The sequence below is a fragment of the Aegilops tauschii genome, chromosome 7 (genome assembly GCF_002575655.3).
Source record: "Aegilops tauschii subsp. strangulata cultivar AL8/78 chromosome 7, Aet v6.0, whole genome shotgun sequence".
Classification (NCBI taxonomy): Eukaryota; Viridiplantae; Streptophyta; class Magnoliopsida; order Poales; family Poaceae; genus Aegilops; species Aegilops tauschii.
The window spans coordinates 388614925-388687013 of NC_053041.3; the positions used below are offsets into that span (position 1 = coordinate 388614925).

Sequence of the window (72089 nt, forward strand, 5' to 3'; positions counted from 1 at the left end):
GGCCATGTCTGTACATGCTAGGCTCGTCAACACCCGTTGTATGCGAACGTTAGAATCTATCACACCCGACCATCACGTGATGCTTCGAAACAACGAACCTTCGCAACGGTGCACAGTTAGGGGGAACACTTTCTTGAAATTATTATAAGGGATCATCTTACTTACTACCGTCGTTCTAAGCAAATAAGATGCAAAACATGATAAACATCACATGCAATCAAATAGTGACATGATATGGCCAATATCATTTTGCTCCTTTGATCTCCATCTTCGGGGCGCCATGATCATCTTCGTCACCGGCATGACACCATGATCTCCATCATTGTGTCTTCATGAAGTTGTCACGCCAACGATTACTTCTACTTCTATGGCTAACGCGTTTAGCAACAAAGTAAAGTAATTTACATGGCGTTATTCAATGACACGCAGGTCATACAAAAAATAAAGACAACTCCTATGGCTCCTGCCGGTTGTCATACTCATCGACATGCAAGTCGTGATTCCTATTACAAGAATATGATCAATCTCATACATCACATATATCATTCATCACATCTTCTGGCCATATCACATCACATAGCACATGCTGCAAAAACAAGTTAGACGTCCTCTAATTGTTGTTGCAAGTTTTTACGTGGCTTGTATAGGTTTCTAGCAAGAACGTTTCTTACCTACGTAAAACCACAACGTGATATGCCAATTTCTATTTACCCTTCATAAGGATCCTTTTCATCGAATCCGTTTCGACTAAAGTGGGAGAGACAGACACCCGCTAGCCACCTTATGCAACTAGTGCATGTCAGTCGGTGGAACCTGTCTCACGTAAGCGTACGTGTAAGGTCGGTCCGGGCCGCTTCATCCCACAATACCGTCGAAACAAGATAAGACTAGTAGTGGCAAGAAAAATTGACAATATCTACGCCCACAACAGCTTTGTGTTCTACTCGTGCATAGTAACTATGCATAGGCCTGGCTCTGATACCACTGTTGGGGATCGTAGCAGAATTTTAAATTTCCTACGCATCACCAAGATCCATCTATGGAGTATACTAGCAACGAGGGGAAAGGAGTGCATCTACATACCCTTGTAGATCGCGAGCGGAAGCGTTCCAATGAACGGGGTTGATGGAGTCGTACTCGCCGTGATCCAAATCACCGATGACCGAGTGCCGAACGGACGGCACCTCCGCGTTCAACACACGTACGGAGCAGCGACGTCTCCTCCTTCTTGATCCAGCAAGGGGGAAGGAGAGGTTGATGGAGATCCAGCAGCACGACGGCGTGGTGGTGGATGTAGCGGGATCTCGGCAGGGCTTCGCCAAGCTTCTGCGAGAGGGAGAGGTGTTGCAGGGGGAGAGGGAGGCGCCAGGGGCTGTGGTGTTGCTGCCCTCCCTCCCTCCCACTATATATAGGCCCCCTGGAGGGGGGGCGCCGGCTTGGATCCCATCTAAAGGGGGGGCGGCGGCCAGGGGGGAAACTTGCCCCCCAAGGCAAGTGGGACGCCCCCCCCCCCCCACCCTAGGGTTTCCAACCCTAGGCGCAGGGGGGAGGCCCATGGAGGGCGCACCAGCCCACTAAAGGTTGGTTCCCTTCCCACTTCAGCCCATGGGGCCCTCCGGGATAGGTGGCCCCACCCGGTGGACCCCCGGGACCCTTCCGGTGGTCCCGGTACAATACCGGTGACCCCCGAAACTTTCCCGGTGGCCGAAACTTGACTTCCTATATATAATTCTTCACCTCCGGACCATTCCGGAACTCCTCGTGACGTCCGGGATCTCATCCGGGACTCCGAACAACTTTCGGTTTCCGCATACTCATATCTCTACAACCCTAGCGTCACCGAACCTTAAGTGTGTAGACCCTACGGGTTCGGGAGACATGCAGACATGACCGAGACGCCTCTCCGGTCAATAACCAACAGCGGGATCTGGATACCCATGTTGGCTCCCACATGTTCCACGATGATCTCATCGGATGAACCACGATGTCGAGGATTCAATCAATCCCGTATACAATTCCCTTTGTCAATCGGTATGTTACTTGCCCGAGATTCGATCGTCGGTATCCCAATACCTTGTTCAATCTCGTTACCGGCAAGTCTCTTTACTCGTACCGTAATGCATGATCCCGTGACTAACTCCTTAGTCACATTGAGCTCATTATGATGATGCACTACCGAGTGGGCCCAGAGATACCTCTCCGTCACACGGAGTGACAAATCCCAGTCTCGATCCATGCCAACCCAACAGACACTTTCGGAGATACCCGTAGTGTACCTTTATAGTCACCCAGTTACGTTGTGACGTTTGGCACACCCAAAGCACTCCTACGGCATCCGGGAGTTGCACGATCTCATGGTCTAAGGAAAAGATACTTGACATTGGAAAAGCTCTAGCAAACGAACTACACGATCTTTTGTGCTATGCTTAGGTTTGGGTCTTGTCCATCACATCATTCTCCTAATGATGTGATCCCGTTATCAATGACATCCAATGTCCATAGTCAGGAAACCCATGACTATCTGTTGATCAACGAGCTAGTCAACTAGAGGCTTACTAGGGACACGTTGTGGTCTATGTATTCACACATGTATTACGATTTCCGGATAACACAATTATAGCATGAACAATAGACAATTATCATGAACAAATAAATATAATAATAACCATTTATTATTGCCTCTAGGGCATATTTCCAACAGAGAGCTAGCTGGAATGCATAGCTTGTTAGCACGGAACACAAATCCATCATTAACGACAAACTTGTTCCAGGTTCTTCCTTCTTTACAATTCTGCAACACATCTTTAAAATCAGCATCATGCACATATTGATCTTTGATGGTCTCCAAACCAAATATTTTGAAGTCAAGTTGTGAAAGCATAGTATAGCGACGAGACAATGCATCAGCAATAACATTTTCTTTACCCTTCTTGTGTTTAATGACATAAGGGAAAGTTTCAATGAATTCAACCCATTTAGCATGTCTACGATTCAGTTTAGCTTGACTTTTAATATGTTTCAAAGATTCATGATCAGAATGGATAACAAATTCTTTGGGCCATAAATAATGTTGCCATGTTTCTAAAGTCCGAACAAGAGCATATAGTTCTTTATCATAAGTAGAATAATTCACACTAGGCCCACTCAATTTTTCAGAAAAGTATGCAACAGGTTTGCCATCTTGTAATAACACACCTCCTAATCCAATTCCACTAGCATCACATTCAAGCTCAAAAGTCTTATTAAAATCAGGAAGTTGGAGTAAAGGAGCATGTGTCAACTTATCTTTCAATACCGTGAAGGCTTCTTCCTGTGCGGTACCCCAAACAAAAGGCACATCCTTCTTTGTAAGCTCGTTAAGAGGTGCAGCAATGGTGCTAAAATCTCTCACAAAACGCCTATAGAAACCAGCGAGTCCAAGAAAACTCCGCACTTGTGTGACCGTTTTGGGCTGCGGCCAACTCTCAATAGCTTCAATCTTGGCTTTATCAACTTCAATTCCCTGTGGAGTAACAACATAGCCAAGAAAAGATACTCGGTCGGTGCAAAAGGTGCACTTCCCAAGGTTACCAAACAAACGTGCATCACGTAGAGCAATAAAAACAGCACGTAAATGTTCCAAATGTTCTTCCAAAGATTTGCTATAAATCAGTATATCATCAAAATAGACTACCACAAATCGTCCAATGAAAGCACGTAAAACTTCGTTCATTAGTCTCATGAAAGTACTAGGTGCATTAGTTAACCCAAAAGGCATGACTAACCACTCATATAAACCAAACTTAGTTTTAAATGCAGTTTTCCATTCATCTCCCAATTTCATACGAATTTGATGGTATCCACTACGCAAATCAACTTTGGAGAATATTGTAGAGCACTCAATTCATCAAGCATATCATCTAGCCTAGGAATAGGATGACGATAACGAATAGTAATATTATTAATGCCTCTACAATCAACACACATACGCGACGTACCATCCTTTTTAGGCACTAGTATAATAGGAACAGCACAAGGACTAAGAGATTCGCGTATATAACCTTTGTTGAGCAGCTCCTGTACTTGACGCATAATCTCCTTCGTCTCCTCTGGATTGGTACGGTATGGTGCACGGTCGGGTAGCGATGCACCGGGAATTAAGTCAATCTGATGCTCAATCCCTCGAATAGGTGGTAATCCCGGTGGCACGTCTAGTGGGAAGACGTCAGCGAACTCCTGCAAAATGTTAGTGACAACAGGGGGCAAAGAGGAAGGCACGTCCTCGAATGCAAATAATGCCTCTTTGCACACAAAAGCATAGCAAACAGATTTGCTGAAATCTAGCTCATCAATATCAGATTTTGTGGCAAGTAAACATGCACTTTTCAATTTAATTTCAGAAACAACACTAGATGGTTTATTATTAGGTTTCATTTGTTGCTCAAATTCTTTTGCCACAATCTGATTTTCACTCTTATTTTTTTCCTGTTTTGCTTTATTAGCTCTATTAATGTCATCTTTCAAAATGGAATCAGGAGTCATAGGAAGCAAAGTAATATTTTTATCCTTATGAACAAGAGTATACTGATTGTTTCTACCATGGTGTACAGAATTTTTATCAAATTGCCATGGTCTACCAAGTAATAAGGAACATGCTTGCATGGGTACCACATCACAATCAACATAATCAGCATATGTAGAGATACTAAAATGCACACGAACAGTACGTGTTACCTTAACCTTGCCGCTGTTGTTGAACCATTGGATGTAGTAAGGATGTGGATATGGTCTTGTGGTGAGAGATAGCTTCTCCACCATCTCCATGCTAGCCAAGTTGTTACAGCTCCCTCCATTTATGATGACGCGAACAGAACGTTCCTTCACAACTCCCTTTGTATGGAACAAATTATGCCTCTGATTTTGCTCTGCTTGTGTGACCTGTACACTCAAAACACGTTGAGCAACTAAACATTCATACCTGTCAGCGTCTTCAGGAGCCATGTATTGCGTCTCATTTTCAGAATCATCTTCACCATGTTCTTCACGTGTAATAAGAGCCAAAGTCTCCTCATCATAGTCACTAGCGGACTCATACCCACCATCCTCAGTAGCAATCATTACACGTTGAGATTTGCATTCTCTCGCATAATGTCCTCTTCCCTTACAACGACGACAAATAATATCACTTGTGTGCCCTGTCGATGCCATGGAAGAAGAAGAGCTCTGTGCAGGCCCGGCAGGTGCGCTCTTGGCAGATAGTGGTGGTTGTGCCTGCTTTCTTGTATCACGGCTGGAGGTGGAACCTGATGGAGGTGCTGGTGCAATGGAAGTAGAAGATGCACGCGGTGTCCATGATGAAGGTCGACCTGCAGAAAAGTTAGTTCGCGCCAATGGCTGTCGATCCTGCACTTCACGTTCAGCTTTACAAGCAAGATGGAATAAACGAGTGATATTATTATAATCCTTATACTCTAGAATGGTCTGAATCTCTTTATTTAATCCACCCATAAAACGTGCAAGCATAGCTTCATTCTCCTCAACAATACCACATCTAATCATGCCAGTTTGTAATTCCTGATAATATTCTTCTACAGAATTTTTCCCTTATCTTAAGCGCTGCAATTTTTTAAGTAATTCACGTTGATAATATGGTGGAACCCAACGAGTACGCATAGCAGTTTTCAAAGCAGCCCAAGTAGCTGGAACAGGATATAATCTACAATGTTCAGACCACCAAACACATGCAAAGCTAGTGAAAGCACAAACAGCAGCAGGAACACGTCTCTCCTCAGGATATTGTAAACATGTAAATCGTTGTTCAGTTTCTAACTCCCAAGTAAGATATATATCAGGAACATATCTACCCTCAAATGATGGAATATTCAATTTCAGTTTAGGGAGATGGTCATGATCTCATACCTGAGGTGGTGGTGTCGGCCTACCGTTGCGAATATATACCTGAGGTCGACCTGCTGGTGGTGGTGCTGGTGGCTGCACGTAGTTCTGATTTTGATCAACCTCATCCTCATAATCGCCCGCATAATCGTCATCCTCCTCAGCCGCCGCAGTAGCAGGAGCCAAAGAAGCATCAACAGTAGGTGCAGCGGCACCCGAATTTTGACCAATCTCAATTGGAACGCGCTGTGCTCGTCCCACTTGATTTGGAAGGCGGCGTTGGAGATGTGGTTGTTGTTGTTGTAGAGGTGCGATATGTGCAGCCGGTGGTGGTTGGGGAAGACGCTTGAGTAATTCAGTAAACTTGTTATCCAGCTTTGTCTCGAACGACTTCTCCACGGCATCTATCTTCTCCATAGCCTCTTCAAATCTGTTTAGCACATCTCCCACCTGGCCACTCATCATTTGCTGAAATTTATCATGCAACTCCTTGTTCGTCATGTTCTCCCAATCAGTCTCATCGGCTTGTGATCCTGCCATAGTTAGCAGCAATAGAAACACAAAAGAATATGATCCTGCAGACTACTAGGAAGTGGTGGTGATGGTGGTGTGTCACAAAACCTTCAAGCGAATCTCAAATTCTTACCAGTTCTTACCCAGCAGCAGGCGGTGATCGGCAACCGATGTAGTCAAAACTCTCAAAGCTTGGATAGAGCGATTACCAGGGAGAGTCAAACGCACGATGTAGATGTATGTGGAGTTGGGAAGGCTTATAATATGGTAGCAAAAATGGTCAGCAATAATCAATTCAGAGATGCAAAGTTGAATAAACGCTCAACGACGGTACTGTGCTGGTCCTAGGCTAGACCGTGCTAGAGACGCGAGCCTAGAACACTAACAAAATCACGGCGCTGCACGTAAACAAGGGAAAAGCACACTCTGGAAAAAAATTTCTCTTTTTTTTCGCGCTCTTTTTGTTTTTTTTTTGCGAAAAATCACTATAATGACGAGTGTCTCAAAACTCTTCCCAGGTCAAACTGACAGGATGGGCACAAAATTTTTTTTTTGACTATTTTTTTTCGGAAATCAGGGCAGCGACGACGAAAAAGTGCGACAAAAAATCACTATGATGGCGAGTGTCTGAAAACACTCCCCGGGACCTAAAAATAGGATAGGGAAAAATATTTTTGGTTGCCGAAATTTTGGCCTAAAAACTGCCCGGGGGTCTCCAGACTTTTTTTTTTCTTCCGAGACCTACTCGGGCAAGGAAACAGGAAACGGAAAATAGATGGATCTTTAAAACAAACCGAATATGAAAAGAACTCGGATTGGTGGTGGATATATGGTGGTAGGATATGGCAGCGGTGGTGGTATACGGTAGCGGTGGTGGTATATGGATACAGATCGGTGGTGGTATATGGATACGGATTGGTGGTGGTATATGGATACGGATTCAGAGCGGTGGCGGATAAGCAATAGTGGTAGATGGCAAGGCGATGATGATGGTGCGGCGCCGGCGTGACAACTTATGACCAGAACTCGAAACTCTAAAAGACTAGACTCTAAGACCAGCAACTTGACACGACGATGCAACGGCAAATTCAACAAAGCAAAAACCCTAAAAAGATTATGCAAAGGCTCAGATTGGTTCGGATATGATGAACTAACCCTAATTTTTTTGTGTGTGGCTTTTTCGTGGACTGTAGGTATGAAGAACAGACTCGATCTAAACTACGAAAAACTGTAAAATCTCACCGAGCAACCTGGAAATCTGATACCACTTGATAGAGGCAAAGGTGTCCCGTCTTTCGATGAGATGATGGATATCGCTTTGATGGAAGTCGACTTTGACGATCCGACTATGAACGTGCGAGGACGTCGCGCCTTAGCAATCGCTAAACCAACTCCGAGAAGTTATTGACCACGCCGGAGCACGATCAACCTGACCACGAGGGTCTGTTTCCTGCGAGCAAACGAAGAACAAGCAAGAAACTGAGATTGCAATCTGGATATTGCGAATATAAGATGAAAGCTTTATTGATCAAGGTGGGGTTCTGTGACGCCTTTGTCTGGTCGTTGAACACAAACGAAGTACGCGAAGTTGCAGCTATGGCGAACTTTTAATCTAAACAAAACCCAAAGTCTAAACGGTGCCCTAAGGGCTGTATATATGAAGGAAGAGGGGGGAATTTCGTGGCCCTTGGAGAAGGGGTCCGAAACCAACCCTATCTCTTGTTTCCCCACACATACGGACTCTAAAAACAGCCTATACTTATGTATTTCGAAATTACATGGGCCAGGCCCAATAATAAGGTGACGCAGCACCTAGAATAGCCTCTGGACGAAATTTATGAAGTGGCATCTTGTATATTTCGTCCAAGGCTTCATTCACTCCTTATGGTGGCTTCAAAGTCTTGAAATCATCACTGGTAACTCCGTTCTTGTTCCCCTTGCGCATGCCATCAACTCCATGCTTGTTCTTGCTCCAATGTTCATCCTTCTCCAATCCAGGCCCTTCATTTGTAAGCAAAACAAAAGTATCCAATTTAGGCAGCATCATATTCTCATGAACATTAGAATCATTACCAAGAAACGAAAGTACCTGGTAATTTAATTGGCGTGCGCGAGCTCTAGTAATTGGTCCATTATATGTAACAGTAGGGGTTGTGGGTGTAACAATGGTATTGATGTCCTCATCACCCATGAGCCATTATTGGTGCGGAAGAAGTCTTCAACCTGACGGGCAATCATGGCATCCCCTGAATATGAGATCTTCACCTTCAGGTTGTTGTAAGTACATGATGTTTCACTTGGATCAGTGTTATCTCTGCTGTTGCAGGCCTTCTATAGAACAATGAACCGGTGTAAGGGATTGGCCACATGCTTAAACTCTCGTAGCAAACATTCATCAAAGTAATACATTGTACGTACCTTGTCGAGACGAATGAAAAGGTTCTCTAAGTTGGGAGAATTCTCAAGCATGGTTGATAATGCATTAAACTCACTATCTATACACCATTCACCAAGGGATAGAGTCCTCAGGTTTTCAAACACAGGGCAGTTCTCCAGTTCCGTCGTCAGCAGAACCTGCACATTAGTGTTGAAGTTGGTACTGATGGTCCACTGACATGTGACATCTAGGGCACATGTTAGATCTACCGACTAGAAAATAACCAACCAAGCTAGTTCTATGGCATTCCATATTTAAGATATCACGTAGGACACCAAAGACCAAACAGTAAGTTAGGTTCAAAGTTCAAAAAGCCATAGAGACTAGTGGTTGAAACCTTTGTAGAGATAAGATGTTAAGACTGTGAAGGTAGTAACTTCAATGTTCTTTTTTCTTGCAGTAGCAACTATCCAATAGGCTGATCCACTAGTAAAATGATGCTAGGTAATGCTAAAGCTGGTATTTGAGTGGTCAACGTCTCAACGATATAATTTCAGCTCTTCATCTAGACAGATTCATAATGACTTGAGAGATTCACCACCAGAAGAAGAAATACCAAAATGTTATTCACGCATTACATTTCAAGATAGTACTCTACCCCTTATCCCCTTCCCATGCAGAAAGCATAAAAGAACGAGAAGGTGATAGTATCAGCGACATGAATAAACGTACCTCTCCTCGATGAGCTGACAAGTTCATTGTTCTCACATTCGAGAGGCTGTGAAAAATACGTTTGCCACCATAAACTACAATATCACCGCTTCCAGGATGCTCACAATCCCTTGCATGCTCATCAGCAACTGCACAGCTATCATCATCAGATGGAGATTGAGATTCACTGACGTCAGAGTCCTCAGCATCAGTATATGTGTCGCCATCGTCCTCATCATCCTGTACTGACCATGGGCGAGCATGTTGCAAGCAAGCGTCATCAAGCATGATAGTGGCTGTCACTAGTGACCCCGAGTTCTTGATCTGAGGAACAAAACTGCAAGGTCTGATACAGCGCAGGGCTGCAAGGTTCGAAGCATCAACCGTGAGGTCGTTAAAGATTTTGCAGTTGACCATAGTCAAACGCTTGAGTGAGGTTGATCGAATCTGCGTGGCATATATGAGAGCTTTCCTGAGCTCTAGTTCCTCCAAAGAAGTACACCTAGAACAGAGCCCCGAGAGGGAGCGGCTGTCCAAGGACACGTTGGCGAGCTGCAAGATGTTGAGGTTGCCAGAAAGAAAGACCGTGCAATCCAGCTTGAGGATTGGGCGGTGATGCTTCGCGGAGAGCTGGATAGCTGTGGCATTGCGCCTGAGAGCATGAACGATCCACGTGTTGGCGTCGTCGTGGTTCCAGTGCAGCCGGAGCGTGTTCAACGGCTTGCGGTCCCGCCGGAGAAGCAGGTGCTTGACGAACTCGGCGTACCAATCCTGGTCAACGCAGCGGGAGCAGGCGCACAGCCGGCGGATGTCGAGGCACGGCGCGGAGGCCCAGGTGCGGCGCCACCGCCTCGAGAGCGCGCTCGTGCGGACCACCTCCCACGCCTTCATGTAGGAGAAGACGTGGTGGCACAGGTCGTCCGTGAGGTCGCTGATGCGGTCGCGTCCACCGCCTCCCGCTGCCCCGTCGCGCGGCGCCCCCCGCCCTGCGCCCCCCTGAAGCATTTTCTCGAACAGGTTGCCTGCACGGACAACGACGATCAGCATCAACCCGCACGGGGAAAGAAAATCTTGGCAAACGCGCAGCAAGAAACCAAGAAGAGCTAGCGATGCTGCATTGCGACGAACGGATTCGAGATTGGAACAAGAACTCGTTAGGATTATGGTCCCTCGCATGGCCGGCAGTGGAAGGGAGGAGAAGAACTTACGAGGTGGTTGAGGCTGGCCGGATGAAATCGGGCGACGGGCGGGCGTTCTCGGCTCTCGCTGCTTCTGCTTTGGGTGCACGCAGGTCGGAGAGCAAAGGGGTGGAAAGAAGGGAAATGCAAAAGTTGGACGATAACCGGGCCGGTAAAAGAGTGCAGGAGTATATTTAAAGGGGGGCAACGTGAAAAGGAGATTGTAATAATTCCCCTGATCTAAAATTAATTGACACTCAAAAAAATAATTATCTAAATTAATTAACGCAGCTTCTGTACAAGATGCAACATTGTCGGCTGCGTCCGTTAATTCGGAGGGAGTAATATATTTTCCGTCCAACTTTTAATATAGTAGTATTTTTCATGAAAAATACCAAATGGAGGCTGAGCTTCATGAAGGTTGAAAACTTCAAAATTCAGACTGAAGCACATCATTGATCTGAGAACCAGCATACCTAGGAGCAGCATAGAAGCACCGCGGATAGCTACCAATTTCACCATGGCGGCTAACTTCAAATAATAGGTAACTTAAAAGAATAATAGCTATTATCTTGGGAATCATCGATATTGGGAAAGTCCATAAAATTTAGGAACATTAGAGTTTTCATTAAAATAGACTTCGTTTGGTAGTATCGTTTCCCTTTGTAACAAAGTCATCACTATGCCGCTAAGATAAAAGAGCAAATGCTGGGAGGAAAACGTACTAAGAACTCCTCTTTAGCTATTTGACAACGACATTTCGGTCATTTTGTGGCCAAATTATTTGGTATACACCGACACCATACATACACGCATCCTCTTTGTAATGTCGAATAGACTTTTGCAACGATATAACAAAGAAATAGATAATTAGTTCGAGGACTTTATTTTCTTCGTTTCAACTTTTATCTTTGGCGCACTTTTAAAGAAGAGATGTTAGTATACAAATATATTTATTTCATACTAGAAAACTTTGACTTTCTTTTACAAATAAGCCTTGGATTTTTATTGGGACTTTCAGTGATACAAGTCATTTAAGGAAACAAAAAAAAATACAGGCAGATCCTCATAGAGCCAAACAAACTCAATCAACACGAGCCAAAAGTGTACCGTCGTTGCTGCTCCATCACCAACGCTCATGACATTGTATCCTACGGTTGGTAAAGTCGCCGTGCTAAGACCAACCACCAAAGAAGAAGACTTGTGTGGATCGGAAATGCCAGAGCCGAACCATCTCTTAAACAAAGTTTCTGCCAACTCACATTCTGAAGGACCCAAAATAACACAATCATCGTCTCCCAGATTCAACACTGGTAATCGAGATGACCACCGCTTCGATGAGAGATATGGAGAAAAATTATTCGCCACCGCTGGTGTTGGAGCCATGGACAGCCAAAGACCTAACTAAGGCACCTAGACTACTAAAATCACAAAGAAAAAGTACCTAGAGTTTCCCTCCCCCGCGATTGATGGAGGTGAGAGAAACCCCCATGATGCCCGAGTCTGAGGTGGCTTCCTCCCTCCTCCCATTGGATCGCTCCTGGCGGCTAGAGCTTTCACGGGGTTGAGTATACAGGGAGAGGGAGTATGCCTTTGATTAACAATTACCTACTACGTGGCACATGTGTGAATCCATCTAAAAAGCCAACTATCCCTATTAATATGTAAATGGTACAAGTTAATGAATGCCGAAAAATTAATGTACAATAAGTACTTATGATCTTCATTTTATAGAGTTATTATTGGGATGGATGAAGTAGTATTTAGTTTCTTTGTCAAAACAGTGGAATATTTTCTAAGTAAAAAAAGGAGTTTCATGAGTTAAATTAATTATAAATTTACATATGCCTTAAGATAACAAACATCTAGTAGTTCCTATGGACAATAAAACAATTTTCACATGTTTTGTAAGAAAAAAAAATCTTGTACGAAACGGGATAATTCTTGCAACTTATAAAAGTGTATAAAATATTTTTATTCCTTTTTACGGTATACATTTTCATATGTAAATCCTTCCCCGATGAGCTAATGTTTTTTTTACAAAAAATGCTTTTTGAGGATAATAAATATTGATAAACGTTTGACACCCGTGCGCTGGCCCAAGCGTTGGGCCAGTCGCACGCACATCGTCTGATGCGCTAGATTGGACGCTCGCGTTCCCACCGCAGCCGCACTCGCGTCCACGTGCTGGTGGGGATCCACACACCGCTTTGGACGCAGCGTTATCCCTTCACTCGCGTCGCCTCCTCCATTCTCCATCATTCGTTCTGCTTTTTTCCATCCACCTCCGCTTCTTGCTGCTGCATGGCGGCAACCAACATGGAGATGCGAGATTTTGATGGCGAAACACCGGCGACGGCGCTGTGTAGATGCCACGGCGTGCGTTTTTGGTGGCCGGAGCTGAGCGGGGCTGCAACCACGACGGTGCTGCAACTAGCGCTCGTCGCCATGGCCACCCGCAGCTGATTTGCGCTCCTCTCCATGGCCTCCACAGCAAGATTTTGCTACAACCATGTTTTTTTTCTGGAACCAACCCTTGTTTTTGCTACCATCCACTCACCCCAAAATCTACTACCGTGGTGATTTTTGCTGGAACCGGCGAACCATTTTGCTACAACTGTTTTGCGTTTTTGTTACTACCGGTGTCTTGTGGATTTTTTGCTACATCCATCTCCATGACATCACCTGTTTCTTTCAGTCAATTTTTTTCTACAACCATGCTTTGATTTGGCTGGAACCGAAGATAAATTTTGCTACAACCGTATTTTCATTTTGCTGGAACCGAAGACAATTTTTTCTACATCCACCACGGCGGTGTTGGTCGACGGCGGCGATGGCTTTTTTTTGCTGCACCCGTCTCTGATTTTTGCTACTACCTTGCTACCACCAGAGTCTTGCTAGAAGCATCAGGAGTTTTTGCTACCACCCCTAGTTTTTGTTTTGATTTTTGCTGAACTAGCCTAAAAATTGCTACCACCGCCTTTCGGTTTTGCTAGAACCGGCATTTTTTGCTTCGCCGGCGGCGGTAAAGGCGGGTCGTGTTTTGCTTCACCGGCGGCGAGCAGGGCAGCGGTGGTCCAAACGAGGGCAGCGCGGGCCAGTGTGCGGGATCCCGCGAGCGGCGGCGACGCTCCCTTTTTTTGTCCTCTTTTTTCCCATGGGGGAAGATGACGAAAGGGGACGCGGGACAGATCTAACAGTTATGCGCTTCCAGATCGAACGGCGCTGGGTGGACCGGCCGAAACTTGCGCCGGTGCGCCGGCGCAGAGTACTGCCCATAAATATTTACCGGAGTTTCCTCAAATAGGAGTGGCTTGAAACCAAATACTGGCCCAGAAAATCCTATATGCCGCATATTGCGTCAAGATGTCGAGCGTTAGCACAGGATTCAGGAGGGAGCGACGCGATCTGGGCCGGCCCGTTAGCGGTTAGCCTACCAACGGTTTTCTCCGGTTTTGGGAACCTTCTAGAAGGTTCCCTGAATCGGTTTTTCTTTTTTCCTGTTGTTTTTTGTGGCTGGTTTTCATTTAGGTTTTATTTTCGTTTTTTCTTTTCTGTTTCTTTTTTTATTTTTGTTTTCATTTTTATCTTTTCTGTTTCTTTGTTATTTTTTGTTTATTTTTCGAAAATTTCAAATTTTCTTCAGATATTCAAAAGATGTTCCTCTTAACAAAATTTGTTCAGAATTCAAAAAATGTTCACATTTCAAAAAATATGCAGGAATTTCAAAAAAAATGTGTCCTGTTATAAATCGTTCACAAATTCAAATTTTGCTCCGATTTTCAAAAAATGTTCCTCTAAAAAAAATTGGTTCAGAATTTTTAAAAATGTTCACGTTTCAAAAAATATTCCTTTTATAAATTGTTCACAAATTCCAAAAATGTACAGGAATTCCAAAAATGTTCCTATTTTTAAAAATTTGTTCACAAATTCAAAAAAAAAATCACGTTCTGTTAATTTTTTTTGACAATTCAAAAAATGTTCATGATCCCAAAATCTGTTCAGAAAATTTTGAAATGTTTGTTCTTCCAATTTTTTGTTCGGAATTTGGTGAAAAGTTCCATTTTGAACTTTTGTTAATAAATTCTAAAAATGTTCGTAGTTATAAATTTTTGTTCAAATTACATGATGTTCCTTTTTTCAATTATTTGTTCAAAAATTCTAAAAATGTTCGAAGTTTCAAAATTTGTCCAGATTTTCATAATTTGTACACGTATTTAAAAAATGTTCCTTTTGCCGAAAATTGTTCAAACATTCAAAAAATGTTTTGCACATTTTCAAAGTATACATGTTAAAGAAGTACACTTGAAAAAAACAATTACTGCAGTAACTAATTCCTGTTCGCTACATTAACTGATTCAAATTCGCTATATGCCCAGTTCTACGCTAGGACTATTTCTTTAGATTGTGCGCTGCAATACTAACATCAAAACTTGTGTGGTGGAGTGGCTGTGAGGTCGCAATTGCAAGCTGGAGTCTACTGTTCGAATCCTCACATCGCACCATCATTACCTTTTGCTATCATTTTCCTTCTCGCGGTAGAGCTCGATGGGCCGGCCCACTCGCGCTGTCTCCTGTGCGCGAACGCCCAACATTTTGACGCATAATGCGGCGCATAGGACCTCCCTACTGGCCCGACCTCCATGGAGTCCGACTTCGTTGCTGTGAGTGGACATCGAGCCCGGGTGAAGTCTGATGTAAGATTAGGCCCAACGAGCTTTGGTCCAAGCGGTGGCGATATACACACAGACAGGCCAGTATCCATCCCTCAAAAAAAAAAAAAAAAAGACAGGCCAGTATCCCACCTTCTCACACGCAGGTCACAGTTCACGTCTCCGTCGGCCCACCCTGAGCTCCGCGGCCGCGCGGAGACGGAGCGCCGCCGGACGCCTCCCTGCTCCGGTGCTCCCTGGGTAGGGTTCCCGCTCTTCGCTCGCTTTACTACCAGGTAAACCCCCGCCACCCACCCTCCTTGTTAGATTTGATTAAAATCATGCCGAACCATCTCCGATGGCGCGCAGCATAAGGTTCCGGGAACGGCGGACGCGGTGCTTTCGGCGGTGTATTGGCACGAGAGGGCCGCCATTAGATCGGCATTTTGCTCCCCGTTTCTAGGTTGCAGCTGATTGTTGGTTTTTAGTACTAGCTCTCCTGCTCCCCATTCTAGTTAGCTGGTTGGTTGGTTGGTTTTGCGGCCATTTTTGTGATTCTCGCACTTTACCCAAGTTATAAAATGGTTGTAGTCTGCACGAGCTTGGCTTAAGAAGGGATTGCCCTTTGCAGTGGCCAGCAGTTTGTTGAAGTTTGGTTCCTGGGATGCTTCTGTAAGTGTATCCGATCCAGTTTGACTGGATGTCCATGGGATTGAACTATGTACATTGGCCTTCCTGCCGCGATATTATGCTACCTGGAACTGTAATGTGGGAGTATGAGGGTTTGGCGTTTTGGGGGTTTTTAATTTTGGTCCTCTAGAAAATTTACAGTTTTCACCTGAATACTAGTCTAACAGTACCTGATAGTTGTACTTGTACCTATCCAATTAGTGTATCATATTAGCAAGTTGCTTCAAGACTGCTGATTGAATTCAACAGTTGAAATTACCAAACATCTGCTTGTGACCTCAAAACTTGTTAGTCACTACCTTTTGTGTGCAGGCTACCTATCACCATCTGCTCAAGTGAATGCACTGGACACTGGAAATTTCTTCTTGCCAATGGCCAATACGTCCAACAAGCGCATGAGACCAACAGGGTTTTCGGATATCACAAGTGACAGGATCAGCAGCCTCCCCGATGAGATTCTCCACCATATCCTGTCTCTCATGACTGCACGAGAAGCGGTGCAGACATGCGTGCTATCCACGAGGTGGCGCGATGTTTGGATGTCTTTGCGGTGCATTGAAGTTGAGGCACAGGAATTCACCAACAAGGAGGGATTTGTGATGTTCATGGACAACCTACTACTGCGCCGTGGTTTGGTCCCTCTAGATAGCTTTTGCCTCATGGGCTGGAGCGATGATTTTTCCCTCAACCATCCCAGAGCTAACCTGTGGGTCTGCCATGCCCTTAGGAGCAATGTCCGTGTGCTTCAGATCTTCAGCCGTAAATTATTTAATCTTGAGTACTCTCCCTTCATTTCGTCGCATCTGAAAATACTCAATCTCCGTGATGTTCCATCGCTGCCCTCTTAATTGAGAAGCTCTTTTCTGGCTGTCCACAGCTGGAAGAACTATCATTGGTAGACTGTCGTGTTCCTGCCACCAAGTTCTCCTCTAGGACCCTGAAGAAATTAACATTTATTGCACATACCCCCTATGGCGCTGATGATGTCCATACTGATTTTGAAGACCTTGTAATAGATACCCCTAGTCTTGTTTCGCTGCATCTGGAGGACATTCCGTTGTTAACTCCTTGCCTTGTGAATGTCTCATCTGTTGTCAAGGCTTCATTTCGCCTGGATGAAGAGTGTTTCTCGAGTCCTTATGTAAGCTGCAATATTATCAGTGCCCTGTCAAATGTTACAAAGTTAAAGTTGTTCTTTGGACTTGACAATGTAAGTTTGTCTTCAACTCTGCAATGACTCATTCTTCATGTAATTGTCTTCTAACTTTCATTTTTTTTTCATGGTTTCGTCTTGTGTAGGAAACTGCAAGCAAGGTTCTAAGAAGAGATCTCTGGAGGTGCCAGGCATTCAACAACCTGAAAACTTTGTCTGTCAGTGGCTGGTGCGTAGATGTTGACCTCCGTGCACTGGTCTACTTTCTTCGACGCTCACCTGCCTTAGAGAAACTTACTCTGTGTCTCAGTCAGGCAAGGATATATTTCGTCTTGTCACATTGGGGTTTACTTGTTGTTCATAAAGATATTTACACGTCTTTGATTCTTGTCAGGTTGGAGCTTCAGACAGGCTTCACTGAAGGGACAACATGGAGTCCAAGGAAACAAACACATCGTTTAATTGTGAACATCTGAAGAAGGTCAAGATCAGATGCCCTCAGGGTGACAAAAGGGTGGGCAATATTGTGAATGTCATACTTGCCAGTGCCTCTGTCCCGGAATTTGTCATCAATCCGTACGAGCGCTGGGATCCTTTGGAGTAGGCCTCTCTTTGCTCCTTGATGGTAATTTTTGGTTTTCCTTTTAGTAGTTATGCTAACGAAGGCAATTAGAAACTCACTGCTATTTTCTTGTACTTGGTAGGTAGGGAGATGTGCATGACCCTTTGCCGAAGGCAAGTGTTGCTTCCGGTTTGATGTGGAAAGGCGTTTTAATGTTTGTGTGATCATGAGGCCAACAAATTAATAGTATCATTATTGTCCCTGTAACTGAATCTGGATATGTGTTTGCAGAGAAATTTGATATCGGGGTTGTGTTTGACATTATTCTGGATTACTGTAATCTCATCGTTTGGTTGACTGTTTTTCCATATTTTGCCATGTGGCTGCCCTCTCACGGTATACTCGTCCGAAACATACTCCAGTTTAAAATCATGCTGGCTGAAAACATAACAATATACAAACAGCAATTGATGGAAATGCACCGGGCAGGCCTACCTCTGTTGTAGAAAAGCTAACGTCTGAGGATAATGCCACACGCGGGCCCGCACAACAGAGGCACAAAAGTGGCGAGTGCCCTCGGCGGCCTCCCAGCAAGCGCAGCATAATAGCTTGGGATTTGGGTGATTCCAGTCTACAGATAGAGAGAGACGTTCAAGAGAGAGAGCCCCTAGCTTCCACCCCAGTTCTCTTCCTCGGTTCCTATCCTTCCCATTTCTTTAGCATCTTGCTCCCGCTTTCTACTAGTAGTTCTCAAGTAAATTAGAGGTGGCATGTTTCCCGTCGGATGAGAGATTTTACAGCATTTTAGCCTTTTCTCTCTACACCAGGGCCCTCTCCCACCTTGTGCAGTGTTTTTGAATCTCAACCGAGAAATGATGCTTCACAGGCAGATCTGCTGAGCTGGGGACTCTCTTGTTCTTCCGCTCATTCTCGTTGGTTGGCCTTTGGTCGTCAGAATCATCGGCGGAGTGCTTTGGATAGTAGCGCTCTGCACTGTGCACGCCACCTGTTCGACTGAATGCCATGACGAAGAAGCCAGGCAAGAGAGCGAAAGCAATGGATGTTGGCGACAGGATCAGCGGCCTCCCTGACGAGCTGCTCCACCGCATCCTGTTCTCCTTGCCGGCGCAGGACGCCGTGCGCACGTGCGTGCTGTCACCAAGGTGGCGCCACCTGGTTGTCCGCACGGCACCTCAATGTCAGCACTCTGGGGTTCACCGGCGAGGCGAGATTCGCCCAGTTTGTGAATAACTTGCTGCTGCGTCGTGGCCATGCGCCTCTCGACACCTTCTGCCTGCACGCTGAGGGGCCTCACATTTTGTTTGACAATATCCGTGACACTGCCAACCTGTGGATATACCATGCCCTGAGGTGCAATGTTCAGGCGTTGAGCATTGCCGACCATGACCTGTACGAGGAAGGCGAAACAGAAGATATTCTTAGAACCTTCCACCCCGACCGTTACTCCTTTACCTCATCACACTTGAAAAGATTGCATCTTCTCTATGTTTGTGTCAGCAATTGCCTCATCAAGCACCTCTTGTCTGGCTGCCCGGCGTTGGAAGACCTAGAGATGAATGACTGTGACATCACTGCCACAGAATTTTCCTCTACCACATTGAAGAACTTGAGCATCAGCACCGTTGGTTTCTCTGTAACAAAAGATGAGGAAGTTGATATTGTTATAAATATGCCTAGTCTAGTCTCACTATGCATCGGTGCACTACTCTGTACGAAGCCTTCTTTTATCAACATGCGATCATTGTTAACAGTCTCCATTCACTCAGAACAGACAGGGTTTGAATTTGTTAATGGCTGCTCTATTCTTCGTGCTTTTTCGAACGCCAGGAACTTGACACTGCTGCACGTTGGCCCCATGGTATGCTTTATCAAGAGTAGTCATGGTTGCATTTAGTTCTTTTTCTGTCTTTTCTATAGCAGTAGCATGTTGTTTCTGCGAAGTATTTTTGTCTCAACGGCCTTTTTTGTGCTGTATTTGCAGGTTGGGAAAGAATTATTGGGAAATGAGATACTATTCCATCAAGTAGTGTTCACTAATTTGACAACTTTGTCTTTGAATGAATGGTGTTTGCATAATAGCTGCAAAGCACTGCTGTACGTGCTTAGGCACTCACCTAATTTAGAAAAGCTTACTCTTGGGTTGTCCGAGGTATGGATTTCAGAATTTCCCCGCACCTTGATGGGCACACTTGTCCATGAATCGAGTGTAATAGTCTTTGGGTGTTACCTTCAGGTTGGAGCTTTAATCTATCGACGTCCCGAGCTTTCAGGAAATTTTGCTGTGAAAATAAACCCCTGTTGCAAGGGAACAGAGACACCATTTTATTGCCAGAAGCTTAAGAAAATCAAAATCACCTGCCCAAAGCATGATAAAAGAGTCGGTGTCGTGGTGGCGATCTTATGCGCTAACCTTATCTCTCTCCCAGAAATAAATATCAAGCCATCTTGAGGTATATTATGGTAAGTTTCTTGCCCCGTCGAAATCACATGCTCATGACACATGTTGATGCTTTTACAGTTTACTAGTTAATTGCCTGTGCGCTGCAATGGGAGTATGCATATTCTAGTGGTTCAACATTAGCTGTGTCTAACATATACCTTTTAGGATCCTCATGGACATTGGGAAGCATTGTCGGATTTTTTGGAGGAACCGGTTAAGCTCCCCTAAAATATCTCCTCTAAATCTCTATATAGGGAACACCCCTATGAAGATTCTACCCTAAAATTTGTTTAACTTCAGCATCACCCCTAAATCTTAACCCCTATATTTCAATATCCTATATCTTATTAATTTTATGGAACTACCAAATTCATATGTTTATCTTTCTAATACCCTGCATTTTCAGTTGAAGAGTGAAATTATTGCTCCAAGCCTCCAATACAAAAATAACACGCAAAACAAACAGTCAAAAGAAAATTTATACTTTTCTTATATGTACTATAACACATGAAAGAAAAAAACCACAAACAACACATTTTCACCAGAATAGACATCTAGCAGCATGAAGTAATTGCAATGATTCCATATACATCTCTCTATTTTATCTAGCAATCAGCAATTACTAAATAAAACCTAGCAATCATGGCAATCCTCAGCATTAGACAATCAGCCCATGTATAAACTGTCACAGTGCCACACAACCCAGTATAATGAGCCCCAGTTTAATCAGCAGTGTCATCTAAACCCCTCTCACTCTCTCTAGTCTCTACTATTATTCCTCTCCTGTGACCACACACAGCAACAACAACATATGCACACAGGCACATAGCAGCAACCTCTCAATCCTGGGATCTTAGTTCGGCCTGTATACCATAAGAATAGGAGATGGGATGTAGAAGAAAATACAAAAAGCCCAGCAAGCACTCCAACCCGTCTCGCGATCCGCACGAACAACCGGCCAGCCAGCCACCTGCCTCGCTTCAGCGATTCCCTTCCGCCCATCCTGATTTTATTCGCCGCCAGCCTCCTGCCTTGCCGGCGACTCGCCGTCACGGCACGGATTTGAATTGGATTAAAGAAAATGCCACTGCTATTACTTTTACTGAAATGAAAAAAAATACATCATGTCCTTCCCTAGCAAAACCAAGTTGATGCATATCTATGACACGACCTTGACACATGGAGATTTGGAATATCTTTTAGAAGATAAGATATGGGTGGACAACGAGGTCAGCTAAGGTATACTCCAATGGTCATACTTAGGTACATCAAGAATGTCTAATTTATTTGTTATTTTTTCTACTATAGGTCATAAATGCATACATTTTCTGCCTAAGGGTCCAAGAAAAATATTGTAGAGCGGGTGCATGTGTATTCTTAGATAATAGATATGGTTCCGGAATACCGAAGCGAGATTGTGAAATTCCCATAAACCTAGAGAGTCATCCCCACATCATAAAAAAAGGTGCTTAAGTATCTACTACATGACATGGTTAGACTAATTTTCTACCTATTTTTCTACTGGTTATCCCCACATCATCAAATTACATTTTTTATCAACTTACATTGCAAGTGAAGTAAGTGGATTTCAATTATTTTTTGACTATTATTGGTTATCTTTTCTATACATGCGAAATTTTACATGCACTATGTTTAAGCCAACTCCAATGCTGTGACCCAAACGGACTCGGATTTGGTCCGCCTTTTGTCCGTTTGGGTCGTCAGCCGTAGGGGCGTCATGCACCCTCGTTCGCGTTTTCCCGGCTAATACGCCCAACTGGCCGGTTTTTGGCCAAATTTTAACATTTTACATTCTATTCATATAAATACAAATAAAAGTCATATAGTTTTTACATCACAATAAATAGTTTACAACCAAATAAAAATCTTATAGTTTACAACCAAATGAATTTGAAATAGTCACAAATACATTGAAAGAAAAAGAGCCGATACATCTATTGGTTGCCTAGGTGAATCCACGTGTGCTCAACCAAATCATTTTGAAGTTGAATGTGAGTTGTCCAATCATGCATTTTTGATGAAATTGGGTGAACTGTACAAACGTTGCCGGTCCATGCTCAGGCTCAACATTTTCATACTCCACGACTCCCTCCCGATTACGGTTGAACACATGTCTCGCCATCCGGAAGCGTCGGCAGTAAAGCTTGGGGTTGAAGAGTGGGAACGTGCACCGGAAATAATCGCTATAGAAGGCAATGATCGCTCTCTCTGTTACGATTCAATGTCGGAGCATGGCCCGGGATCGCCCCCCCTACACCTAGGCCGCTGACTAGCAATGTGCTCATTGACGACCAAAGTAGCAACCATGAATCCTCTTTGTCGGACGATGAATCGTCCAATGAACATATGAAGTTGTTTTAAAAAAAATCATCTGAGCTGTCCCCCATGGTACCTTGTGGGCAAAGGGCCGAACACCTTGCGGGAGACGATGGAGGCGGGCGTGGCCAAGACATGGCCGGTGAAGGGCAGTGGGCCTGTGAAGTCCGCACCCTCCGACAGTGACCATGGAGGCGAGGGGCAGTGCCGGCGACCCTTGGCAGTTGTGCCTTCTCATGCTCCGGCAGCGGTGAGGAGCGGCCACAAACGCCGGCAAGAGATTGGCCTCGGTGGATGTGGTGGTGGTGCGGAAGTTGGTGGATGCGGCGGTGGCACCTGAGTGGTGTCGCCGCGGCTAGAACTGGGCGGCGGCGAGGCCAGGGTGTAGAGTGTGGAAGGGGAGGGGGAAGAATGGCCGCTGTGCCATCGATGGATGGGCCAGGGGGAGGACAAGGGAAGGCGTCGCGGGTGTCTGCGCCCTGTCCGTGCCGACACAAACCTGGCTGAAATTTGGGCCGGAAAGGGTTGTGGCGGACAAAAAAAGGACACTCATTCGTTTGCGTCGGCGCGTTGGGCCGCATTTTTGTCCGCGTGGACTCAAACGGCCGCGGGCGGACGAAATGGGTCGCCGCGTTCAAGTTGGCCTTACATATACACCAGCAAAAGAATTCAAACCCCGGTAACAACTCACGGGCATTCTACTATTAGTATATATATAGACATCAGCAGTTATGTTGCAGGAAGGTTCCACAGGCACCATTTTAACTTGTTGTGGCCTTGCAGGTGATCGAAACGCTGGTGACCTGGCTGGATTAGAGCTTGTCGAACTGCATGCATCGGATCGCTGTCTTGCTGGCTTCACAGCGCTTATGTGCACTGATTTGTTACTGTGGTTTATTTCGAACGCCCGTCGCCGTTCACTGGCATAGCCGCAGCTAGTTTCGGTTATTTTTTTATCAGTAAGTTTTAACTTGGTATATGGTAAAACCGTAAAGTGTGTACTCCGCTATGCACCAAGCAATCGCTGGTGCATGTACGGTGAATGGCTTGTGATGCAAATGGCAGAACCCTATTGTTTTTCATGTGTGTGTGCGCGCGCTTAGGTTGTGCACGCGTTCAATTAATGTCTCACTATCCATTGGATACCCGGATGAATTGGAACATGGGAATTGTACACCACATTTTTTTGATTGGTTTCTGTAGGGCAAAACACCCCACAGCCTTTTACTCTTTATTATTCCCCAATAAGTTTCAATATGTATTCTTGCAAAAAAAAGTTTCAATCTGTACAAAGAGGCCATAAGCGAAAATTTATTTAAAGGAGCACCCTCAAGGTGATCAAAAGGAACCCACCTAACCAACTCAGAGAAATGTCTATAGCTGGGCCTTTCATTTATGAAGATCCTAGCATTCTTGATAATCCAAACACTTCTGCTTCGGTACATCCCCTTAAACACAAGACGACTGAGATTAGCCTATACCTCGTAATAAGAAAGGGCATGATTGTCGTATTGAAGAAACTATTCACCCCCCGTATTCGTATATGTTGTACACATGCGAGCTAGGCCGGCCCATCTATCTTTTATATAAATTTTAAATCACAAAAAAAAACTATGAGCATGGCAGGATTCGAACCTCCCTTAAACACAAGGATGGTTGAGATTAGCCCATACCTCTTCATAAAAAAGAGCATGATTGTCATATTGAAGAAAGTATTCACCCACCGTATTCGTGTATGTACATGATGGTTGAGATTAGCCCATACCTCTTCATAAAAAAGAGCATGATGGTCATATTGAAGAAAGTATTCACCCGCCGTATTCGTATATGTTGTACACCTGGGAAAACTATGAGCATGGCAGGATTCGAGCCAACGTCCTCTTCGTTCAAAGCTTGACATGATAACCAAAGAGCCAACTTAAACTGATGTGATTACATAACTCTATCACTCTTTTCTCCTTTCTTTTTCCCTTTTTTCTTTTTTCTTGTTTTTTCAAACGGATTTGTTCTGTTTTTATTTTACCTTTTCTTTTTTGTTCTCTTTCCTTTTTTCTGATCCTTTTTTGTTTTCCTTTTTCTTTCGCAATGTGCAAATCTATTTCTAAAAAATCAATGAACTTTTTCTACAACATTTGAACATTTTATCAAAATTGGTGAACTTTTTTCAAATTCATGATTTTTTTTCAAAATTGATGAACTTTTCTCAAAATGGATGAGCCTTTAAAAAAATGAATGATTTTTTCCAAAATTGATAACCGTTTTCCAAATCATTGATTTTTTTTTCAAAATCCATGATTTTTTCAATTCCTGAACATTTTGTAAATCCACGAACTCTAGGGCTGTTTGTGACACTTATAGGAATAGCCCAATAGATTGATCAGAAAGAATAACTTTGAGGTGGTTTCGTACCCTATAATAATCTCCTCGTTTGTTCTCCGCTATTAGTGACTTTGGAGTGACTCTTTGTTGCATGTTGAGGGATTGTCATATGATCTAATTATGTTATCATTGTTGAGAGAACTTGCACTAGTGAAAGTATGAACCCTAGGCCTTGTTTCTAAGCATTGCAATACCGTTTTCGCTCATTTTTGTTACTTGCTACCTTGCTGTTTTTATATTTTCAGATTACAGAAACCTATATCTACTATCCATATTGCACTTGTATCACCATCTCTTCGCCGAACTAGTGCACCTATACAATTTACCATTGTATTGGGTGTGTTGGGCACACAAGAGACTCTTTGTTATTTGGTTGCATGGTTGTTTGAGAGAGACCATCTTCATCCTACGCCTCCCACGGATTGATAAACCTCGGGTCATCCACCTGAGGAAAATTTGCTGTTGTCCTACAAAACTCTGCATTTGGAGGCCCAACAACATCTACAAGGATAAAGTTGCATAGTAGACATCAAGCTCTTTTCTGGCGCCGTTGCCGGGGAGGTTAGTGCTTGAAGGTATATCTTTAGATCTAGCAATCAAATCTTTTAGTTTCTTGTTTTATCACTAGTTTAGTTTATAAAAGAAAACTATAAAAAAATGGAATTGAGGTTGCCTCATATGCTTCATCTTTTTAATGTCTTTCGTGAGAATAAGGATTCCGATAATTGTGCCAAAGTGTTAGAAGAAGAATGCATTAAAATATTTGGCACTAAATCTTTGAATGGTGAGCATGATTGCAATGTTGTTAGTATGAATTCTTTGAATATCCATGATGCTAATGATATGCAAAGCCACAAGCTTGGGGATGCTATGTTTGATGAAGATGATATTTTTAGTCCCCCAAGTTTTGTTGAGAAAATTTATTATGAAGAAAGCATGCCTCCTCTTTATGACGATTATTGTGATGACTTGTATGCTATAAAGAGTAATGATAACCATGAAACTTGTCATCATGATTTTAATTTTCAATTGGATTATGCCTCATATGATAGTTATTTTGTTGAGTTTGCTCCCACTATTCCGAATGAGAAGAAATTTGCTTATGTGGTGAGTAGTAAAATTTCTATGCTTATGGATCATGAAAATAATGCTTTATGTGATGGTTATATTGTTGAATTCATTCATGATACTACTGAAAATTATTATGAGGGAGGAATATATGCTTGTAGGAATTGCAATAATATCAAGTTTCCTCTCTATGTGTTGAAAATCTTGAAGTTATGCTTGTTTTGCCTTCCTATGCTAGTTGATTCTTGCTCCCATAAATTGTTAGCTCACAAAATCCCTATGCATAGGAAGTGCGTTAGACTTAAATGTGCTAGTCATATGCTTCATGATCCTCCCATTATGTTTCAATTCTTATCTTTTATGTAAGCATCATTGAAATTATCATGCCTAGCTAGAAAGGCATTAAAGAAAAGCGCTTGTTGGGAGACAACCCAATACTTATACCCACTGTTTCCGAGTGTTCACATGAATAAGCTACTATAGTAATAATGTTTTATAGCTTTTGTTTCAATAAAGTGCCAAGTAAAGCCTTTAGGATCATGTTGGGTGATAGTAGATTTGATCTTGCTGAAAAACAGAAACTTTTGCGCTCACGGAAATAATTCTCATTTTTAGCAGAAGAGTGCTTTTGAGTTGATTCTTTTTGCAGAAGATTAATATACAAATTGCTCACGTGTTCCTAATTTTTCAGAATTGTTGGAGTAACAGAAGTATGGTAGTTGATCAGATCATTACAGGCTGTTCTGTTTTTGACAGATTCTGTTTTCGATGCATAGTTTGCTTGTTTTCTAGTTTCTATGGCTTATATTGCTTAATATAAATTGTAGAAATGATAGGGTACTGCAGTAATCATGTGATAAAAATTATGAATCTTGTCTTGACAGTACCTAAGTGGTGATTTGCTTTATTATACTAACGGAGCTCACGAGTTTTCTGTTGAGTTTTGTGTTGTGAAGTTTTCAAGTTTTGGGTGAAGTTTCGATGGACTATGGAACAAGGAGTGAAAAGAGCCTAAGCTTGGGGATGCCCAAGGCACCCCAAGGTAATATTCAAGGAATACCCAAGCAAACTAAGCTTGGGGATGCCCCGTATGGCATCCCCTCTTTCGTCTTCGTTCATCGGTAACCTTACTTGGAGCTATATTTTTATTCACCACATGATACATGTTTTTCTTGGAGCGTCATTTTTTTGCTTGTTGTTTGAATAAAGTACTTAAGATCTGAAATTTTATTTATGAGAAGGAGTCTTCACATAGTTACATAATTATTCAACTACTCATTGATCTTCACTTATATCTTTTGGAATAGTTTGTCATTTGCTCTAGTGCTTCACTTATATCTTTTTAGAGCACGATGGTAGCTTTACTTTGAAAAAATTGTTGAACTCTCATGCTTCACTTATATTATGTTGAGAGTCTCTAAACAGCATGGTAATTTGTTTTGGTTATGAATTTAGTCCTAATATGATGGGCATCCAAGAGGGATATAATAAAAACTTTCATATAAAGTGCATTGCATACTATGAGAAGTTTGATTCCTTATGATTGTTTTAAGATATGAAGATGGTGATATTAGAGTCATGCTAGTGAGTAGTTGTGAATTTAAGAAATACTTGTGTTAAAGTTTCTGAGTCCCGTAGCATGCACGTATGGTGAACCGTTATGTGATGAAGTCGGAGCATGATTTATTTTTTGATTGTCTTCCTTATGAGTGGCGGTCGGGGACGAGCGATGGTCTTTTCCTACCAATCTACCCCCCTAGGAGCATGCACGTAGTACTTCTTTTTGATAACTAATAGAAATATGCAATAAGTATGTGAGTTCTTTATGACTAATGTTGAGTCCATAGATTATACGCACTCTCACCCTTCTACCATAGCTAGCCTCTCTAGTGCTGCGCAACTTTCGCCGATACTACACACCCACCATATACCTTCCTCAAAACAGCCACCATACCTACCTATTATGGCATTTCCATAGCCATTCCGAGATGTATTGGCAAGAAATTTTCCACCGTTCCCTTTATTATGACACGCTTCATCATTGTCATATTGCTTTGAATGATCATGTAGTTGACATCGTATTTGTGGCAAAGCCACCGTTCATAATTCTTTCATACATGTCACTCTTGATTCATTGCATATCCTGGTACATTGCCGGAGGCATTCATATAGTCATATTTTGTTCTAAGTATCGAGTTGTAAGTAAATAAAAGTGTGATGATCATCATTATTAGAGCATTGTCCCAGTGAGGAAAGGATGATGGAGACTATGATTCCCCCACAAGTCGGGATGAGACTCCGGACGAAAAAAAATAAAAAAAGTAAAAAAAGAGGCCAAAAAAGAGAGAAAGAGCCCACAAAAGACAAAAAATGAGAGAAAAAGAGAGAAGGGGCAATGCTACTATCCTTTTACCACACTTGTGCTTCAAAGTAGCACCACGATCTTCATGATAGACAGTCTCCTATGTTGTCACTTTCATATACTAGTGGGAATTTTTCATTATAGAACTTGACTTGTATATTCCAATGACGGGCTTCCTCAAATTGCCCTAGGTCTTCGTGAGCACGCGAGTTGGATGCACACCCACTTAGTTTCTTTCCGAGCTTTCATACACTTATAGCTCTAGTGCATTCGTTGCATGGCAATCCCTACTCACTCACATTGATATCTATTGATGGGCATCTCCATAGCCCGTTGATACACCTAGTCGATGTGAGACTATCTCCCCCGTTTTGTCTTCTCCACAACCACCATATTCTATTCCACCTATAGTGCTATGTCCATGGCTCACGCTCATGTATCGCGTGAAAGTTGAAAAGGTTTGAGAACATCCACTAGTACACGTCGGTGCTATACAAACGGTTTTTAACCCCTTTCCGCGACGGCATTTGGAACCGTCGCCTAGTGAGTGTGGACGATAGGGGGGTCCTTCCCACACGACCCAAAAACCGTCGCGGATATGTCCTCCTGGCACATACGCTCGGCAAAATGAGGTTGTGTGCGACCGGCAAGCGCTCAAATACGGAAATACATACAGTAGAGCTAAAAAAATACAATTATACATGCGAAATTGTTTCCGGTCGCAAGTACATCCCACACAGTCAGTCCCCGCTAAACGTTTCCGTTCGTATGTACATCCCACACAGTCGCTCCAAGGAATACGTTTCCGTTCGTGCATGATTTATTTTTTGATTGTCTTCCTTATGAGTGGCGGTCGGGGACGAGCGATGGTCTTTTCCTACCAATCTACCCCCCTAGGAGCATGCACGTAGTACTTCTTTTTGATAACTAATAGAAATATGCAATAAGTATGTGAGTTCTTTATGACTAATGTTGAGTCCATAGATTATACGCACTCTCACCCTTCCACCATAGCTAGCCTCTCTAGTGCTGCGCAACTTTCACCGATACTACACACCCACCATATACCTTCCTCAAAACAGCCACCATACCTACCTATTATGGCATTTCCATAGCCATTCCGAGATGTATTGGCAAGAAATTTTCCACCGTTCCCTTTATTATGACACGCTTCATCATTGTCATATTGCTTTGAATGATCATGTAGTTGACATCGTATTTGTGGCAAAGCCACCGTTCATAATTCTTTCATACATGTCACTCTTGATTCATTGCATATCCCGGTACATTGCCGGAGGCATTCATATAGAGTCATATTTTGTTCTAAGTATCGAGTTGTAAGTAAATAAAAGTGTGATGATCATCATTATTAGAGCATTGTCCCAGTGAGGAAAGGATGATGGAGACTATGATTCCCCCACAAGTCAGGATGAGACTCTGGACGAAAAAAAATAAAAAAAGTAAAAAAAAGAGGCCAAAAAAGAGAGAAAGAGCCCACAAAAGACAAAAAATGAGAGAAAAAGAGAGAAGGGGCAATGCTACTATCCTTTTACCACACTTGTGCTTCAAAGTAGCACCACGACTTCATGATAGACAGTCTCCTATGTTGTCACTTTCATATACTAGTGGGAATTTTTCATTATAGAACTTGACTTGTATATTCCAATGACGGGCTTCCTCAAATTGCCCTAGGTCTTCGTGAGCACGCGAGTTGGATGCACACCCACTTAGTTTCTTTCTGAGCTTTCATACACTTATAGCTCTAGTGCATTCGTTGCATGGCAATCCCTACTCACTCACATTGATATCTATTGATGGGCATCTCCATAGCCCGTTGATACACCTAGTCGATGTGAGACTATCTCCCCCGTTTTGTCTTCTCCACAACCACCATATTCTATTCCACCTATAGTGCTATGTCCATGGCTCACGCTCATGTATCGCGTGAAAGTTGAAAAGGTTTGAGAACATCCACTAGTACACGTCGGTGCTATACAAACGGTTTTTAACCCCTTTCCGCGACGGCATTTGGAACCGTCGCCTAGTGAGTGTGGACGATAGGGGGGTCCTTCCCACACGACCCAAAAACCGTCGCGGATATGTCCTCCTGGCACATACGCTCGGCAAAATGAGGTTGTGTGCGACCGGCAAGCGCTCAAATACGGAAATACATACAGTAGAGCTAAAAAAATACAATTATACATGCGAAATTGTTTCCGGTCGCAAGTACATCCCACACAGTCAGTCCCCGTTAAACGTTTCCGTTCGTATGTACATCCCACACAGTCGCTCCAAGGAATACGTTTCCGTTAACAGGTACATCACACACAATTTTTCCCGTTAAATCATTTGCGTTATTGAATGCATCACACACGGTCCGTAGAAGAAACTGTCTGGCGAAGGCTGTCCATCACACACAGTTTTTATGTGGTAAACGTTTGCGCAAGGTGGCCCTAACGCAAACAGTTTTCAAGAAAAAGTCATGTGTGATTGTTCATTGATCCAACACGGTTTATTCCTAGAAACTGTGTGCGTTGCGTGAGGTCTCGCCCACGGTATTTTTTCAATAACCGTTTGCAATAGCAAAACCCAATTAGCAGGCTAATTCGCCATTAGTAGGCTAATTGCCCTATTATTAATAATCCATTTATTAATCTAATTGACATTCATATTAAGCACATAAAATATTTCATTTAAAATACATCAGAGTACAACATGATATAACTTCAGCACTCAGCTACCCCATTACACAACTGCACCAGCACCAAGTTTCACATGCAACATGTAGAAACTTTCCGAATTAGCATCATAGACGGTATTGTTGGAAATATGCCCTAGAGGCAATAATAAAATGGTTATTATTATATTTCCTTGTTCATGATAATTGTCTATTGTTCATGCTATAATTGTGTTATCCAGAAATCGTAATACATGTGTGAACACATAGACCATAACATGTCTCTAGTGAGCCTCTAGTTGACTAGCTCGTTGATCAATAGATGGTTACGGTTTCCTGACCATGGACATTGGATTTCATTGATAACGGGATCACATCATTAGGAGAATGATGTGATGGACAAGACCCAATCCTAAGCATAGCACTAGATCGTGTAGTTCATTTGCTGAAGCTTTTCTAATGTCAAGTATCATTTCCTTAGACCATGAGATCGTGCAACTCCCGGATACCGTAGGAATGCTTTGGGTGTACCAAACGTCACAACGTAACTGGGTGGCTATAAAGGTGCACTACAGGTATCTCCGAAAGTGTCTGTTGGGTTGGCTCGGATCGAGACTGGGATTTGTCACTCCGTATGATGGAGAGGTATCTCTGGGCCCACTCGGTATTGCATCATCATAATGAGCTCAATGTGACTAAGTAGTTAGTCACAGGATCATGCATTACGGAACGAGTAAAGTGACTTGCCGGTAACGAGATTGAACGAGGTATTGGGATACCGACGATCGAATCTCGGGCAAGTAACGTACCGATTGACAAAGGGAATTGTATACGGGATTGCTTGAATCCTCGACATCGTGGTTCATCCGATGAGATCATCGTGGAAATGTGGGAGCCAACATGGGTATCCAGATCCCGCTGTTGGTTATTGGCTAGAGAGGTGTCTCGGTCATGTCTGCATGATTCCTGAACCCGTAGGGTCTACACACTTAAGGTTCGATGACGCTAGGGTTATAAGGAAGGTTTGTATGTGATTACCGAATGTTGTTCGGAGTCCCGGATGAGATCCCGGACGTCACGAGGAGTTTCGGAATGGTCCGGAGGTAAAGATTTATATATGGGAAGTCACCATACGGTCACCGGAAATATTCGGGGGTATACCGGTATTGTACCGGGACCACCGGAGGGGTTCCGGGGGTCCACCGGGAGGGTCCACCTGCCCCGGAGGGCCTTATGGGCTGTAGGTGGAAGGGAACCAGCCCTTAGTGGGCTGGGCGCCAACCCCCCTAGGGCCCATGCGCCTAGGGTTTGGGGGAAACCCTAAAGGGGGGCGCCCCCCTTTGCTTGGGGGGCAAGCCACCTCCCCCTTGGCCGCCGCCCCCCTCTAGATCCCATCTAGAGGGGCCAGCCCCCTTTCCCCTTCTCCCTATAAATAGAGGGGTGAGGGGAGGGCTGCAGCACGACATCCAAGGCACAGCCCCTCCCCTCCCCAACACCTCTCCTCCTCCGCGTGCGCTTGGCGAAGCCCTGCCGGAGAACTGTCACTCCACCACCACCACGCCGTCGTGCTGCTGTTGGAGCCTTCTTCCTCAACCTCTCCCTCCTCCTTGCCGGATCAAGGCGTGGGAGACGTCACCGCTCCATACGTGTGTTGAACGCGGAGGTGCCGTCCGTTCGGCGCTTGGATCATCGGTGATTTGGATCACGACGAGTACGACTCCATCAACCCCGTTCTCTTGAACGCTTCCGCTCGCGATCTACAAGGGTATGTAGATGCACTCCTCCCCTCTCGTTGCTAGTAAACTCCATAGATTGATCTTGGTGATGCGTAGAAAATTTTAATTTCTGCTACGATCCCCAACAGTGGTATCAGAGCCAGGTCTATGCGTAGTGTCTATGCACGAGTAGAACACAAGTTGTTGTGGGCGTTGATTTTGTCAATTTACTTGCCGTTACTAGTCTTATCTTGATTCGGCGGCATCGTGGGATAAAGCGGCCCGGACCGACCTTACACGTAGGCTTACGTGAGACAGGTTCCACCGACTGACATGCACTAGTTGCATAAGGTGGCCAGCGGGTGTCTGTTTCTCCCACTTTAGTCGGATCGGATTCGATGAAAAGGGTCCTTATGAAGGGTAAATAGAAATTGGCATATCACGTTGTGGTTTTGGTGTAGGTAAGAATCGTTCTTGCTAGAAACCTATAGCAGCCACGTAAAAGTTTGCAACAACAATTAGAGGACGTCTAACTTGTTTTTGCAGCAAGTGTTAGGTGATGTGATATGGCCAGAAGGATGTGATGAATGATATATGTGATGTATGAGATTGATCATGTTCTTGTAATAGGAATCACGACTTGCATGTCGATGAGTATGACAACCGGCAGGAGCCTAGGAGTTGTCTTAATTTATTTATGACCTGCGTGTCAACTGAAACGTCATGTAATTACTTTACTTTATTGCTAACCGTTAGCCATAGTAGTAGAAGTAATAATTGGCGAGACAACTTCATGAAGACACGATGATGGAGATCATGGTGTCATGCCCGTGACGATGATGAACATGGCGCCCCGAAGATGGAGATCAAAAGGAGCAAAATGATATTGGCCATATCATGTCACTATTTGATTGCATGTGATGTTTATCATGTTTTACATCTTATTTGCTTAGAACGACGGTAGCATAAATAAGATGATCCCTTGCTAAAATTTCAAGAAAGTGTTCCCCCTAACTGTGCACCGTTGCGAAGGTTCGTTGTTCCGAAGCACCACGTGATGATCGGGTGTGATAGGTTCTAACGTTCGCATACAACGGGTGTAAGCCAGATTTACACACGCAATACACTTAGGTTGACTTGACGAGCCTAGCATGTACAGACATGGCCTCGGAACACAAGAGACCGAAAGGTCGAACATGAGTCGTATAGCAGATACGATCAACATGAAGATGTTCACCGACGATGACTAGTCCGTCTCACGTGATGATCGGACACGGCCTAGTTGACTCGGATCATGTATCACTTATATGACTAGAGGGATGTCTGTCTGAGTGGGAGTTCGTTAATAATTTGATTAGATGAACTTTATTATCATGAACTTAGTCTAAAAACCTTTACAATATGTCTTGTAGATCAAATGGCCCACGCTAATGTTGCCCTCAACTTCAACGCGTTCCTAGAGAAAACCAAGCTGAAAGACGATGGTAGCAACTACACGGACTGGGTCCGTAACCTGAGGATTATCCTCATAGCTACCAAGAAAGCATATGTCCTTGAAGCACCGCTAGGTGATGCACCTGTTTTCCCAGCAACTCAAGACGTTCTGAACGCCTGGCAATCACGTAGTGATGATTACTCCCTGGTTCAGTGCGGCATGCTTTACAGCTTAGAACCGGGGCTCCAAAAGCGTTTTGAGCAGCACGGAGCATATGAGATGTTCCGAGAGCTGAAAATGGTTTTCCAAGCTCATGCCCGGGTCAAGAGATATGAAGTCTCCGACAAGCTCTACAGTTGTAAGATGGAGGAGAATAGTTCCGTCAGCGAACACATACTCAAAATGTCTGGGTTGCACAACCGCTTGTCTCAGCTGGGAGTTAATCTCCCGGATGACGCGGTCATTGACAGAATCCTTCAGTCGCTCCCACCTAGCTACAAGAGCTTTGTGATGAACTTCAATATGCAGGGGATGGAAAAGACCATTCCTGAGGTATATTCAATGCTGAAATCAGCGGAGGTGGAGATCAAAAAGGAACATCAAGTGTTGATGGTGAATAAAACCACTAAGTTCAAGAAAGGCAAGGGCAAGAATAACTTCAAGAAAGACGGCAAGGGAGTTGCCGCGCCCGGTAAGCAAGCTGCCGGGAAGAAGACAAAGAATGGACCCAAGCCTGAGACTGAGTGCTTTTATTGCAAGGGAAACGGTCGCTGGAAGCGGAACTGCCCCAAGTACTTAGCGGATAAGAAGGCCGGCAATACCAAAGGTATATGTGATATACATGTTATAGATGTGTACCTAACCAGCGCTCGTAGTAGCTCCTGGGTATTTGATACCGGTGCGGTTGCTCATATTGGTAACTCAAAGCAGGAGCTGCGGAATAAGCGGAGACTGGCGAAGGACGAGGTGACGATGCGCGTCGGAAATGGTTCCAAGGTCGATGTGATCGCCGTCGGCACGCTACCTCTACATTTACCTACGGGACTAGTTTTAAACCTCAATAATTGTTATTTAGTGCCAGCTTTAAGCATGAACATTGTATCAGGATCTCGTTTAATGCGAGATGGCTACTCATTTAAATCCGAGAATAATGGTTGTTCTATTTATATGAGAGATATGTTTTATGGTCATGCCCCGCTGGTCAATGGTTTATTCTTAATGAATCTCGAACGTGATGTTACACATATTCATAGTGTGAATGATAAGAAATGTAAGGTTGATAATGATAGTCCCACATACTTGTGGCACTGCCGCCTTGGTCACATTGGTGTCAAACGCATGAAAAAGCTCCATGCAGATGGACTTTTGGAGTCTCTTGATTATGAATCATTTGACACGTGCGAACCATGCCTCATGGGCAAAATGACCAAGACTCCGTTCTCCGGAACAATGGAGCGAGCAACCAACTTATTGGAAATCATACATACTGATGTGTGCGGTCCAATGAGCGTTGAGGCTCGCGGTGGCTATCGTTATGTTCTCACCCTCACTGATGACTTGAGTAGATATGGGTATGTCTACTTAATGAAACACAAGTCTGAGACCTTTGAAAAGTTCAAAGAATTTCAGAGTGAGGTTGAGAATCAACGTGACAGGAAAATAAAGTTCTTACGATCAGATCGTGGAGGAGAATATTTGAGTCACGAATTTGGCACACACTTAAGGAAATGTGGAATTGTTTCACAACTCACGCCGCCTAGAACACCTCAGCGTAATGGTGTGTCCGAACGTCGTAATCGCACTCTATTGGATATGGTGCGATCTATGATGTCTCTTACCGATCTACCGCTATCATTCTGGGGTTATGCTTTAGAGACTGCCGCATTCACTTTAAATAGGGCTCCGTCGAAATCCGTTGAGACGACACCGTATGAATTATGGTTTGGAAAGAAACCTAAGATGTCGTTTCTTAAAGTTTGGGGATGCGATGCTTATGTCAAGAAACTTCAACTTGAAAAGCTCGAACCCAAGTCGGAAAATTGCGTCTTCATAGGATACCTTAAGGAAACCATTGGGTATACCTTCTACCTCAGATCCGAAGGAAAAATCTTCGTTGCCAAGAACGGGTCCTTTCTGGAGAAAGAGTTTCTCTCGAAAGAAGTAAGTGGGAGGAAAGTTGAACTTGATGAGATGACCCCTCTCGAACCGGAAAGTAGCGCAGCACAAGAAAATGTTTCTGTGGTGCCTGCACTGACTAGAGAGGAAGTTAATGATGACGATCATGATCAAGTTACCACTGAACTTTGTAGGTCCACAAGGACACGTTCCGCACCAGAGTGGTACGGCAACCCTGTCCTGGAAATCATGTTGTTGGACAACGGTGAACCTTCGAACTATGAAGAAGCAATGGCGGGTCCAGATTCCAACAAATGGCTTGAAGCCATGCAATCCGAGATAGGATCCATGTATGAAAACAAAGTGTGGACTTTGACAGACTTGCCCGATGACCGGCGAGCGATAGAAAATAAATGGATCTTTAAGAAGAAGACGGACGCGGATGGAAATGTTACCATCTATAAAGCTCGACTTGTCGCTAAGGGTTATCGACAAGTTCAAGGAGTTGACTACGATGAGACCTTCTCACCCGTAGCGAAGCTGAAGTCCATCCGAATCATGTTAGCAATTGCCGCATTCTACGATTATGAAATATGGCAAATGGGCGTCAAAACGGCATTCCTTAACGGCTTCCTTAAGGAAGAATTGTATATGATGCAGCCGGAAGGTTTTGTCGATCCTAAGAATGCTAACAAAGTATGCAAGCTCCAGCGCTCAATCTATGGGCTGGTGCAGGCATCTCGGAGTTGGAACATTCGCTTTGATGAGATGATCAAAGCGTTTGGGTTTACACAGACTTATGGAGAAGCCTGTGTTTACAAGAAAGTGAGTGGGAGCTCTGTAGCATTTCTCATATTATATGTGGATGACATACTATTGATGGGAAATGATATAGAATTCTTGGAAAGTATAAAGGCCTACTTGAATAAGTGTTTTTCAATGAAGGACCTTGGAGAAGCTGCTTACATATTAGGCATCAAGATCTATAGAGATAGATCGAGACGCCTCATAGGTCTTTCACAAAGCACATACCTTGACAAGATATTGAAGAAGTTCAATATGGATCAGTCCAAGAAGGGGTTCTTGCCTGTATTGCAAGGTGTGAGATTGAGCATGGCTCAATGCCCGACCACGACAGAAGATAGAGAAAAGATGAGTGTCGTCCCCTATGCCTCGGCCATAGGGTCTATTATGTATGCCATGCTGTGTACCAGACCTAATGTAAACCTTGCCGTAAGTTTGGTAGGAAGGTACCAAATTAATCCCGGCATGGAACACTGGACAGCGGTCAAGAACATCCTGAAGTACCTGAAAAGGACTAAGGATATGTTTCTCGTTTATGGAGGTGACGAAGAGCTCGTCGTAAAGGGTTACGTCGATGCTAGCTTCGACACAGATCTGGATGACTCTAAGTCACAAACCGGATACGTGTATATTTTGAATGGTGGGGCAGTCAGCTGGTGCAATTGCAAGCAAAGCGTCGTGGCGGGATCTACATGTGAAGCGGAGTACATGGCAGCCTCGGAGGCAGCACATGAAGCAATCTGGATGAAGGAGTTCATTGCCAACCTAGGAGTTATTCCCAATGCATCGGGGCCGATGACTCTCTTCTGTGACAACACTGGAGCTATTGCCCTTGCCAAGGAGCCCAGGTTTCACAAGAAGACCAGGCACATCAAGCGTCGCTTCAACTCCATTCGTGAAAATGTTCAAAATGGGGACATGGATATTTGTAAAGTACATACGGATTTGAATGTCGCAGATCCGCTGACTAAACCTCTTCCACGGGCAAAACATGATCAACACCAGAACTCTATGGGTGTACGATTCATCACAATGTAACTAGATTATTGACTCTAGTGCAAGTGGGAGACTGTTAGAAATATGCCCTAGAGGCAATAATAAAATGGTTATTATTATATTTCCTTGTTCATGATAATTGTCTATTGTTCATGCTATAATTGTGTTATCCGGAAATCGTAATACATGTGTGAACACATAGAACATAACATGTCTCTAGTGAGCCTCTAGTTGACTAGCTCATTGATCAATAGATGGTTACGGTTTCCTGACCATGGACATTGGATGTCATTGATAACGGGATCACATCATTAGGAGAATGATGTGATGGACAAGACCCAATCCTAAGCATAGCACTAGATCATGTAGTTCGTTTGCTGAAGCTTTTCTAATGTCAAGTATCATTTCCTTAGACCATGAGATCGTGCAACTCCCGGATACCGTAGGAATGCTTTGGGTGTACCAAACGTCACAACGTAACTGGGTGGCTATAAAGGTGCACTACAGGTATCTCTGAAAGTGTCTGTTGGGTTGGCTCAGATCGAGACTGGGATTTGTCACTCCGTATGACGGAGAGGTATCTCTGGGCCCACTCGGTATTGCATCATCATAATGAGCTCAATGGGACTAAGTAGTTAGTCACGGGATTATGCATGACGGAACGAGTAAAGTGACTTGCCGGTAACGAGATTGAACGAGGTATTGGGATACCGACGATCGAATCTCGAGCAAGTAACGTACCGATTGACAAAGGGAATTGTATACGAGATTGCTTTAATCCTCGACATCGTGGTTCATCCGATGAGATCATCGTGGAACATGTGGGAGCCAACATGGGTATCCAGATCCCGCTGTTGGTTATTGGCTAGAGAGGTGTCTCGGTCATGTCTGCATGATTCCCGAACCCGTAGGGTCTACACACTTAAGGTTCGATGACGCTAGGGTTATAAGGAAGGTTTGTATGTGATTACCGAATGTTGTTCGGAGTCCCGGATGAGATCCTGGACGTCACGAGGAGTTCCGGAATGGTCCGGAGGTAAAGATTTATATATGGGAAGTCACCATACGGTCACCGGAAATATTCGGCGGTATACCGGTATTGTACCGGGACCACCGGAGGGGTTCCGGGGGTCCACCGGGAGGGTCCACCTGCCCCGGAGGGCCTTAGGGGCTGTAGGTGGAAGGGAACCAGCCCTTAGTGGGCTGGGCGCCAACCCCCCTAGGGCCCATGCGCCTAGGGTTTGGGGGAAACCCTAAAGGGGGGCGCCCCCCTTTGCTTGGGGGGCAAGCCACCTCCCCCTTGGCCGCCGCCCCCCTCTAGATCCCATCTAGAGGGGCTGGCCCCCTTCCCCCTTCTCCCTATAAATAGAGGGGTGAGGGGAGGGCTGCAGCACGACATCCAAGGCGCAGCCCCTCCCCTCCCCAACACCTCTCCTCCTCCGTGTGCGCTTGGCGAAGCCCTGCCGGAGAACTGTCACTCCACCACCACCACGCCGTTGTGCTGCTGTTGGAGCCTTCTTCCTCAACCTCTCCCTCCTCCTTGCTAGATCAAGGCGTGGGAGACGTCACCGCTCCGTACGTGTGTTGAACGCGGAGGTGCCGTCCGTTCGGCGCTTGGATCATCGGTGATTTGGATCACGACGAGTACGACTCCATCAACCCCGTTCTCTTGAACGCTTCCGCTCGCGATATACAAGGGTATGTAGATGCACTCCTCCCCTCTCGTTGCTAGTAAACTCCATAGATTGATCTTGGTGATGCGTAGAAAATTTTAATTTCTGCTACGATCCCCAACAGGTATATAGACAGATGCATCTTATATGGAAAACTGCTGAAGCGGAAGGTGAATATTGAGCCTTCATTCGTGTTGAAGGTCTTTGCAACTGTAGGCCAGTGCATGTGGATGACTGACCGTCCGTCCTTCATCCTCTTCAGGAACACTTCAATATTGAACCGTGTGTGTTGTATGAAAACATTCCTCGCCTCCTGACCATAGAGGTGGTTTGAGAGGTAATCATCAGTGAACTGCTTTGGAAAGTCCTGAAAACAAGGATGTGCATAAATATCTTCTCTATATTGGATATGGGGCAAAGAAATAAAAAAGGCAAGGTATAATAGTTAGTACCATCTTGTAGTGAACTAATGTCTTCTTCATTGTGCAGACAAAGATCTTGTTGTTTTTTGTCGCTAATTTCTTTATCCTAACCATCTTTCTGAGTTTCTTGATTTGATTGATATTCATGGACAACTCATTTCCCATATGCAAAAAGGGTCGAACAATGGGTCAAAACCTCTGACAGCAGGACCTACATGTGCAAGACCAAATTGTTAAAAACCTAAATATTAGAATGGTTCCTGCAATTGCACAATAATGTGCTATTAGACAACAGACCGTGCACGTGCTAACCTCGATTGTAAACCTCAGTGCTTCCCATTGTTTCCATGCAACACATATAAGGTAGTTAGTCATCAGGTTAAGTAAGGGTTCGCATGCTATCAGTAAAATATGTTGATGAAAAATAAGCACATTACAGATTCATCAGATTAATAGAAGCCACATGGAAAACCCATTTATCCAAACCAAGCATGATTAAGAACTAGGAAATATAGCACTTGTATATGTTTCTCATGTATTAAGTGCAGCCAAATTCAATTTATTCCTCACATGCACAACAATACAAAATTCTACCCACGACAATTGGACATCGCATTGCAGAATTGAACCAAGCAGTTAACTAAACACCACAATAAATGAACCAAACATTAACTGAGCACCACATTGCACAATATAACATACTCCTAATCGAAGATCAGACAGTTAACCAAACCAAGCATGCTTAACAACTTGGAAATATAGCAATTGTATTTGTTTCTCATATATTTACTACAACCAAATTCAATTTATTCCTCACATGGTATACAATAACAGAATGCACCCACAACTATTGAACATCGCATTGCAGAATTGAACCAAACAGTTAACTAAACACCACAACACAAATGAACCAAACGTTAACTGAGCACCACATTGCACAATGTATAACCAAACCAAGCATGCTTGGCAACTTGGAAATATAGCAATTGTATTCGTTTCTCATGTATTTTGTAAAGATAAATTCGATTTATTTCTCACATGGAACACAATACAAAATTGCAGCCTGAAGAATTGAAGATCACATTTGCAGAATTGAACCAAACAGTTAACTGAAGACGACAACTAATTAACAAAACAGTTAATAAGTGAGCACCACACTGCACGACATATAGAACATATACACTAGAGCAACAGATTGCATGGTACAATTAGATAGCACAATTCACTAGAATTTGTGAAGGAAGGGCAGGAGCAGCACACGCAACGGGTAAACTGAGCATGCTTAACCGGCGTAGCTAGCAAATAGCAAGGTGCTCCTCCAAGATCTGGGGGTCGGCACGAATGGCAGCCATCGCGACCTCATCCGCGTGTGTGGCCGTGATTTGCTTCTCCGCTGCCAAATGCTCCTTGAGATCCTGGCTATACTGTGTGCACCATGGCTTAGGGCGGCGCTTATTTGGTGGAGGGGTCGGTGATTTGGGTGGAATGTGTCGCGCTTGCGCCGACGGTCGAGGCATGTGGGATGTGGAAGGAGGAGGATGGGGGTCGGGTGTGGATTACCTACCTGGATAGGCGAGGCCGAGTGGCGTGAAGGAGGGTCGCCGATGAGGAGGCGGCGCTGCAAGCAAGGAGTGAAGGTTTCAACTTGGAAAGGAAGGCGGAAACAGGGAAAATGTGGCTTTTAGTAAGGGGGAGGGGCGGGGAGGTAGATATTTCCGCGGAAGCCGAAAATTTGGAATTGCTTCAGCCAAAAACTGGCGCGCAAAGTGTCATCAGACACGGTCCCTTATTCACAACTGTGTACGATATGTGAACATCATAAACGATTCAGATAGCTTAACCCGTGTGTGATGAGTTTGAACGTCAAAAATTTTGGTTCGAATTTCCATGGTTACAGTGGTCATCCACGTCATTGCATAATTCGGGTACACAAAGGAGACTACAGCACACCCACACTTCTTAATCGAGCAAGTTCAGCAATTAAACAGAGCTAGCTGACCTAAACATTACTCTAAAAAATTAAAGACCAACACTCTTAATTAAACAAAACAAAGAGTACTAGTACTACGGCTGGTGCTCGTCGATCTCCGCCGCCGCCTCCATGTCCAGCTCGCGCCCGACAGTTGATAACCCACAAGTAAAGGGGATCAATTGTAGACTCTTTCGATAAGTAAGAGTGTTGAACCCAATGAGGAGCTAAAGGTAGAACAAATATTCCCTCAAGTTCTATCAACCACCGATACAACTCTACGCACGCTTGACGTTCGCTTTACCTAGAATAAGTATGAAACTAGAAGTACTTTGTAGGTGTGATAGAATAGGTTTGTAAGATAATAAATAGCACATAAATAAAATCTAGGGGATGTTTAGATAAAGACAAAACTAAGTTAATTTTAGTAGAGAGCTTTTGTCAACAAGAAAGTTATTTGTCCCTAGGCAATCGATAATAAGTTCCGGTAATCATTCTTGTAACTTTATATGAGGGAGAGGCATGAGCTAACATACTTTCTCTACTTGGATCATATGCACTTATGATTGGAACTCTAGCAAGCATCCACCACTACTAAAGATCATTAAGGTCATGAAACCCAACCATAGCATTAAGTATCAAGTCCTCTTTACTCCCATACGTCATACCCCACCTACTCGGGTTTAAGTTTCTGTCACTCTCGCAACCCACCATAAGCGAACCATGAACATATTGCAACACCCTACAGCGGGGCCCCCTCATGTTTGCGCGAGATGGAGGGCACCGTAGGACAGCACCATAAATAAAGTATACAATTATACCAACCAAGATCATGATTAACCCACAGGACAAAACGGATCTACTCAAACATCATAGGATAACCATAGATCATTGGGAAATAATATATGGAGTTGAGCACCATGTTTAAGTTAAGATTACAGCGGGGGGAAGAAGTGTTACACCACTACATAGAGGGGGAGAAAGGTTGGTGTTGACGGTAGCAAGATTGTTGATGTAGATCGCGGTCCCGATCGTTGCCCCCGGCGGCACTCCGGCGCCACCGGAAGCGAGGGGGAGAGAGCCCCCCTCCTTCTTCTTCTTCCTTGGCCTCCCCCCTAGATGGGAGGAGAGTTCCCCCTCTGGTCATTGGTCTCCATGGCATGGGAGGGGCGAGAGCCCCTCCGAGATTCGATCTCCCTCTCTGTGCTCTTCTGTTTCGCGTTCCCCTGATCTGGCCAAAAACCGTTTCTTATATTCCGGGAGATCCGTAACTCCGATTGCGCTGAGATTTTAACACGATTTTTTCTGGATATAAGCCCCCTTGCGCCCGAAGTAGAGCCCCAACCGACGTTCGAGGAGGGCACAGCCCACCACGGCATGCCAGGGGCCTCTGGCGCGCCCTGATTTCTTGTGGGCTGTGTGGGCCTCCGTTTGCGGTGATTCCAACTCCCAAAAATCACATATATTCCAAAATAATTCTTAGTGAAATTTTATTGCATTTGGACTTCGTTTGATATGGATACTGTGCGATACAAAAAACATGCCGAAAACAGGAACTGGCACTGGGCACTGGATCAATAGGTTAGTCCAATATATCATATAAAAAGTTGCCAAGAGTATGTGAAAGTGGTATAATATTGACATGAAACAATCAAAAATTATAGATACGACGGAGACGTATCAGCATCCCCAAGCTTAATTCCTGCTCGTCCTCGAGCAGGTAAATGATAAAAAAAGATAATTTTTGATGTGGAATGCTACCTAGCATAAACTTGATCATATATCTAATCATGGCATGAATATTAAGACATAAGTGATTCAAAGCAATAGTCTATAATTTCAAATAAAGACATCAATACTCAAGCATCCCAACAAACAATCATGTCTTTCAAAATATCAACGCTAAAGAAAGTTATCCCTACAAAATCATATAGTCTTGTTATGCTCTGTCTTCTTAACACAAAGTATTTATCATGCACAACCCCGATGACAAGCCGAGCAATTGGTTCATACTTTTTAACGTGCTTCAACCTTTTCAACTCTCACGCAATACATGAGCGCAAGCCATGGATATAGCACTACGGGTGGAATAGAGTATGATGATAGGGGTAAATATAAAGAAGACAAAAAGTAAGAAAGTCTCACACCGACGCGGCTAACCAACGGGCTATGGAGATGCCCATCAATCGATATCAATGTGAGGAGTAGGGATTGCCATGCAACGGATGCACTAAGAGCTATAAGTGTATGAAAGCTCAATATGAAAACTAAGTGGGTGTGTATCTAATCCTATAATGAAAATTTTCCACTAGTATATGAAAGTGACAACATAGGAGACTCTCCAAATGAAAAACATGGTGCTACTTTGAAGCACAAGTGTGGTAAAGGATACTAACAGTGCCCCTTCTCTCTTTGTTTATTATTTTTTCTTTTTTTCCTTTTTTCTTTTTTCTCTTTATTTTCTTTATTTTTTTCTTTTTCTATTTTTTTCTCTCATTGTCCGGAGTCTCATCCCAACTTGTGGGGGGATCATACTCTCCATCATCCTTTCCTCACTGGGGCACTGCTCTAAAAATGAATAATGATGATCATCACACTTCTATTTACTTATAACTCAAAAGAAATAAAAATTACAACTCGATACCTATGACAAAATATGACTCTATATGAATGCCGCTGGCAATGTACCAGGATGTGCAATGATCTAGCATAACATGTATGAAAAATGATGAACGGTGCCTGAGCCACAACTACTATGTCAGCTATATGATCATGCAAAGCAATATGACAATGAATGCTCAAGTCATCAAATGGAAGCGGTGGAAGTTGCATGGCAATATATCTCGGAATGGCCATGGAAAAGCCATAATAGGTAGGTATGGTGGCTGTTTTGAGGAAGATATAATAAGGCTTATGTGTGATAGAGCGTATCATATCATGGGGTTTGGATGCACCGGCGAAGTTTGCACCACGTCTCGATGTGAGAAAGGGCAATGCACGGTACCGTAGAGGCTAGCAAATTGCGGAAAGGTAAGAGTGTGTATAATCCATGGACTCACATTAGTCATAAAGAACTCATATACTTATTGCAAAAGTTTATTAGCCCTCGAAGCAAAGTACTACTACGCATGCCCCTAGGGGGATAGATTGGTAGGAAAAGACCATCGCTCGTCCCCGACCGCCACTCATAAGGAGGACAATCAATAATAAATCATGCTCCAACATCATAGCATAACGAGAGACTATACGTTCATGCTTCGGGAATCACAAACCTTAACACCAATATTCTTACTAACCACAACTGTTTACTAGTACCTCCCACATATTATCATCTCTATATCGCAAAACTATTGCAAGGAATCAAACATATCATATTCAGTGATCCATAAGTTTTATGTAGGATTTTATGACTAACCATGCAATTGACCAATTCCTTTTGACTCTCTAAATAGATATAAGTGAAGCATGAGAGTTTAATTCTTTCTACAAAAGACCATGCACTAATATATATAAGTGAAGCAAAAGAGCATTCTACAAACAACGGTTTTCTATATGAAGAGAAACAGGCAATCCAAACTTCAAATGATATAAGTGAAGTGCAACGAAGCATTCTACAAGGCCATACTCAAAAGATATAAGTGAAGTGCAATGAGCATTCTACAAATAAACCATGGACTATCTCATACCAGCATGGTGCATAAAAGAAAAATGAAAACTAAAAGCAAAAGACGCTCCAAGGTTCGCACATATCACATGAACGAAACGAAACCGAAAACATACTGATACTTGTTGAAGAAAGATGGGATGCCTTCAGGGGCATCCCCAAGCTTAGACGCTTGAGTCTCCTTGAATATTTACTTGGGGTGACTTGGTCATCCCCAAGCTTGAGCTCTTTCCTCTCCTCCTTCTCCTCACATCGAGACCTCCTCGATCTTCGAACACTTCATCCACACAAAACTTAACCGAACTTTTAGTGGCGGGGTTAGTGAATATGGCAATGAAATCCCATCATGTACTGCTGTAACATTATTGTATAATTATAAGAAAACATTATCCACTGTATGCTATCACAATTCTATGGCCCCAAGTCAAGGAGGCTTCAACAAGAATACAAACATACGCAAATAATGAGGCTATAACAGCAATCTGTGAAAACAGGACAGTCTGTAAAGATTCGAACATCCACCATACTTCTGTAACTCTAAAAATTCTGAAAAAATAGTAAAAATAAAAAATTTGTATATAAAGACAGAGCAAAAATTTTCAGAACCGTTTAACGTTCCAGTAAAAAATATAAAATCGCGCACTACAGCCAAAGTTTCTGTTTTGCACCGCACAAACCAACAAGCAATCTAATCATCCTAAAGGCAAATCTTGGCACATTATTTTTATAATACAATGGAATTGTACAAGGGGATAATTATTTTTGTTGAAATTTTTCTATAATTAAGATTCACAAAGTTTTCGTGAGCATGAACAAAGTTCAAGGAGCTTCCCCACTTCAACAATGCTTGTCTCTCTCACTTTCACTTTCCTTTTTGAAAAGTTTTGTGTTCCCCTCTATATTTTTTTTGTTTTTAAACTTTATAAAAGCACTCAAAAGAAATAAATGACTCTATAAAACTTCCGGGTTGTCTCCCTGGCAGCGCTTTCTTTAAAGCCATTAAGCTAGGCATAAAGTGCTCAAGTAATGGATCCACCCGGATCCCAAGGTATATCAAAGCCAATTTGAATCAACAATGATTTAGCATTTAGTAGTGAGCACAAAGCAACATATATCATGCAATGAAGAAGTCTAACTCTCTTCCAATGCATTGGCATGTCATACAAGAACAATTCATGCACATCAAGTAAAGGCCAATGCATAGCATAAACAGTTTCTTGCAAATTTTTTGTGTTGGAAACATAAAGAGGCGGAGATGTAGTTCCTCTCTCAAAATAATTGCAAGTAGGGGCAGCAAGCACATGCATATTATATTCATCAAAATCATCATGTGCAACGGTGAAAGGCAACCCATCAATATAATCCTTAACAAGTGCAAACTTCTCCGATATAGTGTAGTTTGGAGAATTCAAAAAGATAATAGGACTATCATGTGTGGGTGCAATAGTAACAATTTCATGTTTAACATAAGGAACAATAGCAAGTTCATCTCCATAAACATCATTCATATTGGCATCTTGGCCACAAGCATATCAAGCATCAAGTTCATCAAAAAGGGATATTTCAAAAGAATCAACGGGATCATAGCAATTATCATAGCATTCATCCTTCGGTAAGAACGAAGGAGCATTAAATAATGTATGAGTTGAAGAGTTACTCTCATTAGAAGGTGGGCACGGTAGCTAATCCGTTCTTCCTCCGTTTGTTCTTTGCTCCCCTCATCATCTTTTTCATCCAATGAGCTCACAGTTTCATCAATTTCTTCTTCCATAGACTCCTGCAAAATATTAGTATCTTCTTGGACAACGGAGTTATTCTCAATAAATACATCAATATCATAATTGTATTTATAATTTCATAGCAATATTTAAGGATAGCAAGATTTTTAGGTCTATAAACATCATCATCAAAAGCTTCATACTTTTCAAACAAAGATTCAATTTCATAAGCACCCTTAAAATCAACAAATTCTTCTATTCGTTCCACATCATAGTAATCATATATACCATTAGCATACGAAGCCAAGGTTTCATTATCATTAAATTCACATGAAAAGGGAAGGTGTGGAGCCTTCATCCTAGAGCAACAAGTATAATCATATCTCAAGCATAAATCCCGAGCATACCAATGCAACATACAAATTTGATCCCATAAAAGTTTCCCTTTTTGTGTCAAGCGATAATCCCTAAAATATTCACGTTGATCCAACGTTACTCCCATTATATAGTTGAATGGGGTTTCCTCAGGATTATCAAAGCAATGCATAACATCTTTCACATAACAAGGATCGAGGGTTTTAGGAGATTACCCATCTAATTTTTTTGGTGTTTCGTGTTCCATATCCATAACTAAAGATAGAGGACAACTTAGAACGGAAAATAAAAACTACTTAGAGATAAAGCAAACAAGCACACACGAGAATATTCACCCCACGCTATTGCTCCTCGGTAACGATGCCAGAAAAAGGTCTTGATAACCCACAAGTATAGGGGATCAATTGTAGCCTCTTTCGATAAGTAAGAGTGTCGAACCCAACCAGGAGCTAAAGGTAGAACAAATATTCCCTCAAGTTCTATCAACCACCGATAAAACTCTACGCATGCTTGACGTTCGCTTTACCTATAACAAGTATGAAACTAGAAGTACTTTGTAGGTGTGATAGAATAGGTTTGCAAGATAATAAAGAGCACGTAAATAAAATCTAGGGGCTGTTTAGATAAAGACACAACTAAGTTAGTTTTAGTAGAGAGCTTTTGTCAACAAGAAAGTTATTTGTCCCTAGGCAATCGATAACAAGTTCCGGTAATCATTCTTGTAACTTTATATGAGGGAGAGGCATGAGCTAACATACTTTCTCTACTTGGATCATATGCACTTATGATCGGAACTCTAGCAAGCATCCACCACTATTAAAGATCATTAAGGTCGTGAAACCCAACCATAGCATTAAGTATCAAGTCCTCTTTACTCCCATACGTCATACCCCACCTACTCGGGTTTAAGTTTATGTCACTCTCGCAATCCACCATAAGCGAACCATGAACATATTGCAACACCCTACAGCAGGGGGCCTTCACGTTTGCGCGAGACGGACACCGTAGGACAGCACCATAAATAAAATATACAATCATACCAACGAAGATCACGATTAACCCACAGGACAAAACGGATCTACTCAAACATCATAGGATAACCATAGATCACTGGGAAATAATATATGGAGTTGAGCACCATGTTTAAGTAGAGATTACAGCAGGGGGAAGAGGTGTTACACCGCTGCATAGAGGGGGAGAAAGGTTGGTGTTGACGGTAGCAAGATTGTTGATGTAGATCGCCGTCCCGATCGTTGCCCCCGGCGGCACCCCGGCGCCATCGGAAACGAGGGGGAGAGAGCCCCCCTCCTTCTTCTTCTTCCTTGGCCTCCCCCCTAGATGGGAGGAGAGCTCCCCCTATGGTCCTTGGTCTCCATGGCATGGGAGGGGCGAGAGCCCCTCCGAGATTGGATCTCCCTCTCCGTTCTCTTCTGTTTCACGTTCCCCTGATCTGGCCGAAAACCGTTTCTTATATTCCGGGAGATCCGTAACTCCAATTGTGCTGAGATTTTAACACGATTTTTTCCAGATATAAGCTCCCTTGCGCCCGAAGTAGAGGCCCAACCGACGTTCGAGGAGGGCACAACCCACCACGGCACGCCAGGGGCCTCTGGCGCGCCCTGGTGTCTTGTGGGCTGTGTGGGCCTCCGTTTGCGATGATTCCAACTCCCAAAAATCACATATATTCCAAAATAATTCTTCGTGAAATTTTATTGCATTTGGACTTCGTTTGATATGGATACTCTGCAATACAAAAAACATGCAGAAAACAGGAACTGGCACTGGGCACTGGATCAATAGGTTAGTCCAATAAATCATATAAAAAGTTTCCAAAAGTATGTGAAAGTGGTATAATATTGGCATGAAACAATCAAAAATTATAGATACGATGGAGACGTATCAACGGTCTCCTGGGGAAGGGGCTCCATGGCATCCATCGCACCATACTCGGCAAGCATCTCGCCATACGCATCTGTCATCTCTTTTGAAAAGGCCGCCACAAGCTAGGCGTGGGCGGCCATGATCTGCGCTTGGACGGGCTCCCTCGTTGCAAGGTATGCAGCGGAGGAACGGATGGCTGCTCGAACGCTCTTGGCGATTGCCAACTCTTCGGCCGTGGGTTGCCGACCGTTGTCGGAGAAGCTTCGTTCGATTTGTGCGGTGACCGCCACAAGTTGGGCGTGGGTGGCCTCGACATGGTCGTGGGCGGCCTCCATCAGGGCTAAGGCCGCCGCTGCGGAACGGACAGCTGTTGTGCCGCTCTCGCCAGTTGCTATCCCCGAGGCAGATGTTGCTGCCGCCACCTGAGAAGCAACATCGGCCATTTGGGCTGCCTTGGCCGCCTGGTCGCAGATTGCGGCCGCGCTCATGCACCTTATTAGCACGCGCATGGCGGTTGCGGCCGCGCTCTCGCCGGAGTGGGCCACCGAAGTTGCCCTCACGACGCGGGTCCACGTGCCCATCTTTCACCGGCGATGATTGAATAGTGAAATGATATTTGGGGAGCGAGCTAGTGTGCTTGAGACGCCGACTGTGGACTATAGCCAACGCACCTTCTCGCGTAAGCCATAGGCATACTATACATCGACGGTGCTCCAGGATATTTTGTGCTGCATCTCACACGGTTGGTGATAATAAACTGTGTGTGATCTACTTGATTTTTTATCTTGATTTGAATTACATATTGGGGTCACAGCGGCAATGGACGGTGTTTGAATTGCTAGACCTTTTATCTGCAATGAACATGCAACTATATGTGTGTCGTAAAAGAATTGGAATTATTCAGGGTTCATTTGAACATTTTATACATTAAATTAGTTTTCTAGCCATTTCAGATGCACAATTCAAAATTAAACTACATGCACATTCTCCGGTGCACCAACATGGGTTGTAAAATCATATATGTGTCCATGGGTTTATTCTTATGTCCCATGCAAGAAATGGGGATGAAATTCGAACACCACAGCACCGTGGCTCTCCGGCAAACGTCGACGTACTTGCTTTTGTAATTCTAGTAAATCCAAAATTCGTCTGAAATTCATGAAACTTGGCATCCTATCATGGAGTGGCATCAACATGCCGTGGTAAAATTTTGTCCCATTTGGGGCAGGTTTGGGTATAAGCTTCTCATAAACCAGAGCTTCTCACAACAAGTGTGATGGTTTCGGTAGGGAACGTTTCACCTTTCTGGACGAAACGATATCCGTTGCCTCTTCTCGATTTCAAATTTTTCCTAGTGTCAACATAGAACAACAGGAGTGTTGTGTAAATTTTTGTGATTTTTCGGGGTTTGCTTGGACATTTTTATACATTAACTGAGTTCTCTATGCATTCATGTGCATAATTCAAATTTGAACTACAGGCACATGCTCTAATACATATAAATTAGTTGAAAATTCAAATCCGTGTCCTTGGTTGCCTGCTTAGGTCCCATGCAAGAAATGAGAATGAATGTCAAACACCCTGCCACCGTCACTCGGCCGCAAGCATTGAGATACCTGGTTTTTAAATTCTAGTAAATCCAAAGCTCGTCTGAAATTCATGAAACTTGGCATGCTGTCATGGAGAGGCATCGACATGCCGTGGTAAATTTTTTGTCCCATTTGGGGCAGGTTTGGGGATATGCTTCTCACAAACCAGAGCTTCTCACAAGCCTGATGGTTTCGGTACGGAACGTTTCACCTTTCTGGATGAAACGATATCCATTGCCTCTTCTCGATTTCAATTTTCTTCCTAGTGTCAACATAGAACAATAGGAGTGTTGTGTCAATTTTTGGGATTTTTGGGATTCGTTTGGACATTTTTATGCATTAATTGAGTTTTCAATGCATTTATGTGCATAATTAAAATTTGAACTACATGCACATGCTCTAATGCATATAAATTATTTGAAAATTCAAATCTGTGTCCTTGGTTGCATGCTTAGGTCCCATGCAAGAAATGAGAATGAATGTCAAACACCCTGCCACCGTCACTCGGCCGCAAACATTGAGATACCTGGTTTTTAAATTCTAGTAACTCCAAAACTCGTTTGAAATTCATGAAACTTGGCATGCTATCATGGAGCGGCATCAACATGCCGTGGTAAATTTTTTGTCCCATTTGGGCAGGTTTGGGTATATGCTTCTCACAAACCAGAGCTTCTCACAACAAGCATGATGGTTTTGGTAGGGAACGTCCCACCTTTGGGGACGAAACGATATCCATTGCCTCTTATTGCTTTCAAAAAAATTCTCGTGTCAACATAGAACAACAGGAGTGTTGTGTCAATTTATGTGATTTTTCGGGGTTCGTTTGGACATTTTTATGCATTAACTGAGTTTTCAATGCATTTATGTGCATAATTCAAATCTGAACTACATGCACAAGCTCCACTGCATATAAATTGGTTGAAAATCAAATCTGTGTCCTTGGGTGCATACTTAGGTCCCATGCAAGAAATGGGAATGAATTTCAAACACTAGAGCACCGTTGATTGCCGGCAAAACGTTTAGATACTTTATTTTTAAATTCTAATAAATCCAAAACTCGTCTGAAATTCATGAAACTTGGCATCTATCATGGAATGGCACCCGACATGCTGTGGTGTTTTTCGTGTCCATTTTGAGAGAAGGCGCACTCGAATAATGACAGCCAACAAAGGCATTTTGAAAAAATAGCTGCCACTTTAATATCTCAAACGTTTGTATAATTCAAACCATGTGTGTTCTGTTAACCATTCACGTGACGCCACGTGTCTTGGTTTTAATGGCTGTAGGAGGTGCCGTGAGGACAGCTGCTTGACCTTGACTGAACGGGATGCGTGCCAGCGCAGTCCGATGCGCAGGCTGACAGAGAGGCGTGCAAGCTGTCCTCGAATGCGCAGGCTCACCAGAAAGCGTGCGAGATGTACGCTGCGCAAGCTCACTGGGAAGCGATCCCTTTGACTTCCATGGCCGCCCGCCTTCCTCTCCATGCGCACGCTCCCCAGCGGCATGGGATGCCGCCGTCGAACACTACCTCTCAGCGCCGCCAGCTGCCGTCTTCCCGTGCCCCGCTCATCGATCCCGGGACGACATGATGCAAAGTGAGAGTAGGATTTGTGCATCTCTTCAACGCAAACGGTTCTTTTGGATGACCCATGTGCAACCACTTACAAACAATTTGGTAAGATTTGCATCTGTCATATTGGGTATGTTGCCATTTGTCAAACTGGAAAGATTGACATTTGTTGATCTAGTAACATTGCCATTTGTCAACCTTGTAACACTGTGATTTGTCAAAATATGAAGCTTAAAATCACTACTAGTATCTAACTTTTGCAACTAAAATTCAGTAATTAAGCATAGATTTCATTCATAGATTAAGCAGTCATTCTTAATTTATACAAACAGTTCAACTCGACAGCTGAACTGACCAAACTTTTCCCCAATTGTTGCCAACCACGTACTAAAATAGCTAGTTCAACTATATATACTAGCTAATTTTAAGTACGTTGTACAGTTCCACCACATCTATAGTCAGATGGACTGAACAAACTAGCCCCTAAATACTACTACTACTACTACCGCGGAGGGGCTTTGTACTACTTCCGGCTGCCTCTCCTCTGCCGAGCGCGCTCAGTAAGAGGCGGAGGAGGAGGAGCCTACCGACGAGCTGGGCAACCGCAATACGGTGCTTGCCGCTATTGCACCTTCAGCGACGCTCACCTCGAACGCCCTCTACCGCTCCAGACGACCCCTCTCGAAGCGGTGGTTCTCCTCGTAGATCTCCTGATTCCTCGCCTCTAAGGCGACGTGTGTTGCGGCCATGGCGGCGGTAAGGCTCTTTGCGTGCTCGACGAGGCGCTCCTCCTCCTCCCGCAGGAACTTAGTGTAGCGTGCAAGGTCGCTGACGCACGCACGGAGCGGGTGATGACCTCCGCCTCCTCCCTCCCTCCTCCTTCCCGCCTCCTCCCTCCCTCCTCCTTCCCGCCCCCTCCCTCCCTCCTCCTTCCCGCCTCCTCCCTCCCTCCTCCTTCCCGCCTCCTCCCTCCCTTGTCTCTGTTCTTGTAGCATGTAGGTAATTTAAATGTAGATTTTAGAGTGTAGACATTGTAGAATGTAGGTTTTTTAATAGAATAATTTTTCAGACTATTTTAGGTGTTTTGAATAGAATAGGAAATTTTAGGTCTTTCAATTAGAAATTTTAGTAATGGAAATTTTTAGTTGGTAGAATTTGAAATGGATGGATGGTTATATTGATGGATATGTAGATAGATGGATGGATGGATAGATGTTAGGGCTAGAACTACGGTATAGATAGGTAGAATGTAGGTGCTTAATATAACTAGTTTATTTATAGTAAGTGCTTAATATAACTAGTTTATTTATAGTAAGTGCTTAATAGAACTAGTTTATTAATTTATAGCAAGTTCTAAATAGAACTAGTTTATTTACAGTGCTTAATAGAATTAGTTTATTTATAATAAGTGCTTAATAGAATTAGTTTATTTATAGTAAGTGGTTAATATATTTTGTTTTTGCAGAAATCAAGTTTGCCCCTGCCTCATCCCCGCAGTCGTCCCCATCGTCGACCCCTTAAGACCTCTAGGTGAGAATAGCCAAATGATAATTTGTTGTAAATGTGGATGATGAAAATGCTAGTGCTATATAGTTGCCATGTCATTGATGTCGATGATGATGCATTCTGAATATAGAGTATGTCTTGGTGTTCTTGTTTGCAATGTGCCTCCGAGTGGCCTATGTTTTGCTGGAATGTTGATTCGTTTCCGTCCCGACAAATTTCGGCGCTCGATATGTCCTATTTTAGCAAAGGTCATGCCGGATTTTTCCGTGAATTTAAGCATGAATTGTGCTAGAATATGTAGGAAATATCGAGTGCCCCGGTTTTTCAATTAATGTTTCAACTATGAACATAGGAAATGTCTGATGACGAAAAGGATTTCGATATGTGAGAATACTGCAAAGACGAGCGCGGCCATTGCGACAGACATTTCCTAGTTGATGATAGGTGCTTCAGCATCAAGCTAGATGAGAACTTCGAAGTGGATACAGTAAGTCACAACGACAAGTCTTTTTTTGTAATTAAGCATGACTTCTGCTTCTTTTGCTTCAACTTATAATTTTAATTTTTTACTATTCTACTAGCGTATCCCCTGCCATGCAAGAGTTTTTGTCTTGGATAAGATTGGTTTCAGTCCTATGGAAACTATGGAGATAAAGAGAGTTCACTTGAGGACCGAGCATGGTTATACTTTCGACGCAAAATTATACAATGCAGACATGTACACCTATTTTGAATGCAATACTAGGAGAGCACTATGCAAGGCTTATGCATTTGAGCCTCATATGCTTATCACCTTTGATATTCGTCCCGAAGATGATATTGAAGGCAATATAGACATCTGGGTCGATGTGCAGACGCCTCCAGTTCTACCATTATGTGAGTTTCTCAACCATATTTATGTCTTTGATATTGTTTATTCAAAAATAGTTGACAACTAATTTCTATTGACAGGTTATTTCCATTCAAGCAAACATGTCCGGCGCTTGGTAGACATGACCTACCACTGTCCAGAGGTTGTACTAAACTGCAAGGAGATAAGTCATTATGTTTCATGGCTTGAGGATCTTGATGCTGTCAAGAGAAATTATTTTCCTGGAATTGAAAATCTTAGTAATCAAAACGTGCGACCAATAGTGTTCGTATTGAAATACGGTCACATCTATTTAGGAAAGATGGTAAGATTTTTACTATTTGTCCTCGGTGCATTGATACGTTTCCAACGTATTTATAATTTTTGATTGTTCCATGCTATTATATTTTCTGTTTTGGATGTTTAATGGGCTTTATTATACACTTTTATATTATTTTTGGGACTAACCTACTAACCAAAGGCCCAGTGCAAATTGCTGTTTTTTTGCCTTTTCAGTGTTTCGCAGAAAAGGAATATCAAACAGAATCCAAACGGAATGAAACCTTTGGGAGAGTCATTTTTGGAACAAACGCAATCCAGGAGACTTGGAGTGGACGTCAAGGAAGCAAGGAGGCGACCACGAGGTAGGAGGGCGCGCCCAGGGGGGTAGGCGTGCCCCCACCCTCGTGGGCCCCTCGTGGCTCCACCGACCTACTTCTTTCGCCTATATATACACATATACCACGAAAACATCCAGGAGCACCATGAAACCCTATTTCCAGTGCCGCAACCTTCTATACCCGTGAGATCCCATCTTGGGGCCTTTTCCGGAGCTCTGCCGGAGGGGGAATCGATCACGGAGGGCTTCTACATCAACACCATAGCCTCTCCGATAATGTGTGAGTAGTTTACCACAGACCTTCGGGTCCATAGTAATTAGCTAGATGGCTTCTTCTCTCTCTTTGGATCTCAATACAAAGTTCTCCTCGATCTTCTTGGAGATCTATTCGATGTAATACTTTTTGCGGTGTGTTTGTCGAGATCCGATGAATTGTGGGTTTATGATCAAGTTTATCTATGAACAATATTTGAATCTTCTGAATTCTTATATGCATGATTTGATATCTTTGCAAGTCTCTTCGAATTATCTGTTTGGTTTGGCCTACTAGATTGATCTTTCTTGCAATGGGAGAAGTGCTTAGATTTGGGTTCAATCTTGCGGTGCTCGATCCCAGTGACAGCAGGGGAAACGACACGTATTGTATTGTTGCCATCGAGGATAAAAATATGGGGTTTATATCATATTGCTTGAGCTTATCCCTCTACATCATGTCATCTTGCCTAATGCGTTACTCTGTTCTTATGAACTTAATACTCTAGATGCATGCTGGATAGCGGTCGATGTGTGGAGTAATAGTAGTAGATGCAGAATCGTTTCGGTCTACTTGACACGGACGTGATGCCTATATACATGATCATGCCTAGATATTCTCATAACTATGCACTTTTCTATCAATTGCTCGACAGTAATTTTTTCACCCACCGTAGAATTTGCTATCTTGAGAGTAGCCACTAGTGAAACCTATGGCCCCGGGGTCTATTTTCCATCATATTAATCTCCCGTCAACTAGCTATTTCTGTCGCCGTTTATTTTGCAATCTTTACTTTTCAATCTATACAACAAAAATACCATAAATATTTATCTTATTATCTCTATCAGATCTCACTTTTGCAAGTGGCCGTGAAGGGATTGACAACCCCTTTATCACGTTGGTTGCAAGGTTCTTAATTTTTTGTGCAGGTACTAGGGACTTGCGTGTAGTCTCCTACTGGATTGATACCTTGGTTCTCAAAAACTGAGGGAAATAGTTACGCTACTTTGCTGCATCACCCTTTCTCTTCAAGGGAAAACCAACGCATGCTCAAGAGGTAGCAAGAAGGATTTCTGGCGCCGTTTCCAGGGAGATTTACGCACAAGTCAAGACATACCAAGTACCCATCACAAACTCTTATCCCTCGCATTACATTATTTGCCATTTGCCTCTCGTTTTCCTCTCCCCCACTTCACCCTTGCCGTTTTATTCGCCCTTTTTTGTTCGCCTCTTTTCGCTTGCTTATTGTTTGCTTGTGTGTTGGATTGCTTGTTTGTCACGATGGCTAGTCCTTCTATCATTGTTAGCACTCCTGATCATGAAGTTCTTAATTTTAAACAAAGGGAGGGAGAAAATCTAAAAGATGCTTGGTACAGAATTTGCAATGCTCAGAATAGATCTACTAGGAAGCAATCCACTTCCATTCTTCTTCGCAATTTTTATGTAGGCATCACTCCTTGGAATAGATATATTCTTGATACCATTATCGAAGGGAATTTCTTGGGTAGCCATACTTTTGATTCTTATAATGCTATGATAGATTTATTTGGCCCACCACTCTTTTGGTTAATGGAACTACTTTAACTTTGGAACATGTGATGCAAAGGCTTGAAATTATTGAAAATAAAGTTGCCACTATAGAGTCGATTGAGAATTTGGATAAAAAGATCCACAACCAAATTACCCAATATGGATCTAAGGTAGGAGTTACTCTGAATTTTTTTTAAGAAAAGGAACCCATAGTTAACGAAAAGATAGATCAAGATTCCACAAGAATTGATAAAATTGAGGATATTATTACCAACTTAGGGTCTGCCTTTTCCTCCGTGAGAAACACTCCAAATCCTCCTACTACTAAAGTTGCCAAATTGATGTATGTTCCTAAAAATAAGGGTGAATCTTCTAGTAAGGAAAATGTGGATCTCAAATCAATAAGTGTTCTCCCCAACCTTTTTGCTATCATTAAGGAACCTTTTGCTGCAAATGAATTTCTTGCCTAGGAGTTTGATCATTAATAAAAATAAGGAAACTCCTAAGGGTTATAAGTGTTTGATTGAAGAATTGCATACCAAAGATGACAATACCTAGATCTATTCTCGTTTTTATGCCTAGCTAGGGGCGTTAAACGATAGCGCTTGTTGGGAGGCAACCCAATTTTATTTTTATTTCCTTGCTTTTCGTTCCTGTTTAGTAATAAATAATTCATCTAGCCTCTGGTTAGATTTGGTTTTATGTTTTAATTAGTGTTTGTTCTAAGTAAAACCTATAGGATCTTCTTGGATAACAATTATTTGATCTTGCTGAAAAAGTCAGAAACTTTCTGCTCACGAAAACAATTGTTAAAAATCACCAGAAAGTGATAAAATACTGATTCCAATTGAAGTAAATCAATAAACAAATTGTCTAGGTCTTCCTATTTTTGTAGATATTTCTGAGTTACAGAAGTTTGCGTTTGATACAGATTACTACAGACTATTCGGTTTTTGACAGATTCTATTTTTCGTGTGTTGTTTGCTTATTTTGATGAATCTATGGCTAATATCGGGGGGTATGAACCATAGAGAAGTTGGAATACAGTAGGTTTAACACCAATATAAATAAATAATGAGTTTATTACAGTACCTTAAAGTGGTGGTTTGTTTTATTTCGCTAACGGAGCTCATGAGATTTTCTGTTGAGTTTTGTGTTGTGAAGTTTTCAAGTTTTTGGGTGATTTGATGGATTTTGGAACAAGGAGTGTCAAAGAGCCTAAGCTTGGGGATTCCCAAGGCACCCCAAGGTAAAATTAAAGGAAAACCAAAAGCCTAAGCTTGGGGATGCCCCGGAAGGCATCCCCTCTTTCGTCTTCATCTATCGGTAACTTTACTTGAGGCTATATTTTTATTCACCACATAATATGTGTTTTGCTTGGAGCGTCTTGTATGATTTGAGTCTTTGCTTTTTAGTTTAACACAATCATCCTTTCTGTACACACCTTTTTGGAGAGACACACATGAATCGGAATTTATTAGAATACTCTATGTGCTTCACTTATATCTTTTGAGCTAGATAATTTTGCTCTAGTGCTTCGCTTACATCTTTTTAGAGCACAGTGGTGGTTTTATTTTATAGAAATTATTGATCTCTCATGCTTCACTTATATTATTTTGAGAGTCTTTTAGAACAGCATGGTAATTTGCTTTGGCTATAAAATTAGTCCTAATATGATAAGCATCCAAGATGGGTATAATAAAAACTATCATATAAAGTGAATTGAATACTATGAGAAGTTTGATTCTTTATGATTGTTTTGAGATATGAAGATGGTGATATTAGAGTCATGCTAGTTGAGTAGTTGTGAATTTGAGAAATACTTGTGTTAAAGTTTGTGATTCCCAAAGCATGCACATATGGTGAATCGTTATGTGATGAAGTCGGAGCATGATTTATTTACTGGTTGTCTTCCTTATGAGTGGCGGTCGGGGACGAGCGATGGTCTTTTCCTACCAATCTATCCCCCTAGGAGCATGCGCGTAGTACTTTGTTTCGATAACTAATAGATTTTTGCAATAAGTATGTGAGTTCTTTATGGCTAATGTTGAGTCCATGGATTATACGCACTCTCACCCTTCCACCATTGCTAGCATTTCTAATACCGCGCACCTTTCGCCGTTATCATACACCCACCATATACCTTCCTCAAAACAGCCACCATACCTAACTATTATGGCATTTCCATAGCCATTCCGAGATATATTGCCATGCAACTTACCACCGTTCCATTTATTATGACACGCTTCATCATTGTCATATTGCTTTGCATGATCATGTAGTTGACATCGTATTTGTGGCAAATCCACCTTTATAATTCTTTCATACATGTCACTCTTGATTCATTGCATACCCCGGTACACCGCCGGAGGCATTCACATAGAGTCATATTTTGTTCTAAGTATTGAGTTGTAATTCTTGAATTGTAAGTAAATAAAAGTGTGATGATCATCATTATTAGAGCATTGTCCCAAGTGAGGAAAGGATGATGGAGACTATGATTCCCCCACAAGTCGGGATGAGACTCCGCACAATAAATAAAAAAAGAAAGAGAAAAACAGAGGCCATAAAAAAGGGAGAAAGGCCCAAACAAAAAAAATGAGAGAAAAAGAGAGAAGGGATAATGTTACTATCCTTTTACCACACTTGTGCTTCAAAGTAGCACCATGATCTTCATGATAGGGAGTCTCCTATGTTGTCACTTTCATATACTAGTGGGAATTTTACATTATAGAAGTTGGCTTGTATATTCCAATGATGGGATTCCTCAAAATGCCCTAGGTCTTCGTGAGCAAGCGAGTTGGATGCACACCCACTTAGTTTGTTTTGTGAGCTTTCATACACTTATAGGTCTAGTGCATCCGTTGCATGGCAATCCCTACTCACTCACATTGATATCTATTGATGGGCATCTCCATAGCCCATTGATACGCCTAGTTGATGTGAGACTATCTTCTTCTTTTTGTCTTCTCCACAACCACCATTCTATTCCACATATAGTGCTATGTCCATGGCTCATGCTCATGTATTGCGTGAAGATTGAAAAAGTTTGAGAACATCAAAAGTATGAAACAATTGCTTGGCTTGTCATCGGGGTTGTGCATGATTTAAATATTTTGTGTGATGAAGATAGAGCATAGCCAGACTATATGATTTTGTAGGGACAACTTTCTTTGGCCATGTTATTTTGAGAAGACATGATTGCTTAGTTAGTATGCTTGAAGTATTATTATTTTTATGTCAATATTAAACTTTTGTCCTGAATCTCTCGGATCTAAACATTCATGCCACAATAAAGAAAATTACATTGAAAAGTATGCTAGGTAGCATTCCACATCAAAAATTCTATTTTTATCATTTACCTACTCGAGGACGAGCAGGAATTAAGCTTGGGGATGCTTGATACGTCTCCAACGTATCTATAATTTTTGATTGTTCCATGCTATTATATTATCTGTTTTGGATGTTTAATGGGCTTTATTATACACTTTTATATTATTTTTGGGACTAACCTACTAACCAAAGGCCCAGTGCAAATTGCTGTTTTTTTCCCTATTTCAGTGTTTCGTAGAAAAGGAATATCAAACGGAATCCAAACGGAATGAAACCTTTGGGAGAGTCGTTTTTGGAACAAACGCAATCCAGGAGACTTGGAGTGGACGTCAAGGAAGCAACAAGGCCGCCACGAGGTAGGAGGGCACGCCCAGGGGGGTAGGCGCGCCCCCCACCCTCGTGGGCCCCTCGTGGCTCCACCGACCTACTTCTTTCACCTATATATACTCATATACCCTGAAAACATCCAGGAGCACCACGAAACCATGTTTCCACCGCCGCAACCTTATGTACCCGTGAGATCCCATCTTGGGGCCTTTTCCGGCGCTCTGCTGAAGGGGGAATCGATCACGGAGGGCTTCTACATCAACACCATAGCCTCTCTGATGATGTGTGAGTAGTTTACCACAGACCTTCGGGTCCATAGTTATTAGCTAGATTGCTTCTTCTCTCTCTTTGGATCTCAATACAAAGTTCTCCTCGATCTTCTTGGAGATCTATTCGATGTAATACCTTTTTGCGGTGTGTTTGTCGAGATCCGATGAATTGTGGGTTTATGATCAAGTTTATCTATGAACAATATTTGAATCTTCTCTGAATTCTTATATGCATGATTTGATATCTTTGCAAGTCTCTTCGAATTATTAGTTTGGTTTGGCCTACTAGATTGATCTTTCTTGCAATGGGAGAAGTGCTTAGATTTGGGTTCAATCTTGCGGTGCTCGATCCCAGTGACAACAAGGGAAACAACACGTATTGTATTGTTGCCATCGAGGAAAAAAAGATGGGGTTTATATCATATTGCTTGAGTTTATCCCTCTACATCATGTCATCTTGCCTAATGCATTACTCTGTTCTTATGAACTTAATACTCTAGATGCATGCTGGATAGCGGTCGATGTGTGGAGTAATAGTAGTAGATGCAGATTCTTTTCGGTCTACTTGACACGGACGTGATGCCTACATACATGATCATGCCTAGATATTCTCATAACTATGCGCTTTTCTATCAATTGCTCGACAGTAATTTGTTCACCCACCATAGAATTTGCTACCTTGAGAGAAGCCACTAGTGAAACCTATGGCCCCCGGGTTTATTTTCCATCATATTAATCTCCCGTCAACTAGCTATTTCTGTCGCCGTTTATTTTGCAATCTTTACTTTTCAATCTATACAAAAAATACCAAAAATATTTATCTTATTATCTCTATCAGATCTCACTTTCGCAAGTGGCCGTGAAGGGATTGACAACCCCTTTATCGCGTTGGTTGCAAGGTTCTTAATTGTTTGTGCAGGTACTAGGGACTTGCATGTATCTCCTACTGGATTGATACCTTGGTTCTAAAAAACTGAAGGAAATACTTACGCTACTTTGCTGCATCACCCTTTCCTCTTCAAGGGAAAACCAACGCATGCTCAAGAGGTAGCATGCATCTTTTGCATACCTTATTTTTTAAGCTAAACTTCATTGCTAAGTATATGATGTTCTTCAACAGGGGCTCCCGATGAATGTTGTGCCTCATTGGATCGAGCCTAAAGGTCGCATGGCAATGGTTAGCTTACGGCCAAGACATCCTACGTTGCACATGAGTGCATTCAGGATTTCTCAAAGCGAGCAAGTCTTAATAGTCAAAGACTAGAGCAGAATTGTGAATGATCGCAGAGAAGTACTAGGGGGCAGCAATCAGAAGCGCATCCCACAATTAGGAGACATGTTCATCTGCATGCTCCAGTATGATGAATCAGGACTGCTACACATGTTCTATGCTATTTTACCTGAGAGAGAGCAACAGGAGTGATTATCTAGCTAGAATGAGTTTGAAGATGATGATGTGCTACACTATGACTATGATGATTAAATAGCTAGTGTTGGTGGTAATGACATGATGATTAAATAGCTAGTGTTGCTGACAACAAGTACCGAGTGGTCGGTTTCGACCTCGAGTACACCATCGGTCGTGCCGAGCACGATCAGAAGGTTGTCGTCGCCCAGTTGTGCATGCGACATGACGTCCTCGTCTACCACTACCACCTTGCCACAAGGCCTTGCGAGCGTTTCTCCAGGTTTATCAATAGCTCCGACTACAGTTTCGCTACGGTGGACACCACAAACGATCTAAAAGCGCTCAAGGTTTCGGACTTGAAATGCCCGAATCTTGTCAACATCCCGCACCACTACAAGGTCTGGGGCAGCGACAAAAACAAACTAAACTCCCTGGTTGATCTCGCCTCGGCCATCATCAACCCCTACTGCATGAAGATGAAGAATGAGAGCAATAAGGACAAGAATGCCTGGCACAGTGTGTGGCATGAGAGACTGGATGAACAACATGTCAAGTACGCGGCCATGGATGCGTACACAAGCTACGAGATGTACAGGCGGATCGTTGACATGAGGAAGTGTCTTCTTCCTGCCCCAGACGAGGGATCGAGCCACAGAGCAGTGGCGGGAGCATCACAAGAAGTAGATGACCAGATGATCGTTTCTCCTACTTTAGAATGCATGCAATTATTTATTGAGGTGTGTGCGAATGATCTGTATAGTTACTTATGTAATTGGATGTTTATTTCAGTTATATATATACATGTTATTCTACTGTAGACAGAGCAAATCACACGACTTCTTAGCAGCAATCGTCTCTGTTATTATTGGTCTTCGCACACATTTCTGATTACGGACCTGTTTGCCGCGTATCACACACATCTTTTTCAGTTGAACCGTTTCCATTGTGTTGCCTAATCACACACAGTTCATCCTAGTGAAGCATATGCTGTATATTGCACACGCCTTCATCTGGCTGCCCGTTTCTTTTGTTCCTCCTCATCCCAAACAGTTATTGAACTGAACCATACGCCCTGCATCGCACACGCAACTAAAATCTGAACCGTGTTTGATGCATCCGTCATCGCAAACATTTGGCACCTTTTTGATGGTTTTTTAACATCACCGTATGCGATTATGCCATCGCACACGGTTTCGTCGAAGGGTCTCTGATCGTAGTGTCGCGTTTGGACCATCCTGCAGTAGTGATCAAAAGTATGAAACAATTGCTTGGCTTGTCATCAGGGTTGTGCATGATTTGAATATTTTGTGTGATGAAGATGGAGCATAGCTAGACTATATAATTTTGTTTTGAGAAGACATAATTATCTTGTTAGTATGCTTGAAGTATTATTGTTTTTTATGTAAATATTGAACTTTTGTTGTCATACGGATCTGAACATTCATGCCACAATAAAGAAATTACATGGATCAATATGTTAGGTAGCATTCCACATCAAAAATTCTGTTTTTATCATTCACCTACTCGAGGACGGGCAGGAATTAAGCTTGGGGATGCTTGATATGTCTACAACGTATCTATAAATTTTGTTTTTTCCATGCTATTATATTATCTATATTGGATGTTTTATATGCATTTATATGCTATTTTATATGATTTTTGGGACTAACCTATTAACCCAGAGCCTAGTGCCAGTTTCTGTTTTTTCCTTGTTTTTGAGTTTCGCAGAAAAGGAATATCAAACAGAGTCCAATCGAGCTGAAACTTTCCGACGATTTTTTATGGACCAAAAGAAGCCCCCGAAGCAAAAGAGTTGGGCCAGAAGAGCCACGAGGCCTCCACAAGGGTGGAGGGCGCGCCCTCCGACCTTGTGGGCTCCTCGTGGACCCCCCTGACTTGAAATCGACGCCAAAAATTCTTATAAATACAGAAACCCCCGAAAAGAAACCTAGATAAGGATTTCCGCCGCCGCAAGCCTCTGTAGCCACCAAAAACCAATCAGGACCCTGTTCCGGCACCCTGCCGGAGGAACCATCACCGGTGGCCATCTTCATCATCCCAGCGCTCTCCAGGACGAGGAGGGAGTAGTTCACCCTCGGGGCTGAGGGTACGTACCAGTAGCTATGTGTTTGATCTCTCTCTCTCGTATTCTTGATTTGGCACGATCTTGATGTACCGCGAGCTTTGCTATTATAGTTGGATCTTATGATGTTTCTCCCCCTCTACGTTCTTATAATGGATTGAGTTTTCTGTTTGAAGTTATCTTGTCGGATTGAGTCTTTAAGGATTTGAGAACACTTGATGTATGTCTTGCATGTGCTTAGATGTGTTGACAATGGGATATTCACGTGGTCCACTTGATGTATGTTTTGGTGATCAACTTGCGGGTTCTGTGACCTTGTGAACTTATGCATAGGGGTTGGCACACATTTTCGTCTTGACTCTCCGGTAGAAACTTTGGGGCACTCTTTGAAGTACTTTGTGTTGGTTTGAATAGATGAATCTGAGATTGTGTGATGCATATCGTATAATCAAACCCGCGGATACTTGTGGTGACAATGGAATATCTAGGTGACATTAGGGTTTTGGTTGATGTGTGTCTTAAGGTGTTATTTTAGTACAAACTCTAGGGCTGTTTGTGACACTTATAGGAATAGCCCAATAGATTGATCAGAAAGAATAACTTTGAGGTGGTTTCGTACCCTATAATAATCTCCTCATTTGTTCTCCGCTATTAGTGACTTTGGAGTGACTCTTTGTTGCATGTTGAGGGATTGTCATATGATCTAATTATGTTATCATTGTTGAGAGAACTTGCACTAGTGAAAGTATGAACCTTAGGCCTTGTTTCTAAGCATTTGCAATACCATTTTCGCTCACTTTTGTTACTTGCTACCTTGCTGTTTTTATATTTTCAGATTACAAAAACCTATATCTAGTATCCATATTGCACTTGTATCACCATCTCTTCGCCGAACTAGTCCACCTATACAATTTACCATTGTATTGGGTGTGTTGGGGACACAAGAGACTCTTTGTTATTTGGTTGCAGGGTTGTTTGAGAGAGACCATCTTCATCCTACGCCTCCCACGGATTGATAAACCTTAGGTCATCCACTTGAGGGAAATTTGCTGCTGTCCTACAAATCTCTGCACTTGGAGGCCCAACAACGTCTATAAGATAAAGTTGCGTAGTAGACATCAATGGCTCACGCTCATGTATTGCGTGAAAGTTGAAAAAGTTTGAGAACATCAAAAGTATGAAACAATTGCTTGGCTTGTCATCGGGGTTGTGCATGATTTAAATATTTTGTGTGATGAAGATGGAGCATAGCCAGACTATATGATTTTGTAGGGATAAGCTTTCTTTGGCCATGTTAATTTGAGAAGACATAATTATTTTGTTAGTATGCTTGAAGTATTATTGTTTGTATGTCAATATTAAACTTTTGTTTTGAATCTTACGGATCTGAACATTCATGCCACAATAAAGAGAAATACATGGATAAATATGTTAGGTAGCATTGCACATCAAAAAATCTGTTTTTATCATTTACCTACTCGAGGACGAGCATGAATTAAGCTTGGGGATGCTTGATACATCTCCAACTTATCTATAATTTTTGATTGTTCCATGCCATTATATTATCTATTTTGGATGTTTTATATGCATTAATATGCTATTTTATATGATTTTTGGGACTAACCTATTAACCTAGAGCCTAGTGTCAGTTCCTGTTTTTTTCTTGATTTAGAGTTTCGCAGAAAAGGAATACCAAACGGAGTCCAAACAGAATAAAACTTTCGCGATGATTTTTCTTGGACCAGAAGACACCTAGGAGACTTGGAGTGCAAGTCAGAAGAGCCACGAGGCGGCCACAAGTGTGGAGGGCGCACCCCCCAACCTTGTGGGCCCCTTGATGACTCCCTGACCTAGATCTTCCTCCTATATAAACTCAAATACCCAAAAAAAAACTTCCAGGGGAGCCACGAAACCACTTTTCCACTACTGCAACCTTCTGTACCCGTGAGATCCCATCTAGGGGCCTTTTCCAGCGTCTTGTCGGAGGGGGATTCGATCACAGAGGGCTTCTACATCAACACCATTACCTCTCCGATGAAGCGTGAGTAGTTTACCACAGACCTACGGGTCCATAGCTAGTAGCTAGATGGCTTCTTCTATTTCTTTGATTCTCAATACAAAGTTCTCCTCGATGTTCTTGGAGATCCATTCGATGTAATACTCTTTTGCGGTGTGTTTGCCAAGATCCGATGAATTGTGGATTTATGATTAGCTTATGTATGAATATTATTTGAATCTTGTCTGAATTCTTGTATGCATGATTTGTATCTTTGCAAGTCTCTTCGAACTATCGATTTGGTCTGGCCAACTAGATAGGTTTTTTTTTGCAATGGGAGAAGTGCTTAGCTTTGGGTTCAATCTTGCGGTGTCCTTTCCCAGTGACAGTAGGGGCAGCAAGGCACGTATTGTATTGTTGCCATCGAGGATAAAAAGATGGGGTTTTCATCATATTGCTTGAGTTAATTCCTATACATCATGTCTTCTTGCTTAAAGCGTTACTCCGTTCTTTATGAACTTAATACTCTAGATGCATGCTGGATAGTGGTCGATATGTGGAGTAGTAGTAGTAGATGTAGAATCGTTTCGGTCTATGTGACACGGACGTGATGCCTATATTCATGATCATTGCCTTAGATATCATCATAACTTTACGCTTTTCTATCAATTGCTCGGCAGTAATTTGTTCACCCACCATAATAATTTCTATCTTGAGAGAAGCCTCTAGTGAAACCTATGGCCCCGGGGTCTGTTTTACATCATATTAGTTTCCCGTCAACTTGCCAATTTCTGTCACCATTTCTTTACTTTGCAATCTTTTACTTTCCATTCCATAAACCAAAAATACCAAAAAATTACTTTACCATCTATCCATCTCTATCAGATCTCACTTTGCAAATAACCGTGAAGGGATTGACAACCCCTTTATTGCGTTGGTTGCAAGTTGGTGTTTGTTTGTGCAGGTATTCGGTGACTTGTGCATTGTCTCCTACTGGATTGATACCTTGGTTCTCAAAAACTGAGGGAAATACTTACTCTACTTTGCCGCATCACCCTTTCCTCTTCAAGGGAAAAACCAACGCAAGTTCAAGAGGTAGCACACGTCCAGCCATTTATCACCCTTTTTTGATTGAGAAAACTCCAGAAGAGTGAAATTTGTAGAAAACCAAAACAACTTGGCATGGTGCCTTGAATTGGTCATACAAGCAAAAAAAGGATCATTTGAGACATGTTGAGAAACAAATACAAAAAAGTTAGGGGGAATTAAAAAAATGGTTTCAATTTTTTGTTTTTATTTTCTCAAATTTATGTTTGAAATTCCAAATTTCTTACTGTTCTTACAAAATGCTCATGTTCAAAATTTCAGTCACACCCAAGGCCGCAGAAACGACGGGGATGGAGGTGCAGGAGGGAAGCTGCCCCGTCGCCGGCTATCATGAGCAGCGGTCCCGTGCCGCTGCAGCCCCACCATGGTTGTCGCCTCTCGGATCCAACCTGATCGTCTTCTCCTCCCCTCCTCTCACGACCATAATGGGATCGCCGCTGCACTGCCGAAGTGGTGTACCCGGTGGTCGTGAGCAGCTGATGTGCACGGAGACGAAGGGGAGCACCATCGATCGTGGCGAGTAGCCACCGGACATTGGGTGCTCTCTCCACCCGTCCCACAGCCCGCGGTGGGCACCAGTGTGTTGCACCAGTCTCGCGTGTCAGCCCCCCATCGCTTCGACCTCCGGTCGGCATTCGCCTCCATTCTTGCCTGCACAATGCCGACCGTCTCTCCATTGAATCCTATGGCGAGCAGATAAGGTAGTGGAGAGTGGGCAGTGGGTGTTGGGGGAGTGGGGTGGACCGGTGGAGGGGAATAGCCAGATGCGCAAGGCAAAATATGGTTCGGGCGACTTCGGCTTGGACGCGAATGATACCCTCGCGATGACATGGCGAGGATCGTGTGACAAGATCCCTGCGCTCGATCCAAGGCAACAAGGGCGTTCGGGATGGGAGCCCAAAAAACTGAAGTTCCCGCATTATCTTTTCCGTTCCTTTTCTTGTCTGGTCGAGGGAAGAATTAGATTTTTTAAAAGAAAAAACAAAGAATTTGTTGGGTCTCCTTTTCTTGTAACTAGATGATGCCCTGCGCGTTGCTGCGGGAACCTTGGTAAAACATATGCATAAATAGATGCTAAAAAACTAAAACTATTGCAAAAAAAGCTCTCGGGATGTATTTTGAAAACAACAAAGTATATGAAGCATGTGAAAAAATGTTGTATAAAAAGAAGAATATATTGGATTGAAGTCAAACGTGGTGCCCTTTTTAATAAAAAATGTGTAACATGACCTATGTATATTTGCTCCAATTGAACAATGTACAAATATATGCAGGTCATGCTGTAAAAATGCGTAACATGACCGTCTATGCCCGCATATAAATAAGCATTGTTCAAGAATTCGGCTGATTAATCAGTCCAGGCCAGTTAATCTCTACTCATAGGGTGACCGAATCGAATAGCACCTATTCATTGTGTTAACTTGTCAGGCTGATTAATTGGCCCGTTAGACCGATTAATCGGTTGTTAGGCCGATTAATCACTGCTGACCCATTAACTTGTAGGGAAACAGAGCCCGAATAATTTTCCTGTAACCCCTCCCATCCCCCACTTGCTCCTCAATAGCTTGGGTTCCACCAAATAGTAGCATAGTTTGGTATATTACATAGCTGAGAGCATGTGAGTATGGCATAATACATAAAAAAAACTAGATATATGTTGGCAATTCCTATTTAATGTACCGATTAATGGTCGACCAGTTAATCCAGTTAATAGGTCGATTCGACGATTAATCACTACTCCCAAGCCGACCGAGCAGCCACCAGTTACCGATTTCCTGAACAATGTAAATAAGGGGAGCAAATTAACATGCATGGTTGAAGGAAATATGCCCTAGAGGCAATAATAAAGTTGTTATTTATATTTCCTTATATCATGATACATGTTTATTCATGCTAGAATTTTATTAACTGGAAACTTGATACATGTGTGGATACATAGACAAAACACAGTGTCCCTAGTAAGCCTCTACTAGACTAGCTCGTTAATCAAAGATAGTTAAGTTTCTTAACCATAGACATGTGTTGTCATTTGATGAACGGGATCACATCATTAGGAGAATGATGTGATGGACAAGACCCATCCGTTAGCTTAGCATAATGATCGTTAAGTTTTATTGCTATTGCTTTCTTCATGACTTATACATATTCCTTTGACTATGAGATTATGCAAATCCCGGATACCGGAGGAATACCTTGTGTGCTATCAAACGTCACAATGTAACTGGGTGATTACAAAGATGCTCTACAGGTATCTCTGAAGGTGTTTGTTGGGTTGGCATAGATCGAGATTAGGATTTGTCACTCCGAGTATCGGAGAGGTATCTCTGGGCCCTCTCGGTAATGCACATCATGATAAGCCTTGCAAGCAATGTGACTAATGAGTTAGTAGTGGGATGATGCATTACGGAACAAGTAAAGAGACTTGTCGGTAACGAGATTGAACTAGGTATGAAGATACTGACGATCGAATCTCGGGCAAGTAACATACTGATGACAAAGGGAATAACGTATGTTGTCATTACGGTACGAACGATAAAGATCTTCGTAGAATATGTAGGAACCAATATGAGCATCCAGGTTCTGCTGTTGGTTATTGACCGATAAAGATCTTCATAGAATAACGTATGTTGTCATTCCGGTCATATTCACGTAGTGCTTAGGCAAAGCCCTGTGCGGATCACTTCACCATCACCGTCACCATGCCGTCGTGCTAACGGAACTCTCCCTCGATAATTTGCTGGATCAAGAGTTCGAGGGACGTCATCGAGTTGAATGTGTGCAGGACTCGGAGGTGCCGTACGTTCGGTGCTTGATTGGTCGGAACGAGAAGAAGTTCGACTACATCAACCGCGTTGTCAAAGGCTTCCGCTTTCGGTCTACGAGGGTACGTGGACACACTCCCCCTCTCGTTGCTACGCATCTCCTAGATAGATCTTGCGTGAGCGTAGGAATTTTTTTGAAATTGCATGCTACGTTCCCCAACAGTGGCATCCGAGCCAGGTCTATGCGTAGATGATATGCACGAGTTGAATACAAAGAGTTGTGGGCGGTGATCATCATACGGCTTACCACCAATGTCTTATTTTGATTCGGTGGTATTGTTGGATGAAGTGGCCCAGACAAACCTTACATGACCACGTTCATGAGACCGGTTCCACTGACAGACATGTAACTAGTTTTGCATAAAGGTGGCTGGCAGGTGCCTGTTTCTCCAACTTTAGTTGAGTCGAATTTGACGGCGGCCGGTCCTTGTTGAAGGTTAAAATAGCAAGCTTGATAAATCACCGTTGTGGTTTTCATGGTAGGTAAGAACGGTTCTTACTAGAAGCCCGTAGCAGCCACGTAAAACTTGCAACAACAAAGTAGAGGACGTCTAACTTGTTTTTGCAGGGCATGTTGTGATGTGATATGGTCAAGACATGATGTGATATACGTTATTGTATGAGATGATCATGTTTTGTAAAAGTTATCGACAACTAGCAGGAGCCTTTTTGGTTGTCGCTTTATTGTATGAAATGCAAACGCCATGTAATTGCTTTACTTTATCACTATGCGTTAGTGATAGTTATAGAAGCAATAGTTGGCGAGACGATAACGACGCTGCGATGGAGATCAAGGTGTCAAGCCGGTGACGATGGGAATCATGACAGTGCTTTGGAGATGGAGATCAAAGGCACAAGATGATGATGGCCATATCATGTCACATATTTTGATTGCATGTGATGTTTATCTTTTATGCATCTTATTTTGCTTAGTACGGCGGTAGCATTATAATATGATCCCTCACTAAAATTTCAAGGTATAAGTGTTTTCCCTGAGTATGCAACATTGCGACAGTTTGTCGTGCCGAGACACCACGTGATGATCGGGTGTGATAAGCTCTACGTT

At 42.9% G+C, this 72089-nt stretch overlaps 2 protein-coding genes and 1 pseudogene across 2 annotated transcripts; 2 read left to right on the plus strand and 1 right to left on the minus strand.

Annotated features, from left to right (window-relative positions):
- Positions 1-7886: 7886 nt before the first annotated feature.
- On the minus strand, positions 7887-10818 carry LOC109755942 (F-box/LRR-repeat protein At3g59190). The gene is made up of 4 exons (XM_040397196.3): positions 10684-10818; positions 9497-10497; positions 8806-8961; positions 7887-8718 (listed from the first exon to the last, which is right to left on the minus strand). Exons 2-4 carry the CDS (start codon positions 10478-10480, stop codon positions 8485-8487), a joined length of 1374 nt encoding a protein of 457 aa, XP_040253130.3. The 5' UTR covers positions 10481-10497; positions 10684-10818; the 3' UTR covers positions 7887-8484.
- Positions 10819-15435: 4617 nt separating this feature from the next.
- Positions 15436-17773, plus strand: LOC109755940 (F-box protein At4g22280-like; annotated as a pseudogene).
- Positions 17774-18343: 570 nt separating this feature from the next.
- LOC109755939 (uncharacterized) lies at positions 18344-23588 on the plus strand. The gene is made up of 4 exons (XM_020314816.4): positions 18344-19589; positions 19713-19880; positions 19965-20191; positions 23292-23588. Exons 1-3 carry the CDS (start codon positions 18771-18773, stop codon positions 20178-20180), a joined length of 1203 nt encoding a protein of 400 aa, XP_020170405.1. The 5' UTR covers positions 18344-18770; the 3' UTR covers positions 20181-20191; positions 23292-23588.
- Positions 23589-72089: the final 48501 nt, after the last annotated feature.

Excerpts from the sequence above, each read along its gene's own strand:
- LOC109755942 (XM_040397196.3), bottom strand. The coding sequence starts at position 10,480 with ATGCTTCAGGGGGGCGCAGGGCGGGGGGCGCCGCGCGACGGGGCAGCG. Across the intron at positions 8,962-9,496 it reads TGTCAGCTCATCGAGGAGAG|GTTCTGCTGACGACGGAACT; the intron begins GTACGTTTATTC and ends ACTAATGTGCAG. Across the intron at positions 8,719-8,805 it reads TTTTCATTCGTCTCGACAAG|AAGGCCTGCAACAGCAGAGA; the intron begins GTACGTACAATG and ends ATTGTTCTATAG.
- LOC109755939 (XM_020314816.4), top strand. The coding sequence starts at position 18,771 with ATGTTGGCGACAGGATCAGCGGCCTCCCTGACGAGCTGCTCCACCGCA. Across the intron at positions 19,590-19,712 it reads TGCTGCACGTTGGCCCCATG|GTTGGGAAAGAATTATTGGG; the intron begins GTATGCTTTATC and ends CTGTATTTGCAG. Across the intron at positions 19,881-19,964 it reads TTACTCTTGGGTTGTCCGAG|GTTGGAGCTTTAATCTATCG; the intron begins GTATGGATTTCA and ends TGTTACCTTCAG.